The 72,089-nt window shown below is 41.3% G+C and overlaps 2 protein-coding genes across 2 annotated transcripts in view; one reads left to right on the top strand and one right to left on the bottom strand.

The window, feature by feature from the left end:
• The window catches only part of ATP6AP2 (ATPase H+ transporting accessory protein 2), a 12,193-nt gene extending 3,414 nt beyond the window's left edge, over positions 1-8,779 (top strand). The window contains exons 3-9 of the mRNA XM_057378235.1: positions 1,824-1,946; positions 3,351-3,446; positions 3,630-3,767; positions 4,084-4,137; positions 4,889-5,038; positions 6,068-6,184; positions 6,982-8,779. Of these exons, the coding sequence (XP_057234218.1) occupies positions 1,824-1,946; positions 3,351-3,446; positions 3,630-3,767; positions 4,084-4,137; positions 4,889-5,038; positions 6,068-6,184; positions 6,982-7,176 (873 nt within the window). The 3' untranslated portion in view covers positions 7,177-8,779. The remainder of the gene's footprint in view (positions 1-1,823; positions 1,947-3,350; positions 3,447-3,629; positions 3,768-4,083; positions 4,138-4,888; positions 5,039-6,067; positions 6,185-6,981) is intronic.
• A 13,659-nt stretch (positions 8,780-22,438) lies between these two features.
• MED14 (mediator complex subunit 14) lies at positions 22,439-57,223 on the bottom strand. The gene is made up of 31 exons (XM_057378234.1): positions 57,028-57,223; positions 55,664-55,690; positions 51,227-51,332; positions 50,455-50,628; positions 49,900-50,029; positions 47,998-48,126; positions 47,531-47,638; positions 46,555-46,687; positions 45,855-46,005; positions 43,259-43,370; positions 42,525-42,650; positions 41,583-41,661; positions 39,857-40,016; positions 39,276-39,470; positions 38,581-38,715; positions 38,089-38,165; positions 36,405-36,565; positions 35,982-36,128; positions 35,799-35,890; positions 34,435-34,587; positions 33,953-34,222; positions 32,587-32,742; positions 31,956-32,067; positions 31,174-31,305; positions 29,953-30,135; positions 29,046-29,281; positions 28,230-28,409; positions 27,924-28,031; positions 27,374-27,499; positions 26,571-26,760; positions 22,439-23,031 (listed from the first exon to the last, which is right to left on the bottom strand). The coding sequence occupies exons 1-31, from the start codon at positions 57,201-57,203 to the stop codon at positions 22,958-22,960; spliced, it is 4,338 nt and encodes a 1,445-aa protein (XP_057234217.1). The 5' UTR covers positions 57,204-57,223; the 3' UTR covers positions 22,439-22,957.
• Between the last annotated feature and the right edge of the window lie 14,866 nt (positions 57,224-72,089).

The raw sequence follows: 72,089 nt of genomic DNA, 5'->3' as shown, positions 1-72,089 counted from the left end.
GGTCAGCAAGCCTGTCTGCTGAGCAGAGTTAGAGCAAGTAGGTTASTAACTTAGTAAGTAATCCAAAGCCTTGGAAACATGATTTGTGGTAGTGTTTCTCCACATTAAGTATTCCAATACAACTTTACCAATGTTAAAGTGGGCCATGTGAGYAGGAGCCCTTGGATTGATTCCATCTTGCCTTCTGAATTTTTTGCTGGGCTTCAGCAGGGATGAATGGCTTTTGAGGCAGTAAATGAAAGTGTAATAGCCAGATATCTTCGGCARTGTCTGTGTGCAGCCAGATACTGAAATCTGCAGGCTGAAACATTCTCACAGTGCTGGTAAGGRCAGTCAGTTCTTTTTTCTTCCACATGTCAGTTAGAGAGGAGGTCTGATARGGCTGGATGGAATGTAAGGCTGCTTAGGCTGTGTTTTGGAATTCGAAAACACTTTGTTGTCAATAAATTCTGCTTTTTTTTGTTATCAAACTAGTGACAAACTTCTATGAGTAGTACCACTATGAGTAGTGCAACTCAWCTTCTGAGAGTAGTACAGCTAAGGARTAAATTTYGATTATTTTATGAAGAAAAGCTAATATATTGGATGGTRTTKTCTGTGGTAYCTATAAAACACTCAGCAAAACAGTGGGGTTTGGTCAGTTCTGGCCATTTGGCACACTGATCATCCAGCGATATGTCATGGTTATCATTGAAAGCATGAAAAAGCATTTCAGTACTTACTTTGTGCCTTTGCCACAGCTTGGGATTTTTTTGTTGTGATGGGTCTGTAGCATCCTTTAGAAATAGTTTTTTGTTAGTATAATTTCAGGTCCTAGAAGCAGGCAGGGAAGGAAGTTTTTGAATGATTATTTAGCTCAGCACTGGAATTGAAGGTTACTGAAAACACTGTCCCTAAGGCAGAGATCGCTGTGTAGGCAGCTTCCAGCCCTGGTAAGGAGAGTACTGCAGGGCCCAGGCACTCCTTTTGCAGTTCACATCCAAAGTGTAGTCTAGGACCATAAACTGACAGGGYAGTTGGAATTCTTACTGCATTACATTGGGAATTCTCGGTCATTCAGTATTCCTCCCTTGTTAAAGGAAAACAAAACTAAACTCCATTTTTGTCCCTGATGATGCTTTAAAAGGTTTTTATTTTGTTTCTGTGAGGTGATACAAATCATAATGTCARTGATATTTAATTCTAGAATGCAATTAAATCGGCTTTCATAAAAAGGGCAGTTATGTCATTTACACAAATGGGGAAATCTGTTCACCTTTATTCCAAACAGATGAATTTGTATTTTCTGCCTGAATAAACCAGTCAGGCAGGCTCCACTGTGCTTCTACTGGTTTGTAATTGTAGTAAGCTGCTAAGAACTCTTCTCATGTTTCTGTGCAAATTTGTGAATTTTAGTTTAGTTGCCTGTTGTTGTGATTGACACTTCCCTCTCTTCCCCTTCCTTTCCACTGTTTCTTTCTTGTACTGAAAAGATCAAGATGTTAGTGGGTATCTTAAGTTCAGCCTTSACTTATTAAATACAGACCAAAGTATTTATAATTCAGTTATGGGAAATAGCTCTTTATGTATCCATTATATATGAAGTTTTCTCAGTGTAGACTTTGCTGTGAAGTTAGTGGCAGTTTTTAAACTAACAGTTCCTTCRTGGTTGACTGGAGGCATTGCTCAGTATGAAAGCAGTCTAGTATTAACTTACTTCCCCATGACATTTCCAATAGATTGTCCTGCRCAGAAGTATTAACAGGRTGATAACTTGCTGYGTTGTAAYAGTGGGAAGAACTCYTTCCTTGTGAAATACAATTTTTATTGCTGTTTTGTWCTAGGACCTCCCCTGGCCTGGGCTGGGAGTGGGTGATCTGTTTCACCGACCACGAGCCACTGTGCTGGTGACAGTGAAGGGCGTGGACAAGTTGCCTGTGAAGGGGTTTTCCTACCCCATTGAGAATGTGAGTATCCACATTTGGAACTGTCTGATTCCTGGGACCCCTGTGGTCTAATGACRATACATGATTTTCTACTGTAGCCGCCGATGTTCACTTATTTCCTACTTCACTTGAAGTTTGCATATCCCCTAAAATTATGSATCAGGCTGTATAGGTCAAAAATACACTCAGGATTCCGTACAAGGTAGGAGACCTTTGAGATTCCCCAGGGCTTCRTGTGTTGCATTCAGTAACTTGTTTGACCAAAGCATCTTCTTCTTGAAAGACAGCTAATTTTAATGTTTGTACCAGTCCACCTCTTCCCATGGTAACTTCATATTTCATAGTCAGAATTATTATGKTTTTTGCTTCAACTGAGTGTGTGATAATATTTTGTATGGTGTTGATTTTTTTTATGTACTGTATTGGCCTCTTAAGTGGTCTTTTGAGTTTTTCTCAAGTGCTTGACTGTGAAATACAGCACTTAGAGACACCATTCCATTATACTGTATCAAGAAGAAATCAACAGAAGACAYCACATATCACCATCTGTCTTTGCTAAAGCTTCTCAGGCTTATTTACAGCAACACAGAATCTTTTAGGTTGGAAGGGAACTCTGGAAATTCTTTAATTTAACACCCAGATCAAGCAGGATCAGTCAGAGCAGGCTGACCAGCACTGTGTTCAGTCAGAATATGAGCATCTCCACAAATGGAGACTCCATGACCTATGGGCAACCTCTGCCAGTATTCAACCACCCTTGGAGCAAAAAACTTCTTTCCTGTGTTCAGTAAAATTTCCTSGGTTTAAATTTATGCCGTTGCCTCTTCTGTCATAGGACACTTTAGTGAATGGAAGTGTGCCATTCTGCTTCTTTTTTTGATAAAGCCGACAAGTAAGTGTTCACAAAACCTAGCAGTGCTATTAGCTTGCCAGTAATGGCACTATACTGTGCTAGTATATCTTCCATTTTTAGCAGGTTTTTTTGTATGTCTCTTTTTTTGTTTCAGCAGTTGGTCTTTCTGCTGTTGTATTTTCACTCATCACCAGTTTTCTGGTGTATTTTCAAACCACCAGTTTTCTGTRGTTCATAACTTTCCATTTGCAACAAGAGTGCTTCCCCTGTTGCATTGTTTCTCTGTTTGTTGGTCTTGTTTTACTGATAAACAAAGCTATACTCTTAAGCCTAAATAAGCCTCTTAATTCAAGTCATGGTCTCTTGGAGTTCTTACGAATRTATTTTGTCTGCCATCTATACAAATAAAATGTCTGTTCCTAGATACACAGGTGATGTTTTGGTTTGCATATAGGTTCCAAAGTGATAATAAATAATGGGAAATGTGCTTGCCCTTTACTTTTCCAGACCTTTTTAGTTAAGATCAGTAGCCCTGCTATAACCCAGAAGTCTGACTAGACTTTGTTTTCCAGGCCGTTCCTTTCAGTCTGGACAGYGTTGCAAATGCCATTCATACTCTGTTCTCTGAGGAGACACCTGTGGTGTTACAGCTTGCCCCCAGTGAGGAGGTGAGTATTGCTTCAGTCCTGCTTCCAAATAGTGAAACCTCTTTCCACTTGCGTGGCTGGAGCAAAACCAATTGATAGCCTGAAATTTTGGATTGGAGATTGCAAGCATGATTGATTATTAGTGRGTGACTGGAGGAACTGAACCAGACCTCTGTTGTGAGTAACCAGTGGTTGTTCCTGCAGAGAGTGTACATGGTGGGCAAGGCCAACTCCGTGTTTGAGGATCTCTCTGTCACACTGCGCCAGCTGCGGAACCGCCTGTTCCAGGACAACTCCATCCTCAGCTCCCTCCCTCTCAACTCCCTCAGCAGGAACAACGAGGTAAAAAACCCAACCATCCATCAGTGGAAACTTAAGATTTATTTCCAACATTCTTACTTAGCTTGTGCTTTTCTTCTTTCCCACTTTTTCTTCCCTCTTTCTTTGCCTGAAAGAGCCCACTCCTGATTTTTGCTAACTGAATTAACTAAGTTCAAAGGTTTTTCTCTAAGTAACTTTATTGAAAAAGTTACTTCCCTCTAGCATCTTCTTAATATTGTAGCAGACAACTGCTATAAAATACTTGCAACAAAACAAGATTTCCCTAACTTGGGTTTCATCAARGGAGATACCTGTCTCTTTCTGCCTCTTCCCCCAGGTTGACTTGCTTTTCCTGTCAGAACTTCAAGTCCTACGTGATATTGCAAGCCTGGTAAGGTTTTTTGAATTGTTTTCCCCTGTCTTGTGTCACAAACTTCAGAGATCTTTAAAGGTAGAGGAGCCAYAGTCGTGAGATAGAACAACTTGGTTTTGTCTTGCAGGCTAGAAATGCTGCAGTTAAAGCAGGTGGATAATGGGATTAAATTCCTTGTTTTCAGGGCCTGTTGTCTTGTGCAGGCAAATATCAGTGCTGCATTTTCTCACCTGTATGAGAGAAGCAAGAATGTCACTACCCTCCTTTGAGRTGATTTGGATTGTATTAGTTTATGACAGTGGGATTTTAAAGTACTTTTGTACATGGGCAGCACAAGGTAGCAGTTGCAACTGACTCGGCTTTGCAAAAGCCAGCTTCAAAGAAGGAAATTGTAGTATTTAAGTCTTGTAGCCATGCATTTTTCTTTTCTCCAAGTTTTATTTTATAGCTATTACAGAACAAGGATTTTGATGTCAATAAGTATAATATTTCTTTTTAGTACAGCTATTACGTGTATGTAACCTCATGTTAGGAACAGATGCTACATAATGATCATCTGCTTTCTTCTGTAGAGTTAAAAAAAGAAACAATTATGGACATCTTCTAGTTAAGTTGGCAAGAATTCAATTTCCTAATTAATATGGGATATGACTGTAAAAATTAGGAGGCTGGATTAGTCCCAGTAAATTGGTTTCATGTAATATGTTTTTAAAGTAAGCTGTCTTACTTTCTGAATTAATTTCTTTCTGCCCTCAATGGTGTGCCAAAGCTGTCTCGACACAAGCACTTAGCCAAAGATCACTCTCCAGACCTGTATTCCCTGGAACTGTCTGGTTTGGAAGAGGTTGGAAAACGGTATGGGGAAGACTCTCAGCAGTTCAAGGATGCCTCTCAAATTCTTGTAGACTCTTTGCAAAAGGTATATTGTCTACCTAATGAAAAAACTAATGATAATACTAAGAAAAWWWTTTTTTGTGTTAGCTACAAATGAATTAGTTGGCACTTCATGAGTGATGGTTTGCCTGATACTTGKTTTTGTTGTTTGGTTTTTAAAATGCTGTTGTTTAATTATAAAATCAAATGTTATAGTTTGCCTCTCTGGAGAGTGTTGACATGATTCTACAATGTGTTTAGATATTTTGCATAAAGGAGTAGGGGYGTATTGAAACCACATATCAACATGATTTGATATGTTTGTTTTTCTTAAACACTTTGCATTTGAAACCACCAATATGTCTCACAAAAACTGGCTCTTGGAAATGTGGAAATGTCTTTATTCCAGGGTGCAGTGGTTAGTTTATCCTTGCACACGAAGCTATGTAAATCTAAATTTCTGAGACTTTAACTACTCTTCATCCATCAGTGTGCTCAATAAAGTAATTTTTCAGCAGGTCTTATGTAATCATTAGTTAAATTTTTATCAAGATCAGTCACTTTTGAGAGTTTCCAAAGCTTGATCAAAAAATGCAAAAACATTTGTTAAGCCAAATACCTCTTTTCTCTAATCATTGCTCTTTGGCCTTTTTGGCTTTAAGCAAATATATTTAAATATTAGACATATTAGTGTTTGGACCAGATGAAAATATTCAGATTCATAGATTCCTGGTGGAAGTTTGAGAACCCAAATATTTTGTTGGAACTGACTGACACCAATTAGGAAAATATTTGGGAATGGGGCTTTTATAAAAGGTATAAAAGAATAAGTTTCAGCCCAGAAAGCAGGCATAAGCTACACTGTGCTGAACAGTGATTTGGGGTTTGAAAGATGCCTTGTAAACCAGGGGAAGGTTGGCACTTAATGAAATTCTAAAATAGTGTAAACTTTTGTAGCTTTCCATAATTATTCCTGAAGCTGCCATCTTATGTTTTAGTACATCTTGCTAACAAAACCCTGCTTAAGTCGTGGCTACAGTCTAGGCTTTTAATTAAATCACCTTTGCTTTTCCAGTTTGCTGATGAGATGTTCAATTTGTATGGTGGGAATGCAGTAGTAGAAGTGGTGGCTGTGAAGGAGTTTAACTCTGCCCTCTCAAGGAAGACTCGCTCCATTCTCCAGTCTTCACAGGTAGTAGAGGCACTTTTCTATACCTCAYTTATTAAAAGTGATCCAAATTGTATCAGTTCTCCTGCGTGTAACCTTTTTTAAGGATTAAAATACAATGACTTAGGTGTGGGTGCAACTTACTTACTTGTCTTGATCTTCACTTAATCATCAACTTCAGTTGAGGAGGGCTCTGGAGGTCATCCAGTCCAACCTACTGCTCAAAGCGGGACTAATTTAGGAGTTAAATCAGGTTGCTCAGGTTCTTTTTCTTGGAAGGTCCATGGCTGGGAGTCCCACAGCTTCTCTTGCCATAAAGCCTTAACCACTTTCATGGTAAAAACTTTTTCCTTTGTGCCTTGTTAGAATTTCCTTCTGTGCTGTCTCCCCAGTGCACCCAAGTCCTGCCTCCCAGCTGTGGGAAACATGTTTTCCTTGGCTTATTGGCATCCAGACCTAGCCCAGGATGCAGATGCCCTGTGGCATTTCAGAGGCACACTGCTGACTCCCATTCCTCTTGTCTGTTGTGAGCTGCAGTCCCTCTCTGCAGCTGCCCAGCTGGTCAGTCCTCAGCCTGTGCTGTCTCATGGGTTATTCTGTCCCAGCTGCAGGCCTTTGCATTTCATGAGGCTCCTGTCACCCTCTTCCTTTGGATTCCACTGATGCCAGTCACATCATCTCTTTAGCATTCTGTGCCCTTGCTTCACATTTTTCTAGACAAAAATTCATCTCTCCTATTTAGGTTGCTCAGACTTTGGATGGAGTCACAACGTGTGGTGTGCAAACTCACTTTAAAGTAATAAACATTTTCTTTATTGCAGCCTGAAAAAGAAAATCCATATAACCTTGCCTATCCGTATAACTACGACTACTCTGTCATCTTCAACATTATTCTGTGGATGATGATAGGTCTTGCTTTAGCTGTGATAGTTATCTCCTACAACCTCTGGAACATGGATCCTGGCTATGACAGCATTATTTATAGGATGACAAATCAGAAGATAAGAATGGATTGAACTGCACTGTATTTCAGCGTGGGAAGATGATGAAGAGCAAGGTCTCCTTTAACCTGTGTGGAAAACAAATATTCTGACATGGTTAATTGTGGAAGTTTTTTAAAGGTGTATTTATTTCTAAGTATTTTTTTCCCCTCTCAAGACTATTTTAAATGTTAGTAGTAGCATCAGAATGGGATTTAGAAGTTGAAATCTGCTTGTTTAAAAAATCAAAACAACACTCCCCAGAGTAATTGTTATTAAAGTAACATCATTCCATTTTTTTTATCATATAACATGAGTTTTTGAAATGCCCTGTACTGCCTGTGCAAACCAGATAAATTGAAATTACGATAGCATTTCAAACATGTTGTCTGAAACTTTAACACTGGAGGATTAGACATTATAGCTAAATCGTTGTGTTGTATATTATGAACCAGCTGTAAATGTTTGATGTAAATATTTATAATGGTTACATGTAACTTCAGAGAGGATGGTAAATATTCTTTAGTAAAATAGTTAATAGGGAAATATTTCTATCAGACTAGGACTCTAGTAGCACAAATGGCATTTTGATCTCATGTTGATGGCTCAGGTGAGCTGTACACAGAAGGATCACCCCAGAACTTAATGATTGGAAGGTCAATAACACTGCTGTGGCTGGTCTGTACAGTGGAGTCTGGAAATCCTGAAGTAGCACCAGTCTGGTCATGGTCTTACATCACGTACAGTTGAAAGTTCCTGTAATGATGCTTCATGTTCCTTCCATTTGTGTGGATGTTATAAAAAACCCAGTTCTTTTCAATGATAAGAGTGGACCAACACTTGATTTAAGTATACCTGGATTATAGTTCTGCTTCAATCGTTCAATAAAACAAAGAACAGTTGTTCTGGAATGCATTTATTCTTTGTGGCTTTGTAGATGTGGCTATTTCTGTTTAGTATTTGTTCAGCTGACCAGAGCAGGTGCTGGCAGCAGCTGATGTGTGACAGTGGGCCTAAGTCTGAAGTAGTTTAGTTTTAACTGTCCTTCAGAAGAAAGATTGTCTTGTGTAGATATTCCTAAATGAAATAATGAGTGTAGTTAAAACAACTGGTTGATCTCTGGATTGGGTCTTTTTTAGAACTACCTCCTTCTTAGAAATTCATTTGCTCTTTGGTAAAAGGACATCTTCCAGACTACAGCAACATGAATGGAAACTACTTTTTTTATCTTGTCCTCTAATATGCTTAACTTTACCTGCTATTAGGAGGTAATTATTCCACTTGCAGAAAAGTTGTTCTCACTGAATTAGTCTCATTTACTGGGAATGGCTGAATTGGTGGCATTGAAGTCATTCATGTCTTGGAGATCCTGGATAGTGATTAATATGAAATTGAGCAAATTGCAGGGTTGCCTGGGTCCAAGAAATCCAGTTTGGTATATGTTACAATCACTTGAAATTATTTTAATGGCATTTAAAGTTAATCTGGATGATTGATATCAGTAGATAGAAAGGAAGAGTTGCACTGGCAGTTTCTCTGACAGGAGTGTAATTATTGAACATTCTGTGAAACACCATAGCAGTCAAGGGAAGGCTCTCAGCCAGGTGTGAGAAGTAGGACACAGTGATTATGTCAATGATTATGAGTAGATTTATTGCTAATACAGTATCTAAATATTGTCAGTGCAGTATCTAAATAAAAAGTCTATTATCCATAGCAAGGTTTCAGAGGTTTGATCAGATTAATGGTCCACTTCCACTGGTACAGAGCTTTAGAGGAACTAGTTGTTTAAAGGGACTGTATGGTTAATGGTAAGCATTTAACAGCTGTATTTTAGTCAGTCTGAAGTTGGCAGTGTAGAATTTATTAAATTCAGGACCTGCCATTGAGATGGTCTCTGCCTGTCAGCTCCCAGCTGCTGATGTAGGTTCTTATTTTAGTTTTTAAAGCTGGTCTTAGACTACTTTGAAGGGCGAATCCAATTCCCACTTTGGTTAGTACTATTCCTTCTCATGGCTGTAGGCCTCCAGTCAGTACTAAAGGTGCTTTTGAGAACTGTCATGTGTGCTGTGTCTTAAATACCAAATCCTGTGTGCAACACAGGCAGCATTTTGAACACTCCAAAGCTACTGTACTTTAATTTGATTTAGGACATACTTTATTATGCAAAAATATTGGTCCATAACTGTTAATCAAACAGACAATTCCAATTCTGAGCCAGGAATAGCCATTTCATACTTAGAATTAAGTTAGTTAGAATGGAAGTGCCATCACTAGACCTACTCTTGATAGTTCTCTTTAAGAGAGCCTCAAGAATATAAATTGTAAAAATATTTATGTGATGTGGCAGAAATCATAGGGTTTGGGTTACAGAGCTACAAGGAAAGCAGCAAAACTGTCAGGTGGAGTTCTGTGAAGGAAGACAGCAGGGAGAAGCCAAGGCAGGAAGGGGATGCAAGGAAAATAACAGCTGGTATTGGAATCCTGCATCCCCAAAGTGAGAGGGGCAGGAGGGTGGGTCATTATGGAATATTTGGCAGCAAGCAGCTCTCTTTAGGCTGGGAAAGTCTCCCAGAGTGCTGTCAGTGGGATTTAGGATGTAACTGCTGCTGGAGTAGTGATCTGATCACCAAAGAGTTTTTGCTTGGGGAGTTTGGCCCCTGGCACAAAGGGTGACATGTATTTGATTTGGTCTTCTGACCTTGGTCTTGTCAGCATTTGGCTTGGGGTGTATTTAAGCTGTTCTCTGAAGAAGAGAATTCCAAGTCCAAATTGAAGACTGAGCATTGCTTTTGATACTTAGGTTGAAAAGAGAAAATAAGCCATAAAATAAATTGTTCTTCTAAGAGTCAGAATGCTTCTTTTTCTTAATAATGCCTCAAAGTCTAAACCTGGCAGAGGGAGGCATAATCCTTTGTGCCTTCCTCGACTTTCCAGACTTCTCTGTGGCAGGAATGGCAACTTTCAGAGTTCTTGCAGCTGTAGCAACACACAGGCAAGGGAAGCCTAAAGCAGATCTGCAATGTGTAAATGTTAAGTCTAAAAAAAGGAAGTGGAAATGAAGAAACATTGAAATGCAAATGTTGAGCAACCTGGCAAGTGATTGCTGGGATTTATAGGTCACCCTTCAAGGATCCAAGAAGCACCCTGCCAGAGTCTAGGTAAGGAGAGAARCATCTCTCTTAMAAAACAAAAATCTTCCAAAACAACRACATTTTGAATCCTATATTGATGCAATTTTTGGCTATGATGAAATGGGTGCTTTGCTAAAAGTCACAAATGTTCTCTAGAAAAGATTTTTTTTTTTTTTTTCAAGTGAGGGTTTGGGACTCTCCTGCATTTTTTTTTCTTTTCTGCAAGCTCTGAACCATATTCTTAGTAATTTTCATCTTTGTAGAAGCAGGGAGAGCATATGTACACAAAGTATTGCAGGACAGAAAAGAAGCCAGATGAAGGAAGAAAGAAGTGGAACTATATGATTTCAAATCTGTCAGAACAAAAGAAACTGGAAAAAATAGGGAACCCAGAAGTTTATKTCCTGTCCTGTTGTGCCACGAATGCAGAGTGTTGCTGTGGAAGAACTGAACTGCAAACAGCTCATGGTGTGAAATCACCACCCTGGTCTTTCTGCCCAGACTTGTGCAACGTGTCCTGCCTGCCCAGAGCTGAGGGACAGGGGACAGGAAGGTGAGGTGGCCTTGTTCCTCTCGAATAAACAGAGCAGAAACTGATGGATGACACAAAGCCAAGCATCCACACAGTCTGCTCCGGTGCCCTCTCCCATGTGAGCAGCTGGAAAAGCAGCTACAGATGGTGTCTGCGTGTGGCAGGCAGGAGATGGGGCTGTCTAAAACCAGGAATGCATGGGACTTCAGTGCTCTGGGAGTGTAGAGATTCTGCTGGATGTCTGTAACAATTATCAGGAATTATTTTCTAGAATAGGTCAAAAAGGCATGTATTGTCTATGTGGTGGCTGGGGACAGCATCTGGAATATAAATCCCATCCTTAAGTAGGGACCTGCCTTGCTAGTGTGCTTTCAGAGCTTGAAGAGATTCCTGTGTTGCTGAGGGATGGATTCACACTAAGGGACCCTGGCAATCAAATTTAGTATTGTCACCCAAAATTAACAAAAATACATAGCTCAATTCTTGGCATGAATACACATCATAAAATGTTTAAAATGTTTCATAAGGGKAACAAAAYTAATGGTTGCACAAAATGACAAAGRTAGTCAAATTCCACTTAATTATGCTCCAGTGCATGAATTTGTGATGACAAATTTACATGTCCTTAATCTAGTGAGCATATGCTTTTCATTAGGCCATGGGCAGAGAAGCAGTGCTCAGATAAATAAATTCACAGTATTTTAGCTGGTAGCTGATGTTCAGCACTGTAGAGTCACAGCCTTGAATGAGTTCAGTGCTGCCAATCTACTCACCTGATCACCCTCTGTATTTTAAATACTTCTTCACAATGCCATGGTCCAAGTACCCAAGCAACTGATATAAAAAAGTCTGATGCAATACCCGAGTGATCAGCCAGAGCATTTGGAATGCTGGAGAGCTAAATGGGAGCTCCAACCACACCCTACAGCAGGTGATCAATCTGAATACTCACTGTGGTACAGCATCAGCTTGGAAAGGAAAAAAAACAGCTCTCAACTATTTCTGTCACTTTTAGTCTCTGCTGTAGAAAAAAGAAAGAGGGTAAAAATACATAAAAACAGCTGTACCAATTCTTTTATGTGGGCCTATCCCAACATTTCTGCAGGCTGGCAGAGCCAAGAGGAGGCAGCTACATTCTGCTGTCACTGCTACCCACAGCAGAGCTGCCAACTCCAGAGGACCTGTGATTCCTTTGGAGACAGGTGAGTCTGAAGCACCTCTCCCCTCTGGTGAGTGTGCAGCTCTCCCCTCTGCAAATCCCCAGGGAGATGTGGCCCACGCTGTGATGGATGCCCTTGGGAGCAGGGAGGCTCTGCTCTGTGGCCGAATGGGGCCGTGTTTCCTGGGGAAGCCTGGTGGMACACAAATGGTAGCAACTCTGGATAACCTGACAGGAAAACGTGCCAGAAATAGGAAGTGCAATCAGCTGTCAGTCATGCAGAGAAGCAGATGGGGTGAGGAGGCTTAACTGGAAAAAGCACAAACTAAGATAAGCTTTCTCTATATATGAAATGGTTTTGGTCTCCTTCCTGCATGTTTGCATGCACACACACAGTGTTATATTGGTCTTTACAAATGAAATGTTGGGAGAAGTTTCCTCCCCTCAATGAAAACAGTACTTTTAATGAAAAGTGAAAATATTTTTAATTCCTTTCCATATTTTAAAGGAGATTAAAAAAAATAAAAAGTATGCTCAGTATTTGGTAAAAATGAGGATCTATAAACAGAAGATTAATAGGAATACACTCACCTGAAAAAAGATATTCAGGAAAAACATCTGCAGGAAAACTGTGCCCATACCACAATCATCCACAGGTGATGCTGACCAGAAGCTGTCTTGGATGGTGTTGCTTCTGGAGAAAAACAAAATAACCCATCAAAAATAAACACAAGTGATTCAGGAAAAAAAACAGCACACAAACAGCACTGTCAGAGCAAAACCCCCCCAGTGCCAGCCTTCAGCACAGGGGTCACTTTTGTTTTGCCTTTGTCCCTGAACTGCCATGTTTTATCCAAGGGGTTGGAAGAGTCAGCACTAAAGGGGATACAGAAGGAGTCAGAGGGACTGACCTCACCCTTTGCCAGGGCCCAAACAGCAGTGAAAAGCCTGAAACTTTAGAAAGTGGTTTCAGGGCAGTGCTCCCTCCAAGTCTGCCTCCCCTGCCATTCCAGGGCAGAGCTGGAGTCTCCTGTGCTCCTGGTGATGGGAAAACTGCCAGACAAACCACTCCATCACGGGACCATGGCTGTGAAAGCAGTCTCTGACAAGTCACAATTGGAGTCATGATCTTGTCATGAGAGCAGCTTCCTGTCTTGGACAGACTGTCCAGACCAAAACACCACAAACAGCCAGTCTGCATTTCAGTTCCTCCTCTGCTTCCTTTTCCCCCTTTTTTTTTTTTTTTTTTTTTTTTTTTTTTTTTTTTTTTTTTTTTTCTACCAGGAATCACCTTTATTTCTTCTTTCCACCCTGTGTTCGGCCACTTTCACATACAGACCCAATTCTTAAAAAATTCCACAGCTGCTGACATATTCAGACTGTTGGCAGTGGTGAAACAAGTCCTGCTTGCCATCATTTCCAGCACTGTGTAGGAGTAATTGGTTACTGTAGCCTAAATTAACTATTTGGCAGAGGGGCAAAAAAGTCTGAAAAGCGGAAATCTCTAAATACTGACRAATTCCTTTACAAATTTCCCTGTAACAAGCAGGTTAATCCTAGTTGGAAAATAAACACATATGTATGCTTAATTCCATTTTTTTTTTCTCTTCAAGCTCTTGCTCTCTGGTTTCTGGTTAAAATTTGGCTTTGGTCATGTTTCTGTTTTTCAAAGCATTGTAGCCTCTGCACTCCAATCCTTCAAAAAGTTCTTTATAATCCACATCTCTTGCAAGCRTTGGAGTAGCACAAATTGACAAGAATATTCTGATGGAATTAAGTATTAATGCATAGGACATTACTCTTCAGGACATGTCTCACTCAGGAGGACATGTGAATGAATTCTCCAAGGCTGCCCTGTTCCTGCACACCTCACATGATCTTCATTTCTTCAGCTTCAACCTGCCCTCTGCCCTCCCTGAACCAGGCTGAGCCTGCATGTTTGACATATGGGACACCCTGGCAAAGATTTGGGATGGAATAGAGGAAGTTTACTTTTATTTATTTATTTGAATGCTTGTGCAATTCAGATGGAGAGGAAAATTTGGAAAAGCAAAGAGAATGGGGGTATGATTTTGATCTCTGTCCTAAAAAAAGAACTGATGGAAAGCACTGAAGGAAAACAAGGAGGGGGGGGGATATTCTGGGTCCCTCCCATTGGCAGGGAGGATACCCCAGCACCTGGGCTGGGAGAGAGGCCATGGAGAAGGAGGGAAGAAGGGAAGAAGGGAAGAAGGGAAGAAGCAGCCAGGGCCTGTCCCACTCTCCAGCCCTCTCCAGGATGCTGAGCACCTCTGGGGCAGCCCCTGTCACCCTCCTCCCTCCACTCCTCCTAAAGTTCAGTCTTTGAAAGAGCTGAGGCTGGGTGGGTTTTGTTGTTCTTCCTGMAAATGAAAGAAGGAAAGTTCTTCTAAAATCACAGCTTAACAGCTGCCTGACTGTGGTCCTGTCTCTGCCCAAAGGGATTGAAACAAGATGGGAAAAGGGCAGTCTTTTCCTTAGATCCTTACAAATATCACCTCATGCTCACAGCTCTCTGTGGCTGACCTAATCTCTGTAGTGCACCACAAAGCTCAGAGCAGTGAGGATCTCCAGGAGCCTCACTCCCTCAGGATGCTGGGAGGACTTGGGAGTTTAGGCAAAGGCAGGTAAAGAGGACAGAGCCTGCCAAGTTCACAAACAGCATTTTACAGTGCATTTGCCTGTAATGGATCTGGGTTTGGAGACACAGGAGGGCACTGCCAGCCCTATATGKATTTCATTTCTGATGGAATGCCAAGCAGAACCTCTTGTTTTACCTTTTTTTGAGCTGTACGAGCAGTGGCACCTTCTGCAATGCTCGCAGTGAATCTCATGTTTCCCTCCCAAATCCCTTTGTCCATGAGAAAGAGGAAACTMTCATTTCTGAGGAACAGAGCAGTTCATTGAGGCCTCCAGTGCCCCAGGGAGAAGGGGAAGAGCTGCAGCAGTGCCCCTGCAGGGCCATGACCATGCTGTGCTCAGCTCTGGCACTGCTGCCCACAAACACCCTGCACAGTGTGGGGCTGTGCAGTGCTGTGTGTTGTGAAAGGAAAGAGGAAAATACTAAGGTCAGGGTGACCTCTGTGACTTTCTACTGTTGTCTGTAGTCCTAAAAGTTAAATGGATGGAGGAGAGCTGCTGTGCTCCACCAAACTGGCCCCAAAACTTTCATCTGCCCACAAGCCAAGTAAACCTGCACAACAAAACCCACCCGGCTGATGGGTCAGCTCAGGCTTCAGCAAACTCTGTCTGGAGTCACTGCCCCACCATGAATGCCACTGAGGTTTGAAATAAATGAATCAAACTGGAATAATCCCCTCCTAGGATGCCCAGGACGTGCTATTTGCATGCTGCAAACAACAGTGTGTTTGAACAAAAGGTTGATTCCTTCAGCCTTATCCCTGAAAATCTTCAGAAATCTTTCCCTGTTTGAGCAGCTGACTCCTGGGTAAGAGTTGCACATGGATGGTCCCATGCTGTGCCAAGCTGTGCAGCRAGCAAGAGGCAGGAGGTGTGTAGGCAAACTGGGCTTTTTTAAGGCACCCATCTGCAATAAAACAAAGCAGAAAAACAAATGCAAAAGTGTGTGTAGAGAAAAGCAACTCGCAAACCTGATGCCAGGGTTACCAAGTGTGTTTTCAAATCCAAGATGAATTCAAGTTGACTGTGACCAGCTCAGGATGGATCTGGGCACCTAGAGCATAAAAAATAATGTATTTATCTCTAAAGCTTGCCCTGGTCCCTGTCATGCGATACCATGAAAGGAAAGGTACAAACCAGCTCCACAGTTGCTCCTAAGGTAAATTTCAGCCCACAGAAATCAAAAGGAATTTATTGTTTCCAAGCATCCAGAGCCACCTGAATGTGCATATTATGCCTGTACATTCAGCATGGAGCTCTGTGAAGGGGAGGGACGGCGCCTACACTGCAAAGTGAGAGGGACTGAACCCAGTCTGGGCCCTTGGGACAAACATCCCTGACTGACTCACACCCCAACACTTCCATACCCTGAGCCATTTCAGCTTGCAGACATCTCACTGGAGCAGTCCCATGGAGTAAGGGATTTTGCTATCCTGCAGCTTCTGCACGGCAAGCACAAGTTCCCTACCTGGCCCACTTTATTTAGCAGAAGAAAACACACTTAAACAGAGCCCACCCTTCAGAGATTCCTGACAAGCAGAAAGTTTAACAGGGGGACCACTACCAGTCCCAAGAGCTGCCTGGCAAAAGCCAAGGTGTGAGTTTGGGTCCCCAGCCCGAGTCCTGCCTSGCTGCTGGAGCTCTGGGATGGAGACCACAAGGGCTGCTTTTCCACAGCAACAGCTGCCAGGAGGGTGTTGCTGGGGGAGCCACTCAGCAGCTTCTGCTGTGGTGTCCTGATACCTTAACCGTGAGCTGAACTGGAAAACAAACGGAGTGCAGGGGAGGTGGAAAGGGTAGGTTCAAACATRGGTTAGGTCTCTGCTTGGAGCCAGCAGCTCTCCTGTGGGCCCTGAGGTGACAGCCAAGCAGGACTGAGCTGGGCTCAACCAGCTGCTTTAGTGCAGGGGGAGGGTGTCTCAGTAGTGTCTGAAGTTCTCACATGGCACTGTTATTAAAATAGCTATTTTCACAYAGCTAAATCCCTAGGAATCAGTCAGCTTTGCAGGCTGTCCAAGTAGTTAGGGCATTCATCCATTTTTCCTTTTTTGTCTTCAAGATCATAGATGGTACTTGTACACAAACACCTCTTTTCTTGTCCTTGTCCTCTTTTTGATGGGAGGCCAGAGCACAGATGTAAACAAACAATGTGTAGTCTGTCCTGCTAGCTGATGTTTACACAGATCAGCAAGCCCAAGCGTTGGCTGTTATTTCACAGCACCAGTGTGTGATAATGCCAGTGTCATTCAGAGCTGTGGAACAGCCCCTCTGGGGGCACATTCACCAATGTGGCTTCCCAGGCAGTGCATGGAAAGCAGGACAAGTTCCTACAACATCACAGCACTTCACAGGCAGTGGCCCCTTAAATCTAAGAGGAGAGGAGTGGATGGAGGCAGCCCTACAAAAAGGGATCCGGGGTGAGGCAGCGCTGCTCCAGCAGTCAGGAGGGCAAAGCCCATTCCAGGATGCCCCAGACAGCAAAGGAGATTATTACTGTGATCATCCCACTGTACTCTGGGCTGGGCCCCTCTGTTCAACGAGGATATTGAAATCCTTGAATGTGTCCAGAGGAGGGCAACAAAGCTGGTGAAAAGRCCAGGAGGAGTGTTCTGTGAGGAGTGGCTGAGAACCCTGGGCTTGCCTCCTTTGAACAACAGGAGCAATAGAGCAAAGAGAGGAGACCTCATTGCTCTCTGCAGCTTCCTGAGGGCAAGTGGAGAGGGAGGTGCTGAGCTCTTCTCCCTGGGATCCAGGGACAGGATGTGTGGGAATGGCTCAAATCTGCACTGTCAGGAGACATTAAGACTGGACATTAGGAAGCATTTCTTTACTGAGAGGGTGGTCAAACATTGGAACAGGCTTCCTGACGAGCTGGTTGATGCCCCAACCTGCCAGTGTTTAAGAGGCATTTGGACTATGCCCTTAACTATGAGATTCAAATTTTGGTCAGCCCTGAACTGGTCAGGCAGTTGGACTAAATGAGCCTAATAAGTCCTCTCCAATTGAAATAGTCCTATCCATCCTACCCCACCCCATCCCATCCCATCCCATCCCATCCCATCCCATCCCATTGAGCCCAAGAGGGACAGGAGACTCTCTCCTCCCAGCACCACTCTGTCCCCTGTGGCAGAGGAATATCCCCTGGGAAGGCTGGTGCAAGCAGAACAAAGGCTCCCTGAGGCAGATGTTTGGTTTGTCCCCAAGTGAGCATCCTTATTTGCCATTGTGAGAGAATTCAAAAATCTATTAAGGGTTTGAAAACAAGCCCTGGTTATGAGTCAGTGAGTGGCTCTGCAGCTCTCAGAAATTACCTCGCTATGTGAGCAAGCCTCAGATAACATCTACCCTCCTTCAGTCTTTGTTTCTCTCTGCACAGGGAGTGAARGGAAAGGGACTTTCTTTCCAGTCCWGGCAAGAAACGAATCTGGAATCAATATATGAATGTTCCAGTGAAACACAGGGCAGTGCTGCAACATTGAAATCATCACACTGACAGAGCATCCACAGTAAGTTATCTGATGGCATCACACNCTCTGTCCCTGTTTTTTGGGATGGACAATGGACATTAGAGATCTGTGCTGAAAGCACAGCAGGGCCCAGGCCGGCCTGCAGCCCCTCAGCCGCTCCCTCCCTCCTTCTGCTGCACAATCACTCCAGAGGACAGGAGAGCTTTTCTCTGTCTCTTTGAATGCCCTTTGCCCGCTTGCCAGCTGCTTTCAGCACCTTACCGTCACACAGAAGCCTGGACAATGAAGAGAGGAGCGCAGTGCTGCTGAGGGAGAGCCCCTGGCTCAGCAGGGCCAGGCACCGACAGTCCTGGGCAGCTGTGAGGGGCTGCTCCGGCCCAGGGGCTGCCGGTGAGAATTGGGGGTGCCCTGCCCACACACAGCYGGCCATGGGCACATTTCCCGAGGGTAGGGAAGGGTGGGAGTCCTCGTTTGTTCCTGACCAGCTGCAGTGCCCCTGAGGGGAGTTAGACACCCATAAGGGAGGCCCATCCCCAGGCATGGCAGAGGAGAGGGAGGACATCCCTTTTTGCCTCAATCCCCTGGGAGCTGCCTGCCCTAACATAGGGCACGGATGTCAGCAAAATCCTCCCCACCCCGAGCATTCACACTCTTTTTTTTTGTGGTTTCTGGCAATCTCCCCCTTTAGCCTCTGCTCTCCAAGAATCCCTGGTGCAGGTGGGACTCTCGTTGTGCTGGCAGCTGGAGCCTCAGTAATGCCTTCCTGTGGCACCTGTGGAGGTGGGGGATCACAGGAGGAGTAAAACCAGACCACGGCAAGGCTGAACACGCTGCTTTCCCGGCTGTGGGAGCGCTATCCCGAGCAGCAGTGAAAGGAATGAGAAGGGAGTGTCTTTATAAACAGACCGACTCTGGGGCTAAGATAAGGCTAATACTGGGAGATAGAAGGAAACAATAGGAAGAATTTCTATAAGAATTCCTCCGATTGACTTATTTCAGACGATGTTAATAGACTACAAAAGCAGAGACACAAAGATTGAAAGGGGGCAATATATGATAGAAGGGAGAGTTTCATCAGGCGTTTCGGGGACCCTGTGCCTCTCAAGTACTTCAGCCAATGGGGAAAGAGAGAGGGAACTGTGGCCGAGAAATTAGGATAAAAAGAGACTGCATCCTCTATGAATTTGAAAGACCCCATAGAAAATGCCCATGACCTCTCCTTTAATTAATGAATAAAGTTGCGAGACTCCTCTGTCTCCTTTTCAAAGATAAACCTCTAGTGCTTGTAGATTAATTTTCCTGACAGCAGGGACACGTTTTCCTGCAGCTCTTACTGGCTGTGCACAGCAGATCTCCATCCAAGTGCGAGGGTTCGGTGCTTCTTCGAGGGGCTCTGCCTCCACCGCCTCCGGAGCCGCTCCGAGCTCCATTTGCACGGCAGGAATTGCTGCCGGAGTTTCCCGCATCCGTGCCGCCCTGCACGGCCCCCACCCAGCATCCCTTATCTCCCAGAGCAGCAGCCCGACCCTTCCTGTCCGGCCCTCCGTGCAGAGCCATTTCCCAAAGCAGTTAATTAATTATTGCTCTGGAAGAACGTGAGGAGCTGGGAGTACACGGGRGAGCGGCACGCACTGAGGGGGCAGCTCAGCACCTGGAGCCAAAATYAAGCCTTAAAAACATCCCCCAAAATAACAATCCAGCCGCCGAACACCGAACTCATGGCAGCTCCCGGAGCACCTCCGGAAAAGCGTCGTGTATTTGAAGCCAGCGTGATTTAATCTAAATGTGAAAGTCTCAATTACACCGCTATTATGGGGTTACAGAGTCACAGCTCGGTAATTACAGCCTCRATGCTACATATGGTTAATACATTTCAATTACACGTTAATTTATTGAAATACATTCCTACCTTAAAAACCTCTGGAATTCTGGGGTAGATGGAAAATTTGGGCCAGGGGAACAACTATAACCTCTTGAGCTGAAATGGGCAGTGTAGCACAACTTCTGAAGTGACACCTTTGACAGACTAATTATAAGGCTGATTAAAATGACCCAAATATTCTCACAGTAGTCTTGTTTTTCATACAGATTTTGCTTTAAAATGTCTGCTAACCAGAGTAGCTTTCTACTGACAGATGAAACTGAGCACATGCTTAAGACAAACTGTAGCTCRTAAAGAAAAACAGCTTCTGGTTTCATGGAGCTTTGTTTTGTCTCAGCAGTTTATTATCAGAGCTTGTTTCCTGCAGCCTTTGTAAACTCRGTTAAAACATCTGCAGGCTCAAAGGCAATCTGAGGAACACTCAAATGTGGAAAGACATAACAAGGAATTAAAACTTAATTTCAAACCAAAGCCCCTCCAAAACATCACCTTGATTCCACTCCTTGTCTGAGTATTTGCAGGGCTCAAAAAAGCATCTTCCCTGTTTTCTATATTGAAGAAACCTTTAACAGGATCAGTATTTGTTATCTGGAAAGCCACAAAGTCCACGGCTGCCATTTGGAATGGCTTTTTAGACACTTAAAATATGTTCCCATCCGACACTGGCTAACATTGCAATGCCAAGGCTGTGRATCAGCTCAGAATGGCTATTTTTCCTCTGTATAATTCAATTCCCTCATCCTTGTTCCACAGGTGGGTTGATCACAAACCTAGAAACCTCTAGAAATACTGCAGGATATGGAGTCACTGCAGCACTTCCAGTAAAATAAATGGACAAAAAATCCACCATAAGGAGGAAGTCTACAAATATTCCCAATGCAGCAGGTGGTCACATCATCTGGCTGCCAGAAAAAGGCATCGAACACATGGAAAATGAAACTTCAAAGTGCAGTTGTAAAAGCAGTCATTGCTTTGAAAGGAACAAGTGTCTCTGRTGAGTGGGAAACGCTTCCTTTTACTAGTAGCATTTTCCTTAATGAAATGAGGAGAAATGTTTAAAATGTGGTGTATGTTATGAGTGCTGTGTATAACATGAACCAAAATTCGACCTTCYCATCATCTGGGGTTTGCAGTGTCAGTCCATAGCCATCTGTCAGTAGTTACATGTTTTGTTTTCTCTGCCCTGTGGGGAGGCCTCTCCCCTCCCTTTTACGTCCAAGTGCTGAAGCTCTGCCCCCACCACCCTCGACATGTCCTGCCCCTTTCCATGAYGGGCAGCAGGTACTTCTCACCTGTAAGGATGCTGATTTTAGGCATGGGAATGCTCCCACCACGAATCCAAACCAGTGACCAGCACAACAGTATTTTTCAGACATCCTTGTGTCACCTCTCAATTTTAAAACATCAGTTTAGATCTAAAAAGGCAGAAATACAGGGTCTTTACAACTGAGAGCAGCAGCAGCAGCATTTAAAAACTGCAGGTTTTCACTGCAGGGGATGGGTTTTGTTTTTCAGCAGCAGAAGCTGTATAACAATCTSTTAGATACACACAGGTGAGAGCAGCAGTGATACAGAACCCACACTCAGACCACCGGTTCAAGGCTGAAATCTGAGGTGGGCACCAACCAAAAGRTGATTTCTGATGGCAAGAGCTTCAGAGAAAGAACACTGTGACAATCACAGGGGCAATGAGCAGCCTTGAAGACAGCAAGGCAGGCTGGAATACATTTACTAAAAGATAGTTAAAATTAGTTTTAAACATCCTTCAGCTGAGCAGGGAGCTGCCAGAGCTCTGTAAAGGGAGTGAGGCAGCCCTGCTGYTGTAGAAGTCCGGAAACCAATTTTAACTCCATAAAAATTGAGAATACTGATCCAGGAGGACTAAGAGTTAAATGACAGAGTAACTCCTCATGATGGACATTTTACTCAATTACAAGAGCCCTCAGTCATTACTGACAAAGTTATCTACATGCATCCCATTCAGGAAGTTAAATGTGAGATGATTGTTTCTTTTTTGGATCAACCTCTCCAATTTTGTGGTATGTAGTTCCAGCTTCTACCTTACTTTAATAAGACAAGTAAGAGTCTGTTATTACAGACTCCATGACAGATGACAAAAGGTTCTTTCTTCCATTAAACTTTGTTTGTGGGACAGAAAAGGTGTAGCTCCTTGTGTAAGAAATGAAGCRCTATTTTAAGTAGTTACTGGTTATTTTTACAACCAGGGAAATGAATATACTCTGTTCTACTCTGACTTGGAACAAATTGAACCCAGAGGATAAATAAATAAATAAACAAATAAATAAATAAATAAATAAGGGTTTGTTTGGGTTTTTAAGTTAGCAGCGTGTGTGTGTGTGTAACCAAGATCACATACAGAGACACTGCAGCAAGTGTGAACACAAGAGATCTGACAATGGTTACACAGGAGAGGAAAAAAGTTTAAGATGGTACAACATCCACTTTAAGATTTTTTAATCCAGTTTATTAAATATTGCTTTTTGGGGACATGTTTACAACAAGCCCAAATAAATTGTTTAAGGATTCAAAGCAGTCATATTAAAATACAGCTTCAATATAAAGTTTGTCACAGTTTTACAGTATTCAAAAATGACAGACCTGCCTTAAAAAAAGACTATTACACCAAAACATAAGAAAAACAGAAAAACAAACAAGTTTGGCATTTTCATAATCTTTATAGTATAAAACAGAATATTAAATCTATTACCAGCAARCTGATACTTCAATCTATTACCTAGTCTGAAGTGTCTTCCATCAAAACACACTATACAACAGCACTATACAAAAGTCGTGGTGATACTCATGTGATGAAAGTGCATCCCTGAAAGTTTGCCAGTTTATAGTTAGCTCTTAGAAAAAAAGGTAAAATTAAAACGTCCTCTTTTAACCGAAGGCTTAGTTTTAGTTTTTTTTAATTTTTTTTTTTGCTGTTTTGTCTCACTTTCAGCCTTCTTTTAAAAGTGTCTAGGGACGCCCCCCAGGGGGCAGCGTAAGATTAACCATCAAATCACGAACGGCTGCAAATATTGTGCATTCACCTGGAACAGGGAAAAGAGACAGGTTAGCACCGCGCCCCGGACAGCCCTTCCTCATTCTGGAGCAGGGAAAAGAGACAGATTAGCCCCACACCCCACAGCCCTTCCTCACYGTGACACCCCGAACCCCCAGGGCAGAGCCAACGGGGAAAAACACGTGGTGGCCACGATTCCCAAACCCCAGCGACCTCCAGAAATGTTGGGATTTGTGGGAGTTATCAGCTGAAGCAACTCCAGCTATCCCAGCAGAACAGCTCTTGTTGGTCATGGAATTGCAAGTAGCTCTCAACTTTTAATTGCTTTTGAATGTCAGATTGAATCCACACTAGAATTGACTGCACATGGACTGTGGTTCAAATTTTTTCTGTTATTAATTCAGAGCACCACATCTTACAAAGAAAATAAGACAGTAACTTCCGCAAGTTTTATTTCTACTGCTTATAAGCAGAAACCTAAACATTTTTAAAGGCTCAACTCTGAAAAAGCTGGAAGATGTTTTCTGTCCTTAACTTGGAATTGGAAACATTTCTAATTCCAAGACCGGGCAACAGTCAGGAATCATTTTGTTTCAACCAGATTACTCTGGCTCTACCTTTGACATTTTAACTGCAAAATAAAATACAGAGCAGGTGGACTTCTGTTTCCAACAGCTGAGATTCAATACTGAGAGAAAAAAAACAGCCACAGCTACCTCAAGTTTTAAATACCAGCACTTGCTGACAAAAACACACACATTCTGAACAGCTTAAAGAAGTTAAAACCAAAGAAGTGAAAGGGTTAAATAAGAACAACAAAAGRTGAAGTATCAGGCAGCTGTGATTTTCATCTACTGTTTCCTGGTAAGAGAATACAGTTAATAGCCACTATTGTACCCTGATCACTGTGGCCGGAATTTTTCCTGCATAATTCAAGAAATATCAATTAGAAAACRTTGAATTTTGCTGCTGAAGGAACAACAGTGTGAGCAAAGAGATAAGAGCAGAGCMTGTTGGGATGCCTGTTGGATTAATCTTAACTGCCAGACTAGGGATTCCCAAGATTATTTTGGGCAAGTYATTATCATATCAAAGCTACAAATCTGGGCTAAATACCATCCACTGCATCACTGAAAATCAGATACTGAAAAACGTTTAGTTGTGAAGTGCTTTGAGAATCATCATGAGTCCCTTGAGCTCATCTCTAAGGGTCACCTTGAGCATCCAAAGGGACTTTAATTTCCTTACCAGATTGACGTCCACTACATACTGTAGGTTTTGGACTTACAGCTCAAGTTTAAACTTATTATTCCAGGGCATTGATTTCCTCTCAGTTCAYACAAGTATTTCCCCAAAGTAAAGTATTTTCTCCCATGGTGGCATAGGTAAAGTGGTCTTAGACAATGTGGACTCACAATGAGTCAACATTTTACTGTTAAACATAGCAGAATGTGTTTGCCCAYAGATCTGAAAAGAAAACTCTTTCAAAAGAACTTACTTTTCAGGCACTACCATTTTATTAAGAGGAAAATTAAGCTGAATACAAAATACTTTCTCACAAAGAGAGAAAGRTAAAAAAGATACAGCCAGAATGAGGCAACACTGATTCCAGGTTACAATTGACAGTGCCAGTAACATCATCTGTGCACAATGGGAGGCCCTGGTCCTTCCTGACTSAAACAGTGAAAAATTCCCTTAACCAGGCAGATTGCAATTAGTGCAGCAGAGAACTAACAGGTAGGAAAATCCTGGGTACAGCACAGGAGCAGCAGAAGAGAAAGCAGCAGAGGAGAAAGGACACATATCTGGGATCTCCCATGTACTGCTGTTGTAAGAGAAGTCTCCCAGCTATTTACTTTCATCTGTTGACTCTCCTATCACCTTTCAATGGTGAAGAAAACAAGGTATTCTTGTTCTCTTTGATCAGATATAATAATGTATGTTTTGACAAAAAGAACAGAGGAAATTTCAAGTGTCTTCAGGGAGGATCCTACTTTTGGTTGGGTGATGGTGGCAATAAATAAATTAATATAGACTCATTCTTTCTTTTGGAAGTCAAAGCAAGGACTACTAGAAATTTCCTCTGCTCACCAGCTACATTCTCYTTTGCCTGGATAAGGTTCTGCTTGTGGCTCCAATGCTTTTCCTATGTTTTTTCCCACCTGTCTATACTTTTCTCCCTGTACTGGATTCCCAASCTGCTTCAAGATTTGCACGACAAACAAAAATTGTCCATTCTGATCTATCCAGTGACCATCAGAGAACATCTCACCTGGCATCTCCAGAGCAGCTTTGACAGTTACTTGCTCTGCTGYGGTATTTTGTGGAAGGTTACTTTAAAATACAACTCAGTGCAATAAAAAACAGCAAAGCAAGAACCTACACTTCCCCACATCAGGGGAATTCTGTGAGGAAGCACCTTCCAAAAGCAACACCTGAAGCTTAGTTAATGTATTTTGAAATAAAAGTGCTACACAAACAACAGCTCTGTTCCACATACAGAACTCCTACAGGGAACTCCACATGCCCTCAAGGCTCCTTCCCCTCSTATTTACCTACACTATTACGACATGTTTAACAGAAAGTGCATATTAATTTAAACCCCATCACAAGTTTCAGAAATGTATGCATATCCACACCAATTTAAGGTAAACATCGCTCATGTTCTAGTAATTCAAATAATCCATCAAGCATAGTTAAAATTACTGCATAACAATGGATGAATAATTATACAAAAGGGAAGTAAGAGTCAAGCTCTGGAATCACAACTTCAAACTATTCACTGGGCTACCAGAAAAGTTTTGTTCTTCATTAGAACTGAAAGTTATTGTTCTTATGAGCCATCTGTGTATTTGGACCCCAAACTACTGCTTACAGACAACATGCTGCCCAAAGAACCTGCTACTGTTTTTCAATGTTTTAGATACTAAAACAAATATAAAAAGCATGACAAACAAGAGGGAAAGCAAAGCACAACTTTGCTCACAGTGCACTACCTACAGGTCAATRAACACTCAGAACAACCTAGCTCAAACACTTCACAGCACATCTGGTGGACACAACTGTATGCACCTCTGCTGGTGGACACACTGGCAAAGGAGCATACAACCACTGCAATTACTTCTTAATCATTCACAGCAAGTGGACAAGTTCTGATAACTACTTTAACATCCTGTTATATTCTACCGTTAAAATGAGCAACTTCATAATTAACCATAAAAACTGACACTTGGCCATAGCATATTTCTTGTGACTCATTCTGGGCCCATTTGTCAAAAACTGTGACTCTTACTGAGCAGCAAGAGTTGGGCCAATAAGGGGTGGATGCATTCTATCACTTGGGCAGAACAGCAAAATCCAGCCTGAATCATCAGTGCAACCTTCTGCTGTGTTGCCAGTACTTCCTATTAAGTTATGTACTGCCTGTCACATCAGGAGTTTGTAACCACTAAAGAAGTAAGATAGAAACCAAGAAGAATTCAGACTTAAGAGAGGTTTAGTTTTACACTGGAGATTTGTCACAGATGTCTGGGTGAAGAGAATATATCTACTGGACATGTACAGTACCTGGTCGTGGTGAATTCAGTTCAGCAAACCTCTTTAGAATATTGCTAACCATCATTGGAGCAGCAACAGAAGAGTTCTGCTGCCTGGGAATGTCAGCCTGTTGCGTTGTACCCGAAGCCATATCATAAATAATTGGGACAATAATACTAACAGCTTCCTGCGGGACTGTTGTTTTCTGTGTTAGCTGAAGCTGTGAGGAAAAAACCCAAAAAGCATGTTAAATTGAATGATCTCGTACTTCAGTGCAACTTCTGACACAGTTAAACACTCTGGGCCTACAGACAACATGTACTTCAACCTCCACTTTCAGCCACCAATTTTGCAACAGAGAAATTATCAATCAGGTGGAGACGATTTTCTTCTCAAAAGCMCCTTGCAGTAAGCATTGCCTCGTGMACAGCACTAATGTAGATTTATTCWGAGCATCTCATTCCTGCTCTCCTCTCCCAGCACCAGTGATGTGCACATCACCCAATCTAGGTGGTTAGTGCCTCAAAGAAGAACAAAACACCCACAAGSTGAGCACTTGAAGATGCAGCCCAGAGGGAGATGAACTTTATATATTGTCAACATCTCTCCAAGAACACGAAACACGAGGAGGTGCTGTGCTTTAGTAGGAAGGAGAGCAGGAATACGAACCGAACTCATTACCAAAGAGATCCACGCAAATCCAGGACTCCAAACAGCACAACACTTTTAGCTATTACAGCTGTCAGATACAGTGGGCTTATGYTTTGCTACGAACCCGTGATGATCTCAAAGACATGCAGGGTTAGAATTTTAAAACAGATAGCTCTACTTACAAAAAACAACATTTTGGATTTCAGCACAACAGCAGGTGTTCCCGGAGGCGCAATTGGCGGAGCGCTGGGAGGGATTGTTAAACAAAACTGCACRTTCCATTTCAGCTGACTTGCCTGGTCAGGGAACTGTTCAGAGAGCAGCACAGAGAAAGAACAGCAAAAGTCTCATGTCATTGACATACACAGCTACGAACTAGGGAAACATTACAAAGTAGAATGTGCCTCTAGCTAAACTTGCAGGTGTTGCCAGGTTTAGTGAAATCACAGTAACTCTGAAAGAACTGAGCACAACAATACAATCAGAAAGATTCCAGTCAGCTTATGCATGTACTTGTTGTGCAGTAACATGCCTGCAGTTCCTTAAAATCACCAGTTTAAATTAGATATTTTGGGAGTTTCCAGGAGAGCTAGTGCAAAACAAAAACTTCTCCAATAAAATTAAATAACTTAGTATAAATTGAGAGTAATTCTTGTTTGTAGATAAAGACACAACGCCTTTTTTACAAAAAACCAAAGTTGGGTGAACTAGATAATTAAATAGTGAACTTACCAGCTCCAGTTTCATGATGTGTACACAGTCCCTGAGGATGTGTGTGGGAGCCCCTAGTAACTTWGTGAAGGCTATCAGGGTGTTTGCTTTAAAAGGTGGTCCTGCAACCTAAAGAAAGACATTATTTAGTAGTGCCTTTGAAGATAATAAATACATAATTTCATACACAACCAACATGCACAGCTGTTAATTTTACATTTTGCAGTCCTTACACATGCCAGTGAAAGTCAGCAGGATCACTCAAAACAACAMCAGAGATTAAAAGCAATGCACAAAAATGTAAACATTCTTGATTTRAGTACATACCCTTGTTTCAAAGAACTTCTCCAAAACCTGTAATTCCTCTGATTTCCACTGTCCTGTATTTTCAGGTGTTACTTTCAGCTGCAAGGTCTGGTTGGTTTTGGGATTGAGAGCAACTCTGCATTTCAGTGCCTCTGTCTTAAACATAATGACACCTGGTTCATTGGAGTTTATTAACTGTAGCTGCATAAAAAGGAGATTCATAGTCCATTAGTCATTCATCAAATAGCATGAACTCACATACATACACATACACACACACACACACACACACACACACACACACTGTCACTTCCTCCCCAAAGTCAACCTCTCTTTGGAAGTGATCAACCTCTCTTTCCAGAAAGAAAACACAGGTTATTTGTATACAGGTACAATTGCCTTGAGAATTAAACTTATGAAAGATTTGACTTTTCCCTGTCACTGAATCCATGCCATAGAAGTGAAGAGGCACACTTGTCTGTCCCAAACCCTAAAGCAACATTTCTGACTGAGCAGTTAAYATTAATTAGTGACTCACTTCTCTGACAATCCTGACAAGCAGTGGCACCCACAGTAACCCTGTGGCTGTTTTTAGTAAATTCCCAAATGGACATGCTAAACCCAAGGAACTCACAACATCTGAAAATCTGTTCATAGTCTTGCTTTCATATCAGTTACCAAATTTCACCTGACCAAAAAGGTTTTCCACTTCWAGTTTGTGTGGAAAAGAAGTGAAACTAAATGATTTTTTCTTAWTTTTTTATTTGAAGCATTTTAGTCTGTGCCTGATTTGAAAGACATGGAGCATTCATCCCCACAGGTCCATTTAAACTGTACCGTTTCCTGTTGTATGATCCTCTGAAGATGCCTCCTCATAATCACYGATCCAAGGAATCGCTCAAGAGGGGAGCACAGATAGCTGCCAGCTAGTCCTGGCACAAGCCCAGGGGTAGGAGAGGGCAAGAGCAGAATATTCAAGGCACTGTGGGTGAGGATTGTAGGAATGGATGCAGCCCAAGAGCGCTGAGGTAGTTTCCGAGGTGGAGGCATGCTTGTTGGCATGATTTGGGAACCTGTGGGGATGGAAGGACTTGTGTAAAGGGAGGATTTTAAGCTGAAACATAAGATATGTGTTCACTTTAATTGTGACTATTCATCAACAATCCTCAGGGCCAAAGCTTAATCCATCTCATTTAAGAATTTGCCTGCCTAGTGATAGGCATCAGACAGACAAAGAATTAATTTTGACCCTGCACCCATGCAAAGAGTCTCAGTAATGCTGAAATCCTCCTCCCTTTTCCTCTTCCTGCAGCATGCCAGCAGACAGCAGGTTTGCACAACAAACTCAATGAGACGTAAAGATGGCTAAATCAGTCGTGCAGGAGCAGCATTACAAATCTATGATGTGAAAAGTTAGTATTTGGGYTGGCAAATGTGCCTGTCATTGCATTCACTCTGAATAYTTTTCTCTTACTCAGGGAGTTCAATAGTTTCAGACTGCTTTCTGCAGTGCAACAAGAGCAATCATCAATCCTGCTGACATTTATGCTGTATGTTTTAGCTCATTTTTCCAAATTGYTATTGAAGATTTGAACTAGGACAGAATAAAGGCCTAATTTCCTTAGACATTTTACTGCACAAGGGCAGTGAGGACTTAGATCAACACAAGAACTACCAAAAGGAACACAAGTGGAAATATTAAACACAGGTGTTTCACAGTTATAACACTGATAAAGAAGCCTACTTGTTCCAGCTCGTGGGGAATGAGAGGCATCAGGGACAGGTGAATGAAGYGAAGGGTTGGCTGGTGACATTCCAGGCATCCGTGCTGCTGGTGATGGACCAGAGACCTGGGGAGATCCTGGCCAATTCCCTGCACGCTGACTGGGTGACATCATGGTGTATGGCGAGCTTGGGTCTATGGTTCCTACATATGTTACAAGACCATTATTATTTCTTTCAAAAGTAAAAGGCTTTCTAATAGAGAAAACTAAAAAAGACTTACCAAAATCTATAAAGCATTRAAGTGCCCGCTTTTAGACTAGTTTTTACAACCATATAAAACACACGAGTTGGGGAGGAGAGTAAAAAGCAARATACAGATTTCAAGAGTTTCCAGGTTGTATTTTTAAAAAAGTAAGATTGAATGTTAAGGAAAATTGTCATGTTCAAGACAYAACAGGTTGTAAACTAAAAGGAGGTCATGTCTACAGACTTGGACTTCTACTGCTCCTTAGCAAATGTAAGCTTCAGCAAGACAGCTCCTCAGCTATTCAGTATCTTACAGTTATCCCTGCAAAAGTATCTCTGCTATGCAGACTGATCAGAACAAGTTTCTTAAACCCTCTGTTGTACATCTCTCTCACTTCTTAATCTCAACAGTCAAATTGATGCGTGAAAATTACCATCTGAACTGTTCATYTGCTGTGATCTATAGAACAGATTCCAATGCATTGTGATTACACAAAGGATTGTTTTGGCAGCTTTCCAAAAAACCCAACCTAATTAATAAAGGAAACAACCAAAAGGCATGTTGCTCACATACTGACATGGCAAACCAGCCAGACTTTGACAAAGTTTTCAAACTGCAAATATTTGAATTTCTAACCTGTTGCAGTAWTTTTTCCGGAGATGTAAGCAATGAAAATCCACTAATATCTAAGAGATAATGCTCATTAAAAGCTGCAGCCACCGTTCTGCTACAAGACCACACTCTATATCCCCACATTAGCTAGCAGAAAGGAGTGACTGATAGCCAATTTTTAACAAGTTAGGAACAACTCAACATGCCGTGCAGCTACTTTTGACTCCTGTGAACAGTYACATATATGGAAACAGCTACTCCAGCCAATTACAAAACATGAATTTTTCTCAATTAACTTAGGTCTGCTCTAGAAGACTTAATTTCAAGAAGCATATCTGCCCTCCCKGTCATTACATATACACTTGCCAGTAAAGAACTCACCATGTGGGCTGGCAAAATTAGCTGTTTGTCCCATTGTGATTCCAAGTGAGGAAGGTGAAGGAGTCGGACCAAAGGATGCTGGTGATGGTGCTCTTAAAGCCCCGCTAGGTGAGCTTGCAGCATGCAAATTTCCTGATCAAAGACATCACATCACTTGACATACACATTTCCCATCTTCCTATACTAATTTTTTTCTATTAACTGCTCCCTTGTTTTTGGGGAGATAGCGAACAAGATTCAAGAGAATTTATTTTTGCACTCAAAGGCTTTATTCTGTGCATGCATGAATGTTATATTTTTCAGGTTGATTTATCTCACAAAGGCAACTTCCCAAGATATCTGGCTTGAAGAATGGCATTTCCCCCATGCCCAGTGCTTCCCCAAATTTAAATATTTTCAGCTTTTGTTTTACARTAGCTGGGAGCAGAAAGCAGAACTTTAGTGATGAAAAGCTTTTCTGAAGAAGCAGGTATTGAAACTTAACAGGTTTTAGTCTCAGCAAGTTGCAAGCTCTAAGAATGAAACAGTCCTAAATATTACACAGCTAAAGATGAGTTTCAYTTCACTTAACAAAATGTACTTTCCAAAACACACATGGCAGGACTTTGTTTTCTTTTCCACACTGTAAAGTGCTTTCTCTTGGCTATGTATCTGGGGCTATATATCTTGGCTCTTTATCTGGGGCTAAATACACCTCAAATAATTAAAAAACCATGCAAGCACAAAGACCTGYATCTATCTGTCTAGTACAGGACCAGCTCCCAGCCTCCCAGCCATCCTACCTGGTGACTGCGTGTGCATCATGGAGGGGGAGGGCGTCACTGTGTTGTGGTAGGAGGTGGGTGGTGAAGTGAGAGGATATGCTCCAGAGGCTCCTGCCTGTTTGGCAAATGGCTGAAATTGTCAACATAAGACAATGAAAAATTTTGATCATTTTGTACTAAAACAAAAGGAGAATATGAATGAGGGTTTGGTCTTACAGGTTCATCCACACAGTTGTTTGGTTTTCTATACTATCATGTTCAGTGCTYACTGATTTTTTCAGTTTCTTCTAAAGATATAATACCTCTGTACCTCACTCATTTTATCTGCCACCCTGTAACAGGAAAGCTTTCTGACTCTCCCTCCCATCTTTTATCTCAGACAGTTGTTTTCCCTCCCTCAGTCCTTCGCTTCYAGGCAGCAAGTCTCATGTGACCTTCCAAAGCTGCTGCTCATATGCTATGGGCTGTTTACACTGGAATGAGAAATGACAAAATAAATTAATACATTTTGCCTGAAGGGGAATTCTGCAGCAGAGCGGGTTTATAGTCTCCCTTTCCATTTTGTTACTGCTAATCCCCTTAGAACATGAGGTTCTTAGAAGCCTACTGTTGTGGAAGACAATAAGCATTTATTTTGCCTGAAGGGTACCTGTTGTTGTGGTTGCTGTGGTGGCTGCTGGGGTTGAAGCTGTGCTATCARAGAATCCATCATGTCTCCTCCAATAGGAGAAGGTGGGTTATCATCTTCATTTACAGATCGTCTCCGTGCATCCTGATTACTGTCAACAAACATGTTCAGGAATGTCTGTGGAAAAAGCAGTTTTGTTAGCAATTTGTCCATTTAAATTTTACTACATAAAAGAAGGTAGTATTTGTTAAGCTTTAACACTACCTGTATTAACTAGAGCACTTAGGAGACAGGCAGGTCTCTGGAACTAAATACTAGTGSGCATTCATTAATTACAGTCTAATTAGTCAGCAAAATATATCAAATCATKAACAAAGACACCTGGCTCTATAATAAGAAATATCTCCAGTAAATGGAAATACCAACATTTTTCTTCTTTCCTTAAAGATAAGGAAAAGCCTACAGGAAACACCTGTTCCAAAACAACCCATCGTATCCAGAACCCACAGGGCTGCTGTATCACACCTACAACTGCCTTGTTTGATTATGAACATCTGGGTCACCTCCTCCCCAGCATTCTCTTGTACCCAGAGGAAYTTGCCAACTTTCTTGTATTAACTCTTCCTCTACCTTCCCATTCTACCTCTTCATTCCCTTCTACCACTTTACACTGGTATCTACAATCTCCTTCCTCTTTCCATTAGCCTTCCATTTGGCATTTGTGAAAGAGGCAGATGTTCAGGATCAGTTAAACACAATGCCAGAGAATCAATATTCCATTGCAAGTGCCGGAAGAAAAAATTAGCAAATTAACCTCTTTCTCAGAGGGTGTCATTTTGCAGTATTTCAGGATAACTAGCACTGGTTCAAATGCCCTCAGCTATTCAGTGTGCACAGGTTCATTTTTCAGGAAGAGTGAACAAGCACTCTTATTTAGAAGCACAGCCACAGGCTCCTGTATTTAGAAGCACAGCCACAGGCTCCTGCCACACACTAATGGGAACTGTTTTAAACGAGAAGTTTTTGTCTAGAATCATCTGACAGGGAGTATTGTCCCACCTGCAACTTATGAGCACTGCGCTACCACACAACACCTGGAGCAGACATCTAGCCTAGTCACAAAGCTTCAGCAAGTTTCAACAAACGGATTCCTGAATACACAGGTAAGAAAAAAAATCCTAGCASTTAATGGGCTTTTTTAAAGGAAATATTTTAATTCAAACTAATTAACAGATCTACCAAAAGATCAAAAACTTCCTTCTACGCTCAGAATTTTGGAAGGACCGCAGCTTTCCACAAAGAAAACCTTCACCAAGAGCTTCACATCATACTTCCAAGTTAGAAGCTCATCTATTTACAACCTGCCAGGGATCACAGGAGTGGTCACCTTTAATCCAGGAGCGGGGTAAAAGCCCTCAACGATTTTGCTGTTGTCGAAGAGGCTGTAGGCGCCGTCGCGAATGGCCACCACGCCGCGGCTGCGGCAGTAGATGTCGATGCAGTACATGTTCCTGAAAGCCAGCCTGATGTGCGTGGGGGACTGGGGCAGGATGGAGAAGCACTGGTAGGCAGTGTTGGTGCGTTGGGTCAGTCCCAGCATGGGCACGGTGGGGAGTTTGTTGATGGCGTTTAATGGAGCCTGAGTGTCAAACAAAACCTGGCACAGAACAGAGACAGAGACATCAGACAGCTTATCTGAAAGGAAAGATCAGGGAAAATGGGGCATAGCAGGGAAAATTAGGTGCTTTCTGGCAATGAGACCCATAAACAATTGTAACATCCATGTCATTTTGAAGAGAACAGTTTAATCGGAATTCAGCCTCCCAAGTATCTTGCAATTTGCTTGAGAGAAGTTTTTTAGGCCATTACCTGTAACAACTGCACCACATTTGGCGTTTTATTAAACATCTCCTGGAGCTGGTGCAGAATTGTGTTGTGACAGTTACTGCAACCTGAGTTTGGGCCAACAGTTCCCAGTGAAATGTGGAACTTCTGGAGGATCGAGTTCCACTGAATGCTGATCTGCAACAAACATGAAATTGTCTTGGAAGCTAGAACACGTAGGTTGTAATAATGAGGTCATAACAAGAGATTATAACAAGAAAGCTGGTCTGATTTAATTTTTTCCCCGTTTTTCATCAAACCTCAATAGATTCCTAATTCACCTTCCTCAAAAGCTGCTAAGGTTTTGAAGAAAAAAAGCTGCACTGTCAGCTTTAACACCCACTTAGCTACCTGGATTGCTGGCAACCACAGAACTGGGCAATTATAACAGCAAATCAAACAAAAGCACAAGAGTTTTTCCTGCCAAAGGTAAGATAGAGAAAATTAAACTCGAGAGATTTGTACTGTGGAATGCTGATTAATGAGTTGCTGGAGGTAGACTGGTTTTCTTAAGTTACATTACAGAAGAAAAAAACCTGGATGTGCTAATATGTAAGGAAGTTAAATGCAAATCCATACTGCTACTCTGGCTACTTACATATATATAACATATATATGTATATATGTATACCTATGTATACACACACACTTTCCAATAAAATGCACATAAAAATACTCCTAAAAATTCAGCTTAGAAAATGAACACAAAAATGTTCTAGGAGGCAAATTTCAAATGTATCAGCTACTTTGCAACACTTGCACTCAAAACTATATTCTTATCTGAAATAAACATGCACTTACTTCCTCCTCTACCTTGCACTTAAGGCRAAAGTGTGAGCATGTACTCAGTTATCCAAGTAATTAATAAATTTGTAAATTCAAATACTACAGAGGAAGCTAAAGTTCTGAACAAGGAAACAGCACTGCCACAAAATAATTAATGAACACCTTACTGAAAGCACAGCACTACATTTAAAATTTTGTTACAGTCCTCCCTTCYAAGGCAGAACTAGGCATTCAGCTTACACTTATCCATATATGCCAGTACAGCAGTGACTAGTAACAACACTTACCACAAAGTATTCCAGAAAAAGGCTGCCACATCAGCTTTCATCAGTTAGAAGTACAGAACTGTCCTTCCCACAATATAAAGCATCCAACAGAAATTCTCAAAAATTCTGAACTTTTAGCAACTCAGCAAATCAGCAATGCAACATCTTCTATTTCTGTTATTTCTATACTCATCTATATTAACTGCACAATAATATAATAAAAGGAAATATTCTGTAGCAAAATTCTGAGAACTCCAAACCTATTCATTTTGTTTTCAAACGTAAGGAGTTACTTACTGAGCTCCCCTTGGTAGTTCCATAACAAAGGATAAGTTTTCGGTAGTTGTAGATCCGAACTTCTGAAAAAATGTTTAAGTGGTTGGGGATGTCTTTGAAGAGAGGAGGGAAGAGAGTTAGAGTGAGAAAATCACAGTCATCTGTAAACCTATCATTTTGACAAAAAGGAGGTGATTTCTGTACCTGGTAAGGATCGTGCAAACTCCAGGACACACTCATACAGCCGAGCAATACTGTTCCAGTCRTTAAGGAACATCTCGACCACTTTGCGACCTCCAACTGGTTCAGACAACTGGTTTTCATAGGTCAGGTAAACATGACGGGTTGGTCCTACAGCGTGAGGAGATGGTAAAYACTGATCAACCCTGTGGTTCCTGAGCTGTGGTTTACAGACTGTGAGTGAACTGTAGCAAGTGACCAGGAAGCCCATTTAAATACCAAAAATGCATCAACTCAGCTGTCAGAATTTTGATTAAGGTACACTGGGGTTTATTAAATCTTCGSAGCAGACAGCTGTCCAGTAACACCAAGACATTGAAAATACTGGAACAGACAATGTAAACTATAAGTAAGCAAAATTTACCAGTCTTCCTCAATGAAACTTGCCTTGCTCCCTGGATGAAGTGCTGTTCAGCGGGCAGTTTGCAAACACCAGCTCGGCCACCCACGTGCGATTATTTCTACCTTGTAGTCGGAAAGTGCAATCAAGAAGAGATCGGTCCAGAGCCTTCTGTGTTTCCTCATTTACACCTTTACAGGGAGGAACTCTGTASATGATAAAAACCAAAATCTCCATTACAGAAAGTACAGTTTCAAAAGTAACAATAATGTCTTCTAATATTTCCTGAAGGACTCCCAAGTCTGGACATAARAGAATGAACAAATCAAAAGCAGAGGCATTTGGACTGCACAGTGAGATAACCTATTCCTTTCCAAGGACTGTAATAAGTGTGTCACAAAAGCACTCTGAGCTAGGATCAATTTTTATATGGATCCAACACCTGCAAATTACAGACTGGTAAAGGATCTGCTGAATTGTCCTCAACTTCTGAGAGGACAGAGGTGAACTGAGAGCTCACCAATATAAAGCTCTTATACAGAGAAATAAGCCAACAAAGATGAAAATAGGTAAGTTCTCTGGCAATCCGAATTCCTTTGCCTTCTAGAATAAGCTTGCTCTACATGCAATGAATAACTGGCAGTTCCCTTAGTACTCACTAATTTATTCATATCCCGGTGTGTGAATTGAGCTCAGGGGACAGACTAAATAAAGATTAAGTAAAAACATGCCAAACTCTTATTTAAATTCTTTGAGGATCTAGCCAGAATTTTCATGCTCCACCCTTAACTTCAGCTCCCAAGTTCTCTGCTCATGTGCAAAGTTAAAAAAGGTAGGGCCTAATGCATTTAGAGACTGGTGCCTTTATGTCCTGCAGMATAAAAGGAGTTACGATGGTTTTACTCTAGGAGGTGTCTTTGGGTTTGTAGTTTTTTGCTTTAAACTGATTTGTTGCAGGCCCCATTAGGGGCTGTCTGTGGCTGACATTACTCAGGGTTAACACAGAGGCCAATACTATTGCTCGCCTATTAACATTTTCAATATAACTATTTCAATAGCCAATATGATACAAAAGAATAGCAAATTTGCAGGTGATGCCAAACTGAAGGGAGCACTTAACATGCTGGAGGTCAGGGTTGCCCTTCAGAGAGATCTCAGGTGGCTGGAGGAATGAGTTAACAGGAACCTTATGAAATTCTATGAAAACAAATGCAAAGTCCTGCACTTGGGCCTAAATAACCTCTTAAATTACTATATGATTCTCAGATATTTCCTCTACAAGCACTTTCCCATGCAATTGTCTTTTCTGGGATTCCTGTCATTTTCTTCTGCAATTTCACATAATTGTCAAATAACATATGGAGTATGTAGGCCTCTGATCTAAAATTGCATGCTCATGAATCATCAMCACATCTTCCTTAGCACTGCCTACATTTAAGGATTGAGGACTGTCAAACTGTTTTCAGAGCTCCTCAGYTTAGGCTAATGAAGGAAACAAATTGTAGATGGCTCTTTGTCTACTCTTATTTTCCTCTTTTACTAGCACTGCTTCACATGCAAGTGRAAGACACACAGTACTAACACCCCTCAAAAAAAAAAAAAAGGAAAAATAATCCCAAAACAAAAATCCTGCCACTTTCCTGATATTCTTATTGTTACTCCCAAACAAGCCTTTTGTTCTGTCAAGTGTATTTTCAGTAATAAAATGAAACACAGAACATATCCTCTTACTTCAATAAACGTATTGCATGACTGAATCCATCTCCTTCTACTTGTACTCCCTGGTGAGGAATGTCCATATTGGATAACTAGGAATGAACAAGAAAAACATTATTTCAAGCAAAAAACCTGTAACTTTTGCAAGGACTTTTTTCCCCCAAAGGGTGACAGATGTTTCACATCCTCGAGCACTGGATAGCCAAAACATGGTCTGTGCAAATCTAGTACAAAGTTGTCTCCCAACCCTTCCCACAARTGCATCTTTCATCCTCATTTTCCCTTTYCCCTCAMCTTTTCAAGCTTTTTGCAGTGCTTGGTATTAAGAAAAGCAGCTCTAACAAAACTAGAGCAACACGTGGCAGAACAGTGAGTCACCCAGGCTCAGCTGGTGGGGGAACTCCAGAGTGAGCACATGACCACAAATTTGCCAAATGGTCACATCTAGACATGAGAATCAGCAGTGGGGGAGGGGAAGAAGGTAACAAAGCATTTTTTAATACCTACCTCTATCCGAAGCCCTATAAATGGCATATTTGTATCACACATGGCTACAATATGAGCTAGCACTTTATTGAAGGCACACATTTCTCCCGACCGTTTTGGTTTCTTGGGTTCTATGGAACATGGATCTCCAGATAACTAGAATTAAAATAAAGACAAATGTACTTGTCTATATGGAGTAAACACTTCGAATAAATGTCAGAGAATAAGTTAATCAAAGTGCTAAACAAATCACATTCTGAGCACAAACTCCTGAAAGSATCTGGTCCACTTCAGGACTGAAGCAATTCAAATACTGTCCCTAAAACAGTACTTGTGTATCACTAAGCCACGTCAGCCCAGCCCCAAGGAGTAACTCTTTATCAGTCCCTGCAAGTCCTTCAAAGTCTACACTGGCCCAAAGATATCACACAGATACCAGCACTCTGCATRTACAATATATACACACTCCTCTGCACAGAACTCTGCCTTTGCTCAGGAGAGCAGTGGAGAAGGCTTGGCATGAACTAAAGGACAACTGTTACAAAAGAGTTTCCCAGCATCTCCCTAGGAAAGCAGTCCAGAGAACCAGTACAAGTAAGATGTCAGCCATAAAAACTCTGGAAACATGGCTACTAGAGCTGGAAGTGATGCTCAGAACCTGTGTTGAGTTTTCATGCACTGTAACCACCCCACTGGTGTGGGGTACGTACACGTACCTTGCGCTTGACACCACTTTTCATTTGTTTGCCACTTTTTGTGTCCAGTACCAACTCTTCAATGTTTGGTTTGAACTGCTGTAGTAAAAGTGCAGTTGCAGGGCTGTCATCTCCTTCAGCATAGCTCACAGACAGAAAATGGTATTTGTACTCTAATTCTGTGGGGTTGCCAGGAACATCAAACATCTCTACAACCTATATTTGCACAAAACAACAAATTGAGAAGATTCTCCAGCTAAGAATAAATCTAACTCAGTTCTTATCCTCTCCCTTTCAAAGAATAGCTATCAGTCTTTTTCAATATATTAATTCTGTGSCTAGGAAAGGTATCCAAGAAGAGAAGGAAGATCAAACCTTTAAGGAAACAAAGAATGGGAAGGTTGCTGAATAACAAATCTGTATGTGCCCTCTTCTGTATGAGCCTGAGTGYGTAACAAACCCACAGAAGAAGGGAGGGAGAGGAGAGAATTAAGCTTTACATCAACCACTTGGTTCCTCATGTTAAGAATTAACAGTACAACAAACTGCTTGGGATACCCATAACTGGGAGCAAAAGGCAAAGGCACTTTTCAGTTACTTACAATGTAGTACTGGGGAAGGCGAGTGAGTTTGATGAACAGTTTGTGTTTGGAAAGGTTTCCCACTGGATGGCTGGCATAATTAGCTAGTTGAAGAGTTTCACTGCTCACTGTAGGCAGATGTTTTATYGACTGTTTGCAGCGCTGCTGTCCAAGCCAGAACCTTGCATGGAAATAAAGATATTATTTCCTGAGACAGTACCCTGAGACTGGTTTCATGATTATAATATACTGGTATGTAGTGCATTAGTGTCAAATTAAGAGTCAACCATGTCCTAAGCCAACATCTACCTTGGCAGCACAAGTTAAATAAAGAAAAATCACATAGAAAATGTCATTACTTTATATTTTCTTGTCACTATCTTTATATCTTGTCTTCAGCTTAACAGACAGCTGCTAGTTCAAGAAAAAAAGTCCTGAAGTTACTTGCTGAATAAATTTTTATATACTACAATATGAAATTACAATACAAAACAGAGAAGGGAAACATTAAAAAAACATGCAGATTGCAGTTGTTTGGCAATCTGGAATCTTCAATTATGTTTTGGTATAAAAAAGAAAATCTTTGCTCCCATATGCTGGTAAGCAGTACAGTAAAAAATCACTGAAGCTGGATGTCACTCTGGGTTATGTTATAAACAAACCCATTAAACTGAGTRAGTTTGGACATGAAGAGCTACATGCAAGACACCAAATTTATTCTCATGTTTGGAATGAAACTTTGTCCTACTCCAATGGATTTTGGCTATAGTGGCAAGGCCAGGAAGACTAGCTACGGTTGAAAGGGGCTCAGAAATGCATGGCTTGGGTATTCATTCACTGACAACAGCAGTGGAAAGTGTGAGTGCTCAGCATCTCTCCATCACAAACACCACATTTATTCTCACAGATACATGTCAGATACAGCTGCCATAAAAGACGTTTTGTGGACTGCTGAGCTTCCTCAGAAACTGCAGCACYACCTAAGCCATTATCTCAAGTACATTATTTATAACAAAGGGAGGTTGATTAGTTTCTCCAGGGTGCCAATGCTTCATGCATCATCAAGCTTCTTTTAGAAGCAGAATTCCTCAAAGAGAGATTTCACCCTGCAATTAACTCAGAGCACTGGGAACTTCCAAAACGACAGCACAGGTAGAACTCCGTTCTCATGCAGATGCAAATTGTGTTTGTATTATTTGCTACAACCTCTTATGGGAGCCAAATGTATCTTGTGSTTAAATTTCAGGGCTTTATGGAATRAAGATTGGAGGCTTAAACCAGCAAGGGCTGAAGTGCTAGAAGATAAACAGGTATTAAATYATCCTAGGCCACTTCCTAGTTCTTCCTTTGAATTGTGAGAACAGAGATCATTTTTATCAAGAAACAAGCAAAGTTCTGCTGTGGTAACAGAATGGAATAAAGGATATAGAAGAAGACATGAACAGAAAAAGAAAATCTCAGGAAGCAAGTACTCTGCTACTGAGAAAAGTGAAAAGACTTCATGCAAAGTGTGCACACAGTAAGGCATGAGGCTACATGTAAGGGGGAAAACTAAAGCAGGACAATGGAATCAAAGAATTTCTTCCACTGCCTTAGAGAAGATGGCAAACACTCAAGGCTGTTTACAACAGTGAGAAAGTATAACCCCTACTGTGGTAAAACACAAAGCCATGCAAGTATGATCATCCAGAATATAAACGTGGTGATTCATTCTATGCAAACAAAGTGAACTGCTCAAGTAACTTACTTGAGCTGCTGGAGCCAAGGAATGATTCGCTTCATATCATCATTAACAGACTTCTCTATGTCATCGAGTGTCAGTTGATCTGCAAGAACATCAGGTGAGTGAATGGTCTTARCATCAGTCCTTCAAACAAAACTTCAAACTTTCATTGGCAGTGTCTMATCTAAATAATCTCATAATCATATAACAGGCTTGGGCTTGAAAGGGGACCTTGAAAGATCATCTGGTCCAACTCCTTGTGGGAAGAGGAGCATAGATGAGGTAATCTAACACCCTGTCCAACTGCATCTTGAAAACCTCCAGTGATGGRCATGCCACCAAAACTCTCAGGGAGTCATTCTAAGGTTTGTTTGATTTCTCTGTAAAAAAATTGCTTTCTCATATTGAGATGAAACTTCTCCTGGTACAATTTGTAATTGTTGCCCCTAGTTTTCTCCACATGGCTCACTGTGAAGAGAGAGATTAAGGTACCAACAGATGTTTCAAAGACCACAGCAGGATATTATTAACCAAGTAAACTAAAAGAACTTTCTTTTTTTTCTTAAGCCCTCTGAAAACTGAAGTGAAGACTTGAACAGAAGTAACTCAAGATGTGTAAGGTCCATATGAATTGGACCATATGAAATTACTCAGGTCCATATGAAATTACTCCATCCATTAACAGCACAAGCCAGGAATCACGAGTCATGAAGAATATGCATTGTATTGACCCCCAACAATAATTACTCAGTTGTCCTATTAAAAGAAACTTAACTGAATGTGACACTTAAGCATGAAGATCCTTTTTTCCATTGCTGAAACTCCAATACCTTGATGATGACCCAAGAGTGGTGTTCATTTGCTCACAAAACTTTGCAGATATGACAGAATTGTCCCCACAAAATGACCTCATAGTGCAGGATTCTTGCAAGGCATGAAATACTTCACCGTTTTGTACCTACTTACCAACACCATACAGCATGAGCTGGAACATTCCAGAGTGGAGATCAACAAATACATGCAGGCACTCTGATCGACCACATGGTTCCAAAATCGGAATTACAAGAGTTGGGAGAGCTGTCTCAATGAATGCTAAAAAAAAAACCCCAATGTTAATAATTTCCCTCAAAATTCAAGCTTATATTAAAACCTAGCCCATTATAATCAAAAAAACCTGTATGTTTTTACAGAACCAATCTTCACTTGCACATTATTACAGTGTTAACATAAAGAGGAAACAACGTAAGAATTTCTCTGTGAAAACAGTGACATGAGAAAAGGCAGATCAAATCTGAAGATTATTAATCCTTAAATATCTTTTAACTCACTGCTTCACAATTGTAAGATCAATCTAAATCCCAAAAGTTTCAACAGTAGTTGAAGAAAGTCTCATCCAAACCAGTTCAAAGCAGTGAAAGATTTGCTTACAATTCTGAACACAAACAAGTTTTACAGTAGGCAAATTTAAACCCTTTAACCCAGACTATAAGGTTCTACCAGCTTCACCTATTACACTGCTTTTAGATGCATGGGTATTTTACAATTATCAATGCAGAATAATTTAAAATTAAGTTTTGTTATTTCTGAACACATTTCCTTTAAAAAAAAATTAACGAAAACAAGAAACATCAAGAGAAAAGGAAACCATTCCTAGACACAAACGGAAATGAACTATAGAAACTTCAGCAGAAAACACATACAATTGTCATTAACATTGTAGCTCTTAAGAATGGCTTTCAGCTCCTGGAGTTTTTGATGAGATCTTGCATGGACACTGTCTATGAGGAGTTTTTCTATTGATAGGTGGTCAATCTGTAAAAAATAAAGGTACTCGAGTTAGCTCACCTTTGATGTGTAGGCTTTCTGCATTACCATACTGGAATAAAGGTATTTAATAAAACAATCACTCCAGAAGTAATTTGTTTAGAACTGTGGTGAGCCACATGGACTACTAACTTGAGTATTTGGAGCACTATAAAATACAAGAAGCTACCACGAGACTGTCTGTGCAGTAGGCAGTGGGGAGGGGTTTTGARCTAAGATGAAAAGATGTAAAAGAAGTTCCACAAACTGTGCTGTTAGCACCCCCTGTGCAGACCTACTTGTTCTGGATCAAGGTTGGTCCATTTTCAGATCACCTTTTTTTTTTTTCTTACAGCCATCTSTAACTAACCTGAGCTAAAGAAAAAAGACCCCAAACACAAAACACCCAAAGCAATACCTCATGAGGATATGGTTGCCTCTGCACAAGCCATTAACATGAAATCCAACAAGATTAAGTCCTACTAATGGACTTAACAATGCAGTGACAATAGATAAAAGCAACTCCACGAAGAAGCTAGTCTCCTGCACTGCTGAAGCTCAYGCCACCACTTACATTCACTGTAACTTACTTGTGCAATTGAAATTACAGCATTTGCATTTACATTCAYTCCCATTACAGTCATATTATTCACGTATTTTGCGTAAGCAAAGCTCCAGATTACTGCCAAACCTTTTCCTAGGTAACCTCACATGGCTTTGAGAACTGTTTGAGCTGTGTCAAACTTAAATTTTCTTCTAGTGTAAGAGATAAATGCAGAAGAGTTTCATACAGCACAGAGATACAAAATTTCAGTGCATGCCTTTGTATATACCAGAATGACTTTCACCTAAAGATGAGCTTTCCAAGACAAGGCCTTAAAAACCAAGTCTTAATCCATCCACAAAAGCATTTCAACTCAGCAGCTGCAAAGGGTTAAATCTTCCTCTCTAAGAAGTGACTACATGCTCTATAGCTCCATCCAATTTTCAGTAGGTTAATGCACAACCTGCCCAGACAAACACGTTTGTTTGTGCCACTGTTTTATAAAGTATCTTAAACAAACAGAAACCCAGTGTGCCCTCTACGTCATTCCAGCTGAGATCATTATTCAAACACTACAACAGCACTGTATATACCACAGCTGATAATTTTCTTAAGCTCAGAGCAAGCAGTTATAAAGGGAKTCAGCATTAACTTTGATAAATCTCAAATTTACAGTGGCCTCATATCTTAATCTACAGGCTATAGGCTGGATTCAGTGAATTTAAGACTGTGTCAGCTCCAGTGGATCTTCAGCAGATGTTCAAGATAAACAGCATTTTCTTGGATTTACACATAAATACAGCATCTTCACTGAATCAACTCAATATTCATTAGCCTAAATTTGCTAATTTATTTAATAAGTAAATGTAGTAYATATTTACTATACTAATAGTAGAATTTCTACTCTAAAGTAGAGAAGGGTGCCATGCTTCASTCGGTTTCCCACATCCCTCTGTAGYTGAAACATATGCAGCTCTTGACATTCACCATATAGACTTGTCTGTCAGCACCAGAAACATGAGGGGTTAAGAGGTTCAAATACAAAGTATGTACAGGAGGTGAAGGCTAACATCAGCAAAAGTTCTGTGACACAGGTGAAGAATCTGAGCTGGAGCATTTTSCCTGTGGAAAGACTGTACTGAAATTGGGAAGACTACACCACTCACTCCAGTTTGCTAACTCTTCTAAACCCAAACGCTGTAAGAAATAGTGACAGACACCCTGACAYACCACAGCCACATTTGCTGAGGAACTTACAGAGGATTTATTATAAAACCCAGAATGCAATTTCTCTTAAATATGTTTAACCAAGATCTAGAATTATCACCAGTGAAGTAGGTGATCCAAGTAGSAAGTTGACTGCAGTTACTCATTTTGGATCATTGCAACAATCCCACCTTTAAAGTACAGGAACCTGAGCATTCAGATAGGCCACATGATACAATCTGGTGAGCAATAATGTAAAACTAAGCTTCACCTACACTCMTAACCAGCAAACCACATGAGCTCTTCAGCACAAGATTTCCAAATCGCAATGTAATATTTTCTAAAGTGGAGAGCACTGCTGAGTAGCCAACTCCAGTGACAAGGGGCAGCTGATTTTCAGAGGAGCTCCAAGACAGGAAAGGGAAGAAGCATCTCTATAAAGCATTTCAAGCCAAACCCTAATAACTGATATGTTGCTGTTGTTTCCCCACAGCCTCAGTATTCTGTCTCACAAGTGATATACAATGCACTGTGAAGTAGGTGCAATTTTCAAGATGAAGTCAAGGTCAATAATTTGTTACAATTTGAGGTCCCCACATAACACTACACAACTACAGTAACTACTTACTAGAAAYCTTAGAAACARCTCTTTAAATAGAATCAAAGTGGAMCAAATTGACAGTGCAAAGCASTCAAGTTTTTGATTCACAAAATTAGATGCCTCCTGCAAAGCAAACCTTTACCTTCATGGCTCTTTCCATCAGTTTGGAATCACAGGCTGGCAGTGGAGGCTCATGAGATATTTGTAAGGGTTTTGAGACATCAGTTTCATCAATTTTTATAGTGACCTTATGGACAGATGCAGTCCCTGTTTTCCTTCCAAGTACCTGTTGACTTAAAATAAATAGAATAATTAAACCATGCAACTGGAAGAACAGAAAATATGTTTTACACAATCTAAACCTTGGTTCAGTTTAGGTAAAGTAAGTGTTAAAAACATGATGTCAGCTGAACTGAAAAAGGCRTTTGTTTTAGTTGACATTTTAAAGCAGAACTATTGGTAAACTGTAACTACATGAAGAATTTTAGATGACTGCAAATTCAACACAATCTGAAGTGTACTTGGATTGCTTTTTTAAACTGAATCTAGTGCCAGCCATGCAATAAATATAGTAAGACTGACAAAGAACTAATTAATTTTTAGACATCTGTGTAAATACAAAGCTATTTACAACTGTATCCATTGCTCYTCTGTATATTAATGTGCAACCTTTACTTCTTTGCAAATCAAGCAATATGTGTAGGCACTTAATTATAAGAATTTCGAAGTCTCACATCAAAAAGAAAGTAAAACTCTGAAAATTATGGCTCAAGCTTGGTAAATATAATTCTTCCTGTTATTTTTTTTGTTGTTTGCTAAGAGTTGTTTTGAAATTAACTTACTTCCAGACAGAGAGGGAGAGACATTTCCCTGCATGGTACCGCTCCACTTGCACAAGGTCACCCCAGCGCTCTCGGATCAGCATTAGTGTTTGTGAATGCAAGACTTCCAGCTGAAGAGCCAGGCAGAAGGAGTCTAATGCACAGAGTTAAGAAAATATAAAACGTCCAAAAAATCTGTACACTACATAAACCTGTCTCTGWACACCTCATCAATCAATTTGTCAGCTCTGTCACACAAGATGCTGTCTGAAAAYAGACTAATGTTCTAATCCAGAGATAAAGACATAGAAACAGCACCAAATATTTATCAAAGGGGTTTTTTTTTGTTTCTCCTCTAAACTAGGACAGGTTACTCGACAAGAGAATCACTACAGCCTTGTTTTACAGATTTCTGTTGTCACYATCTTTTACTGAAAAGATGATTACTAACAAAGAAATTCAACTCACCCTATARTTACCACTAAACCCATATCCTCCCATGTGACTCTTTCTGCAGAAAGTTTCACTGAAATCCATTTCACATCATCAAGCAATTTGCCCTTTGCAAGTAGAAAATGACTGCCCATCCTGTATGTCCTCTCATTATTCACACAGGTACAATAGACTTAACACACCCTCATCAACTGCACTTTACTGCAGTTCTGGGTAGCAAGAACTGTCAACTTCCAGAACTTCCAAATCAGTTCTGTATTTCATCTTCAAAATTTGCTGCTGCTGCACTGACTTACCACACAACCTGCTGCCTTGAATACCTCACCTTCACCTTTRCTGRTTTAGTGTGTAGAATCAAATTTGAYATGCAGGCASCTGAGAATTACTGCTTCCAAGGCCATCATTTACTTCAAGGCCACCATAACTTCATGTCCAGACACTTCCCCCAAGCTTAACAGGGAATCCACCTTTCCTGATCTCCAGCTACTAAGAAGAGCAAGGCTACACTGAACACCTAATTCAGAATCCCCTTTCAGAAGGATACGCAAACAGTTGTACATGTCCTGAAGTGGCTTYTCATCAGCAAACAGCCGGGACTGGACCAACTGATGGATGAAGTTGATCTGCATGCTGTGAACCAAGGCTCGACCATCTTTTGCAAACGAAAAATAATTCACATTAGCCATTGGGAAACTAGGTATTTAAAATAATAATACATTAATAAATTAAAAATAAAAGAGATAAAGCAATTTCCACACCAGGGCTCAGAAAAAACTAACAAAATCCTTGGTTTACTCTGGAAATTTCAGTCACTGTACTTTACTGTCACTGTAAGGTATTGTTAAGGTATTAAAAGCCTATAAAGCAAGGTCAAAACAGGACTAGTAGATATAAGTTCATTCTCTCAAACTGTGATATGCAGAAAACTCAGTACAAACAAGACTTATACAGTGTAAGAGATGAACATCATATTAAAAACAAAGTGTAAAGGTTTGATTTTTTTTTCTTTACCACCAGTTTCCTTGTCTTCAACCAATATTTCCAGCTTGAGAAGGCGCCAGGGGATGTCAGGRTCATCACCCATCACTGTCAAGGTGGCCTCAAATTCACCCTCAACTCGGAACTTCACACGGCCGTTGGCTAGGGAAGACAATGTTTTATTTCACTCAAAATCCTAAGATGCCTCAAAAGAATAGTGTGGTAGCTCCTGGCACTCATAATGGATTACTTCCCTATCATTTCTGCTCTGTTGCTTATGTTTCCATGCAACTCTSAACATTTTACAGTCTGCAACAGAGCCAATGTCAATAAGCAGTATAGACAGATGTACAAACTGTCCTGAAGTTAACTTGGTAAATCTGGTAACTTGTTAACACTTGTGCTTCTGTAGTACAGAGTAATACTGAGCTGACTAGCAGCCTGACAAACAAAACATCTGGCTGAAATATTCCTATTCTTTGCTACTATCAACAATGAATGCTTTCAGCAATATTCAAATGACATTCAGAACATGGATCTCAGCCCCGGCAGAAATCTAGCCCTGAAAAGACAACTCGCTGCAAAACATTTATTTAATATTAAAATATTAGAAATCCATTTTCATGTGAGGAAGATAATCTTTTGCAGAATTTATATATATATACAACAATATATATATTTATATATATATATACAACAATTTATATATATACACAACAAGCAAAGTTGCACACTATTTATCTAATTGACACGTACATCCTCACACCTCTATGAATGCTGCTATCTTTCAAGAATTGGGGGCAAAGACTTTAAAACTATGCAAGCAAGGTCATAAAAATAATGAGAGGCAGAGCAAACAAGTAAGTACAAGTCCTTACTCCAACCTGCAGGTCAACCTTCTTCTAGGTCATTTAACAAACTATGCCATATACCTTTACAGTTATAGACATACAGAAATATTCCTGCAAAAATTTTAACCATTTAACTCATGAAGCTTCATTTTCAAGAGCAACCCAGACATGCTCTTAAAACAAATCACACTCCAAATCAGAAACTAATAGTGATTGAAATGTTYAGTTAATTCAAGACTCTCAAGAGCTCAGACATTTTATCCATATATTATTCATTTATACTTCCATTAGACAAAAATGCCTCTAATACTGATAGTGCAAGCACTTACACAGGGACTAGAGAAAACTAGCACTAAGATTCTTCAGAAACATTTTGGATCTAGGTCTGTGGGGAATGGTTCACAAATGGCTAACCTTGTCTTGGTTAAAAGCATGGACTAGGTCAATTCCCACCCTACTGTCTGTGATTTTGCAATAACCTAGTCCAGTTCATAGCCATCTCTCCTGTAAAAAAGGTTGTCTTAATGTTTACCACTACTTGGGCTAAATTAAAACAGAGACATCAAAACAGCTTAAGAGATCTGGCACTGTGGTGAGCCACTGTACAAAAGGCATGGATAACTATGAACAAATTCTGTGCCTGAACATGAATATCAAAACAGCTTAAAAAAGCAACATTAGAGTGACTTGTTTAAACCCAAGTTCAAAGAGWTTCTRCAGAAAGACCTAACAGTTTAACYAAGYTGCAYTGTAAAATTAAATTAARATGAAGTAGAACAATRACARTTTCATAAAGCATTTGCTGAAAGAGCAAGACAATGACTAAAAACTTCTGGCATTACATGCAGAGGTTTTCTTCTTGAGACTAAATAATACTTCAGCAATGTTATCAGTGTCTTCATTTTTCAAACAGGGAAAAACCCACATATTTGGATGTCATACAGAGACAGGATCCCAGTCTTAACAGATGAAGTATCCTTAATAGTCTCACTTAGGCTATCATTTAGCTTTGCTCTAGCATAAAACAACAATTTTAAATCAGCCTGCAATAATGTATATTTCAAAAAGTAATTCTAGTTCTTACCAACTGTAAGATTTGCCAGCTGTGGAGGGAGATCTGTAGTCACGAGTCGATGGCGAAGGATCTGGTTTAGCTGATGAAGCGTGGTTTGCTTCTCACTCTTTGTTATTGGGTCAGGAGGGATTATTTTATCCTGTTACAATAAACACAAATAAGTTTACATATCTCAGACAGGTATAGAATATTCACAGCAGCAATTGTGAAAACCAACCAGACTGGAAGTCTGAAAATATAAATACCACAGGCCATTGCCCAGTGAAGTTTTATATCTCACTTTCAGATTTGCTTTCTAGCTGATTACATTTCACCCAAGACTGACCACAGAACAAAATCACTAAATTTGGCGGAACTAAATAAATGGAGGGAATGTTTTCCAGGGAAAGCACACCTTGTTCAAACAGGAAGTGTTCTGCATGAGAAACCGATACTACAGAGACTTGGCACTAGGCCTGTATTGAGCTACAGTTTCATCTGCACACACACAACTCGTTTGATTACYGAGTATTTGATGCTGTACAGGGGATTCCTACATCCCCCAGACATGGCAGAGTTATTTACCCTAATGCAGGTGGGCAGCCGAGGGTAGGATCCAGTTGTCAGAACATCAATTGCATATGGGATGGCAAAGCTGGGCAGCCGAGCATGAACCAAAGCATCTCGAGCCARCGATGCCAGACGATCAGCGGTGTCCACAAACAATATGGCTTGCTGATCTAAGAAACTGGATATCATCTGCAGAGGACAAGGAGTTAAAAAAATAAGTATGTGTCAAAAAAATGCAGAAATCAATGGTCCTTTATACTCAGGTTATCTGTCACTTCTWATTCAAGTAACTATATTTACAAAACAAAGAAAGAATGAATATTCTGGCCACTTCCTATATTCACATGCAAGGACATTTAAAATCCACATGCCATTCCAGATGCTGTGGGAGATTTGTACAGCCTCACAGCTCCTTATCTGCTGATTGCTATTGGAATGCAAYCATACTTGTTTGTAATCACCAGGTGCCTGTAATTCTGCAACATTCTGGACTTTATTCGTATTTATCCAAGATCAGGATGGAAGTGATAATAAGAACTAACACACTCAGATCACCATCTTCTCTCTCTGTCCTATTACCTAAACCCACAGCAATCCTGGAACTATGCGCAGACTAGCCTTTCATTTTRTGCCACTGATGAGTTTTAACATGAACTGTTAAAAAACAAGACTACACAATTTCTGAACAGGAATTTAAAAAAAAAAAATCTTTAGTAAAAAGAAGTCAGGGTGCAGCAATATCCCATAKCCCTCAAAGGTTGTTTCAGCCAGCCTGTCTCTTACTTACCGCACACTTTTCCACCTTCCCAGCATTATTAGCCCACTTGACCAAGGCTAACAAACGAACAAACAGCTGACGAGTGCGACTTGCAAACTGCACTATCTCTATTTTTCTGGAAAAAAAACAAATGTACATTAAGCCAGTGCCCAGATATATTTTAACTGTCTGGCAATTAAGAAAATCAGAGCTGTAATGATAACTTCTAATTGTGTTAAGGCAGGCATCAATAATATGTAGCTTATTTGATTAAGAGTATGGGGGAGAAAAAAGTCTCTGTTGTGAATTCCCAAAAACATRCATGAATTCTAACAAATCAAGACTGTCAGGGGAAACAAAAAGCATATTCATAGGAATTAATCACTGACTGTTAAGAGAAACAATTTCATACTGAACTCAACTAAATTACCTTTACACCTTTAATGGGATTTCTCCAAGGCTTAAGATTAAGTTAAAGTAGGGAACATATCCAAGGGTTACAAGACCTGTCAGTAACATTACACTTACATTCACTGTAAACAAACAAATAAACAAGATACTAAACAAAATATCATTCTAGCATTTTTAAAACATATTTACACAGTATGTCACAACATGGAAATAGGATGGTGGTGGGGAAGACCACAAAAACCCCACCTTTTAACTTTCCTCTCCATTTCTGCSTTGCAAAGAAATTGAGATAAGAACTTACTGACCCTCAATATTCCTCCCACCATTCTTTGTATGAGATAGTCAAAATGAAGAMGTGTATATCCACATGTCTTCAAGAGTTATTTTTTGTGAAAGAGAATGCAATAGGAGCACAGGCAGATTTTCATGCTTCATTACAGATCTACATTGTAGATGGATCAGTCAAGACACACAGATCTACACTGTGGATCTGTAATACCATACACTCTGAAATACCACTTCATCAACTRTTTATAGAGGTTTGCCCTGCCTTTCTATGTGTTCAATTTACTAATTTCATCATGGTTTTCTACTTAGTTTGAAAAAAAAAGCCAAACTTAAGGTGTTTTCCTGAAAGTTTTCCAAAGTAACAGAAGCATTTGGACAAAAAGAACATTAATTAGTACATAAGATATTGGCCTCTACAAAACAGAAGCTGCACCTCCTTCTGATTCCAATCTGTAAAATGCAAACACATAACCCAGAGAGAGWCTGATTCTGCTGAGAGTGCTGGTGTAATGAGGTTAACTCTTCTGGGAAAGTAAAGTGTAATGTGCTTGTAGCAGATGAACATGTAAGGCCAGAAGCACAACTAATACCATCTGGTCCTGTTTCTTCCATTACATACTGTGAACCTCATCCAAGAACTTGGGCATTAAGCCAATAACTTCTCTGTGTTCTAGAGCACATGTTTTGGAATGGCATTCAGACTGATATTAAGATTTCAAGTGGTGGACAAGCTGTTATACGTACACACTGCTCTAACAGTAACCACACTCTGAAAACAAGACATTGAGAATTTTGAAAGATTCAGAAAAACTTGGTAAGATTTGAAAGATGGCTACAGTGAGTCATTAGAAAACCAGCAATCTCTCAGACCAACTGCACAGAGAAGTTGCTAAAATCTAGTACTCATGTCAAACATCTAAGGTGAAAACAGCGTGATAGCAGGAAAAATTCCAATTCATGTTCTGTAACTGAAAATAATAAAAAAACCCCAACCCTCTAAAAGCACAACAATTTAATAATGAAAATGACTGGCAAATCTAGACAGTATTCCAGTAATTGTTCCATTAATACCACTTAAATTAAGTTAGAGAAGACTTGTTACTTTGATTTGACAGAATCCTGCTTCCAGAACCACCATCATCATCCCTGAATGACAACTGCACTGGGAATCTACTTCAGTAATAAAACAAAAAGGCTTTCAAATTTGCTGCATTGTCCTTCATTATAGGTACATGACCATATGCTGGGCTACACRGAAACAAACATTCAAGGAAGATGAAACTTCAGGAAAGAGCTTATTTACAAAACAAGAAACAAACCTAAAAGTCTTTCTAASAGTCATGCTGCTCAGTGCATTTTTTACCCCTGGTCTTCACTGCTAAGTTTGGATCTCAGATTGCAGATCCTTCAGACTAATGGCTGAATCTGGGGGAGTGAAGCGTTAGCTACTGTAGAATTAAATCATGTTAAGGACCACTTAAGCAAGCCTGAGATAGWAAAGTCCATTGGAGTGGATGGGCTGCATCCAAGGATTCTGAGAGAGCTAATCCATGCCACTGTAAAGTTGCTCTCTGTCATTTTCAAAATCCACAGCGATCAAAGGTATTGATGACAGCAAAAAGGCAAATACCATGTTCTTTTTCAAGAAGGCAAAGGAAGATATAGGGATCTATAGGTCAGTTGGGCTAACTTCAGTTAAGAAAAAAATTCATATRGCAAATCTTTCTCTAAGTTATGTCCAGATAAATACCAAGCAAGAAATTAGCCTGGAAACAACCATCAGAAAGTTGCCAAGGGCAAAACACGCCGGATCAACAAATTGCCTTCTACAGGATAAACTGCTCTGTGATCAAGGGCAGGTCARAAGATGCATTCACATTCCAAGGAAACATGGAAGGATGGACTGAGGAAGCTGAGTTTGCTCCTGCTTATGAAGAAAAGATCCTAATGCCATCTTCAAATATCTAAAAGGGTATTTTAGGGAAGATGGAACCAGRCTCTTTTCAGACGTGCAGAAGGCCAAGGAACAACAGCTACAAACCAGTGAAAAACTAGTTAGATATRAGGAAAACAAAGAAACACAGTGATGTGGTCAAAGACTGAAGTAGGTTACCCARAAAAAGATGATACTGGGCAAAACCCAGTCTCCATTACCAAGAAGAAAGCCCCTGTATTTCCAGTGGAACTCAGCACTATTAATTTTACACTACTGTACTAATGTTCTTTTTTAATCCAACCACTTTACTGTAAGAGTCATTTATTCCTACAATTGATAACTAATAAATGACCCTAAAAAAAAAGTACTGTATTGTACTATGATGCATAATTTCTCATCAATTTTTCTTATCAAAACATCTTTTAAATAGGCACTGTAGTATAGGACTTATATTTTATATGAACTTCATTAGAGCATAATGCCATCACATCTTCACTGAAGCATATATGCTATGTCACCAGGCTCCAGCTCCAAGAAATAGACTTTGAAGCCCAACTACTGCAGCCTTTGCAGGTCTCAAAGATGGGGAAAATATAGATAATTAAGCTACAGTGCTACATACTTCCTTCAAGAACTGGAAAGACATTTCACAAAGAAGAGTTTTAAGACAAAGGTAACAAGGATGTGAACACTTAATTTCAAGACAATTTCAGTCATAGGACACTCTTTGTACATTGAARGCTGTCATATTTTCTTTTCTCTGTAATCCATTGGGATTTAAGTTGTTGCCCCAGACCTATTGTATCCAACAAAGCAGAATCAAACCTCACCGAGAAATGCTAAATATCTAGATGGGAAAAGTTGTCCCATCAGTACAAGGAAGCTCTGGACCCAAGTGGAAAGTAATTTCTTCAGTAAACAGTGCGAAAATTAAAAACCCAAACTAAACCAAATCAAAACCCACACTGTTTCTCTTAATACAATACTGTGCAGAAGGGAAAGGGGTACAAGTAATAATTCCAGGTTGTGATTCCATGAAAATATGATTAAATCCACATGTTATGAGAGTTTTGGAAAGCTTCAGATAACAATTAATGATCATCCTMGTACACAGACTTCTTTATTAGGATTCTTAGGAATACCATACCTCCTGTATCTCTCTAAAGGAATTTAGGCCAATTGATATGTCAACACAAATAAAAGGAACAATATTYTGACCAGTTTCATAACATTTATTAAGGGAGAAACAGAAAAGTAAACAGATTTTTTTCAACTCAGCAGAGTGCCGTTCTGCTCTCTTACATTTGSTCTCTAATAATTTTCACACTTCAAAACCACATCGAAGAGGAGCAGAAAACAGTGCCCAGGATAAGAAAGATCAGGTAACATGAAAAAATGCAGAAAAGAGGTCTTTACCTTGTTGACATTGTTGAACTGCTTCTTCTGAACAAAAYATTTCTTTATCATACTAACTAGAATCTACTTAAATTCTCCAGTTCCCCTTCATGTCAGCTTTTCTGTCAATTCACTGTTTCAAGATTCATTAAGAAGAAAATACCCTTTACAGAGTTCACCTACTATGACAGCAACAAAAAAAAAAAAAAGCCCAACAACTCTAAAACCAAACACCAACAAAACCCAGTATTGTCAMTGATGCTGTGAAAAATTTTGAAACTATGTAATGACAGCAAGACAGACAGGGCTTATTTTCTTGYATAAAATCTAAAATTAGGACAAAAAGATTTTATTTAGACATTACTATACTAATCTTAATATCCTAATCAAAGCTCTATATTTTAACATGCATGACAGATTCTCTTATCATAACTCACCTTTCCATATCAGTCTTTCTTGGTAATCTATATGAAAGAAGAGGGGRAAAAAAWGTATTATATGYWGTTTTATTACATTTCAGACAACTAGAAATTCTGTTAGCAACCATCAAATACAGGTACTTTTACGCAACTACAAAGTATATAAAAATCAGTACCATGAGTCACCTGTCAYTACTCTGTACCAGGCAAACTGGAACTGGTCAAATTAATTGAAAAGGTTGATGAAGGCTGCTGAAATCAGTTACTCAATACACACCATAAACATATAGGAAATATCAGTCATATATGGCTGATATTTTGGAAGTTTTTTCAAAGCAAACTAAAACACCTAAATTCCTTGTCCTTTACAGAGTTTGAACATTCTTAACCTCACATCAGAAAAACTTCTTTTTGCAAACTTCCCAGACATGGTACTGTACAAGAGCTTTACCTATTTTTTTCCCATTTGTTCTGTGTGTCACTTCTTAAAACACACAGCTTCCCCACAAGAATCTCTACGGTTAAACGAAGTAAGAGGGAAACAGGTTTATTCAGAGTCCCAATGCTTTCAGGAAAGTTTTTCTTGCCCAAAAACATTCCTTTGTTTTGACACTTCAAACACAATAACATCGGCACAGATCATTAAGTAAACGTAAATAACTTATTTGCCAAAAWTAATCAAATGGTATTTTAAAAACTACAGAGGTAAGTCAAGGAGTTGCATCATATGAAAATACCTCGTTTCAGACATTCCAGTTTCACATACTTTAGTATCAGTACTAGCACTACAGCTGGGGTTTTTTGGCAGTAATTTGGGGGCAAACTTAAGCATTTAGGCAGCCAATCTGCAGCTGCTCTCAGTTCTCAGAGTCATCTTCTCTGTTTATGACAGATCACTCAGCAGCTTTYGCTGTGCCCCTGGACACAGCCTGATGCAGAGACCAACCCACCTGCACAGGCATCTCCCCAGGTGGGAGAATTGGCAAGGGTATTTACAAGAGCAAGACTGGCAGAATGGGTTCAAATTGAACAAGTTTAGATTAGATATCAGGAGAAAATTTTTCCCTGTGAAGGTGGTGATGCACTGGCACAGGTTGCGCAGAGAAGCTGTGGATGCCCCATCCCTGGAAGTGYTCCAGGCCAGRCTGGATGSGGCTCTGAGCAACCTGGTCCAGTGGAAGGGAGGGGAGAAGACTGGAACTGGATGATCTTTATGGTCTCTTCCAACCCAAAGCACTCTGTGAATAGGAAAGCGCAACGACCTCCCCCCACTCCGGCCCCGGATGAGCTCCGGGACAGATCCCTGGCGAGGCCTCCGCATCCTCCCGGGATGCTGCGAGGCGGCACCGCCAGCCGGGCACGGAGAGATCTGCGGCACTCACAGGTCGGCCAGCACGGTGAGCTCGGCGTAGGTGCGGTGCAGGAGGAAGTCGATGAGGGTGCTGAGGCGGTAGCCGGGGCTGGCGGCGGCTGTCACGGCGCCGGGGGCCGGCGGGGCCGGGGCTGACGCGGGGCCGGCCGGCACCAGCTGGGCGCTCTCCAGCTGCACCGGCGCCATGGCGGCGGCGGCGCCTCAGCCCCGGGCAGGAGCCGCGCGGCAGCCCGGGAACGGCTCCCGGCAGCGCCGGCACCGCGCCCGGCTCGCCCCGCACGCAGGAGCGGGGAAGGAGCGGCGGGAGCGGGGCGGCTCCGCAGCGCTCAGAGCCCGCCGGGCGCAGGGGCCGCCGCCATGATGGGGCACGGAACCGGAAGCGAACGGGGAACCTTTCCGGGAAACGCGGGCGGGGCGGCGGGACACGGGGAGGGACACGGGATAGGGGATAACACACGGGATAGGGGGAGGGACACGGAATAGGGGATAACACACGGGATGTGGAAATAACACACGGGATAGGGGGATAACAAACGGGATGTGGGGATAACACACGGGATATGGGGATAACACACGGGATATGGGATACACGGGATAGGGGGATAACACACGGGATATGGGGATAACACACGGGATATGGGGATAACACACGGGATATGGGGATAACACACGGGATATGGGGATAACACACGGGATATGGGAATGGATACACACGGGACACGGGGAGGGACACGGGGATACACGGGATCGGGGGATAACGCACGGGATATGGGGATACACGGGATATGGGGATACACACGGGATATGGGCATGGATACACACGGGACACGGGGAGGGACACGGGGATACACGGGATCGGGGGATAACGCACGGGATATGGGATACACACGGGATATGGGAATGGATACACACGGGACACGGGGAGGGACACGGGGATACACGGGATATGGGGACACACGGGATATGGGATACACACAGGATGTGGGGATAACACACGGGATATGGGGATACACGGGATATGGGGATAACACACGGGATATGGGGATGGATACACACGGGACACGGGGAGGGACACGGGGATACACGGGATATGGGATACAACGGGACACGGGGAGGGACACGGGATAGGGGACTAACACACGGGATATACACGGGATAGGGGGATAACACACGGGATAGGGGGAGGGACACGGGATAGGGGAGTAACACACAGGATACACACGGGATAGGGGGACACGGGGAGGGACACGGGGATACACACGGGATATGGGGATAACACACGGGATATGGGGATGGATACACACGGGACACGGGGAGGGACAGGGGACGGGGACACACGGGACATGAGGATACACACGGGACATGGGGACACACACGGGATATGGGGATAACACCCGGGACACTGGGAGGGACACGGGACAGGGGGATGCACGGGATATGGGACACACAGGGGATATGGGGATAACACACGGGATATGGCGACATGCGGGACATGGGGAGGGACCCGGGACATGGGGACGGACACACACGGGACACACACGGGACATGGGGATACACGGGTTATGGGGACACACACGGGACACGGGGATACGGGACATGGGGACACACACGGGACACGGGGATACAGGACATGGGGACACACACGGGACACGGGACGTGGGAGTGACACACGGGATATGGGGACACGCACGGGACATGGGGACACACACGGGACATGAGGACACCACGGGATATGGGGACACGGGACATGGGGATAACACGGGACATGCTTAAGGAGCTCTGTGTCTCTCCTGTGCTGAGGAGCTCCAAACTGGTCACAGCACTCCAGGTGGTCCTCACCAGGGCAGAGCAGAGGGCCAGAATCACCTTCCTGCCCATGTTACTGAAATCCAGAGTGAAGGAGAACCAGCTTATGGACTTGGCACTGCAGGAGAGCCTTTGATACGGCTCTTGAGGCTGTCCAGGCACAGTGGGCTCTGTTGGGCACCAGGATGGCCAACTCCTTCCAAAGTACTCGGGAAACAGAGCATTTGTGATGGGTATCCAAATGAGAAGCACTAGTGTAACATCCTCCTTTGAAGTCTTTGTTAAAGACAGAAAAAAGAGCCATGGGCAGCAGAGCATCCAGTGGGATCAGGTGATAAACACAAAACAGTGGGAACTTTTTTCMTGTTTCTGTCTTACAGATCAGCTGACACCTCTGAAGGCAGGGAGAAGGAAGGTCTGTAAACAGCCTGAAGATTGATGTGCTGTGTACTGGTTACCAAAGGGGACTATGTAAGGAAACTATAAATCCTGGGTGTTTTGTGTCGTGATTCACTCAAGTGTTAAATCATAAATTCTTGCCTTATGATTACAAAGAAATCCCTGAAATAAACACAATAAACACCCAAACTCCTCCAACTTTAATAAAAAGAAGGAAAGGTCCTATTTGTTTTGTATGAAGTGCAGACTTTTAAAAACCTCTCCTCTTACTCATATCTTTCCAGGAAGGTTTAATATTAAAGGAAGCATTTTTCAACCTGGGAAGTGTGTAATCAGTTTAGTAAGAATACCAATAACAGATCCAGGTAGGAAGGGCAGTATTGCTGCAGCTAAGAGCCATGCCAGGTTTGTAGGCTGCTTCAGTCAGGGTCAGATGAACCTTGGGACTGGGGGTGAGTGATGATTGTTGGCTGGGAATATTTTGTTCCTAAAATCACTGACATGTGTTTATACCTAACTTTTGCCTTTTTAAGAATTTTTTTTTCTTATTTAAGTTAGTTGAGAGGGTTTTTTTTAATACAGATGAAAGAAATATTTACTTTGTGCTGTTTATATAAATGGATCTTTAAAGAGCAGAATAAGTACTCTCTGGATCATATTGTGATATAAGTTTTTGGCTTAATGTATTATTAGTTCTTGTCTGCCCATTTCAAAGGTTTTCTTCCAAATATTTGAAAATCTATTTTTTCCCACTGTAGATGCATGAATAAATGCAATATACTCATTTTATGGCCAGCTAGCTGCACTAATGAAGAAAATACTGACTTACATGCACAGGAATCTGATTAGTCMGTTTATGAGAACTATAGCTTAGAAATACAGGATTTTAAATTGTTTTTCCCCTTTCTTCCCATCTCTTCTCTTCCCTTCTGATTTAGTCCATAATAMAGTTTCCATTGATTTCAGTGGCACRAGCGCAGACTTGGTTGATGAAAAAGCAGGTGGGAGATTCTGATGCAGTTTAGCTTTTCCCCTGTTAGAATCYTTCCTCAGAAAAGCTCTGGTCTTGGTGGATTATTCAGCATTGCTTGGATGTCCTCAGCTTGTTGCCTCTTTCCTTTTCTCTTGGAGAGAAGTTAATCAGTGCTGTGGCACAGATTGTGCTGAGCTCTCCTCTTGCATGGCYGCGTAGGAAAGAAGCTCTTGATACYGTCTTCAAAKAAAGGAGGAGCAGCTRCAGAGAMATTTCAGAAGCTCAAGGTTTACATTTGTGCACCCACAGCAATTGTACCCTTGGGAGACTTGACAAGATCAGTTGTTTTAACAGTAAGCTGGAGATGAGCGTTAGGAGTTCAAAAACAGGTGACTGGCCTGTTTGCAGGCCAGTTGTGCAGAGAAAYGTTTAAGTTTTCTGCTTCTTGTTGCCTTTCTGAGGTTGGCAGTGCTACCAGTCTTTGACACAAGTACYTTTAGGAAGGATGAGCATTGTGCCTAAATTCAAAACCAAAATTTGAAGGAACTGGAAGTAGGTTCCAGAAATCTGTTGGGTGGCAAAGGCAAAACCACGTGAGGGAGAAAGCTGGGCTGGTGGGGTTGCTGGAAATAGTAATGGGAYTTCTGGGGTAGAGAGGGCTCCCTGCAAAAGCTACTGTATTTTCATTTGTATTTACTCTCTTCATTCAGCAGGTTTCTGTCTCATGCCGTTTAAACCTGGTAACAAATTTTCTCGTGGCAATGGGAAGAGAAAAGGCCTGGTAAGTCTCACACAAGCATTGACTCTGAGCCCAGGCTTTCTTGCAGGTGGACAATCCCTCACACAGACAYTCACTGTGGCATTGGGTCTGTGTCCAGCTGAGTGTCCAGCAAGGCTGGCCCAAACACAGTGTTGGAATGGCTTGGGTTGGAAGGGACCTAAAACATCATCCAGTGCCAAGCTGCCTGCCATGGACAGGGACACCTTTCACTAGAACATGTTGCTCAAACTCCATCCAGCCTGGTTTTGAACAATCCCAGGGATGGGAGAGCCACAGCTTCTGTGGTCATCCTGTGCTCGTGTCTCACAGTAAAGCATCCATCTTGATGTCTAGCTGGGCCTGGATCATCTCCTCATGGAGCACGGACAGGGCCTTAGAGCCTCAGGGGAAGCAGGGCAGTGTCTGGCAAGAGGATGTGGTACGGATACAGGGAATTGGGGTGRTGGCCCTGCAGTCCCTGGATCAGCCTGGCCAGCTCCTGCTGTGTGCAGTGTGTGCCCCACTGTGTGACACAGGATGGGGAAGGGGCTTGAGGAGAAGCCATTGAGGAGAGGTCTGTTCAGCCTGGAAGAGACTGAGGGGAGACCTCAGTGCAGTCACAGCTTCCTTGTGAGGGGGACAGGAGGGGCAGGCACTGATCTCTTCACTCTCATGACCAGTGACAGGTCTTGAGGAAATGGCATGAAGCTGAGTCAGGGATGTTTAGGTTGGATATCAGGAAAAAGCTTTTCCCCCAGAGGGTGGTTGGGCACTGGAACAGTGCAGTGGTCACAGCACTGACAGAGCTCAGGAAGTGTTTGGACAATGCTCTCAGGCATATGGGGTGACTCTTGGGGTGTCCCGTGCAGGGCCAGGAGTTGGACTTGATGATCCTTGTGGGTCTCTTCCAACTCAGCTTATTCTATGATTCCATGATTCCATGGTTCTARTGATTGCACCCCTCTGTATGTAAAAAGCCTGACTTCAGATAAGGATTTGTTGGTTGATTAAAACCTGTTGCTATTTAGCCATGGAGCTGACAGGGTTATAGAGCTAATGGGAAGGACGACAGGTGACTTTCTGTTTCCAGGGAAGTTAAACATTTACTGTTCCTTGGAACCTTGGGGCAAATGTTCAGTGGGAGGGAGGCAGACAATATCGTTCTCTACCAGGCAGGCTCTGAGCTGTCTTSTGTTTGTGTAGCTTAGAGCTTGGTCATTCCGTTTCTCTGTCAGGCTTTTTAATCAGAGAAATGTTTAATCATGCAGGAGCCTTCTGAACTTGACATTTAGGGTTTTTTTTTAATAATAAGAAATAATAGCAAGCAAATGTAGTGCAAAAATTTCTTGTTAATMATTTAATTAATAGTGTTGAGACATTTAGCAATGTTGTATCCAAATGCCTATATAAATTGTGAGTAATAAGAGTTTGATATCTTTCATTCTTTTCAGCAGACATGAGAGAATCATAGTGTGGGAGAGTTCCCACATATATTATCAGTAATTGCAGTGCTGCATATTATAAACTTACAGACCTTACAATTCAACAAAATTTAAGATATGTATTTAAATTCTAGTGASATATCGTGTGTCACTATCAGATCTTGCACATACCAATATCCAAAAAGATTAGACTTTTCCATTGTAGCACTTGTATGAATATAAGACTTTTTCTATAATGTTGTGCTAAAAGTCCAGTAGGAAAATATCAACGACCTTTTAATTACAAATGATTTTATGTCTTGTATCTTCATTAGCTATCATTTTTTTTAGTTAAAAGTACTTTTGAAATTAATTAATATGTTAACGGTCCAGTACTTTAGGCCACAAATCACTGGTTTGTGAATTGTACAGGCTTACTGCACCTAAAATAGAGCATTCTTTGCAAAATTGTGTGTGTGTGTTAGAGGAAGAGGTTTGTAGCTGGTTACTGTATATGTGCTCTGCTTTTTTTCTGTTTATTAAAAGAGTCACAAAGGGAACCAGTTAAAAAAGAGAAAGCCTCCAACCTATAAGCTTTAAAATTTTAATACAAGTCTCTTTTTTGATCTGCTTTGTTTGTAGGGTCAAGTTTCACRACTGTTTTTTTGAATGGTAGAAAATCTATAGTAACAGATTGAGAGTTCTCTGTCAGTCACTCTGGTTAGCAAGACAGAGAATCTCTTGTGCAGTGTGCAGTAAAGTACASCCCAGTTCTAATTATGTGTTGTGAACAACTTAAGAAAAGCAACATTCTCCAAGTCGTAAAATAGTATCTTTGATTTTATTTGAATTTACAAAAGTCCCCTTTCTTATGAGAAGGCAAAATGGATTATTTTTTTTAATCCTGAGCATAGCTCAGTATTACTCTGAGTTTCTTTTCAGGCTTCTTTACTAACAATGTTGATATCCAGTGTAAATTTTAAATTGATTCATCTCTGTCACACTGGAACTAAAGCCAGTTAAAGGCCTTGCTATCCTCAAAAGACTGTATTTTCATTATTATTGTAAATAAGTTAATTACAACTCCATTTACTATTTTAACCACAGAAGCTGCATTTTTTCTGTGTGTAAAAAAATGCTTTGTTCACAAGTAATTCTGAAATGGGAGCAAAACAGTGACATCCTTTCTGTACCCCACATCTTTGAAAAGCTAACAAAGGAGAAAGAGCCCCTGATCTGGCAATCTGGCACATGGGGGTAAAGTGATGAATTGCACTGTTCAGTCACTGACTTGAACAACTTGACAATACCCTCCAAACCCTGTGATTTCTCCTTTTCTAACCATCCCTGGGTGTTACTTGTAATTTGAAAAAAAATACATGTGTGCTGAAAAAATACAAAGTGAGCCCTTATTTCAACATGAAAGCACTTTTGGCCAAAAGGATTTATCTGTGCAAACACCTAAAGAGATGGAGAGAATATCAGGGAAGTAGATGTGATTAGTCATACCCAGTGGGAGAAGGACTGCAGCTGTGAAGTATTCTGTCCTGACCTTAGAAGTAGACAGCTCGATTGTATTTAACTGCTGCTGGTTAATACATTCAGACACTGMAAACTCTCACACTCCTCTAAAGACAAAGATGGGTACCAGAACATGCTTAATTGCAAACTCTTTGTAGATCTCAGCTGTGGCCAGATAAGGTTTAAATGCTGACCCTCGCTCTCAGAATTAAAGACACACAGAATTGTGYCTGAGCTGCCATCCTCCACCCAGACTTTGATGTGAAGGAAGTTTCTGGGCTAAGGAGCTATCCAAGAAACTTCCCTCTTGCACGGCTTCTAGATTGGATAATGTATTTTTTACCCAGAAGGGATAAACCTGCATTTTTTGTAACAGTTCGGAGAAACTTATCTAAACACTGCCTGTGTCACAAAGCTCCAAGATGCAGCTCGGCCAAAAGGGAATGACAGAACAGGCTTGGCTCCAGGCTGAAGAGCTGATAATGTGTTTGTGTGACTGCAAATTTGGTTGACTTGGTGAGCTCTAGAAACTGTTCACTGTCCCTTAAAATTGAAGAGTACGGTGAAAAGGCAGAYTCATATCTGTAGCAGTGCAGGAATACTGGTCCTCTAGTTGATTATAGGGCAAGAGGAGCAGGTTGCTCTCAGATTCTATAGGGGCTTCCACACAGGCAGCAATTCTGYCCAGTTTCAATTTTGGAAGATCAGAAAATGTAGGTTGGGAGTGGAATTGCCTCTCTGTAAGGATTGTAGTCACCTGGAAGTGCCAGACTCTTACACCTAACTAAATGTTGTGCCAGAGGGACGTGAAATGCTTTGTGTGGGGTCACGCAGCACCTGGCTGAGAATTATTTAGAAATTTTTGTGGGACACAGACCTCATCCTGAGAACTGCATGTTGCCCGCAATTCATGCAGTTTACAGTTAAGCATAGAAAATTCCCAGCCCAACTGATTGAAGAGGTAATTAACAGCCTGTGGCATGTTGTAGTGCTATGTGAAATGCTAAAAATTGTCACCTTTCTGCACAGCTGTAGAATGTAGAATATGCAGGACAATCTCAGTAAATGCTAGCAATGTTTTAGTTTCAGCTGGGGTTCAGCCAGGAAAGCTGTAGCCCCTTCTGTCTTTTGTTTGTTTGGTTTGTAGAAAATGATCTGATCCTGAAAGTGGGCACTTTTTGTGAAAATGTGCTTTCACMAGCACTGCCCATGGTGCCATAGTGCAAACAAAATAAACTGTGTGGGGGGATGACTGCGCTTCACCTCAGAACGTCACTTACTGGAGCTGATTCCTTCAGGCTTGAGAGCAATATCGAAAAGAAGAACAATAGCAAAGCAATCTCTCTCCCTCTAGTGCCTACAGACCCAGACTTCTCAGATTATGACAGCTCAAAGGAAGACTGTGAGAGAAGAAAAAAAAATATTTCTGTCGTTCTGCAATGCATTTAGGACAAGCAAAAGCACATTCACATCTAATTTTAAGCAGCCTTCAGGATGCAGTACAACACCTTATTAACTCACTTGTACCTAATCCTTGCATTCTGGTATTTTTAGAAGGCATCATGCAATTCAGCAGTAGTTTCAGTCCATCTCTCCTTTGTAATGGATGGTACCACTCTATTTCTCATTTTAATTTAGAATTTAATTTAGCTTTCTGACAATAATCCTTGCTCACGTGATACATACTGATTTAAGTAAATTAATTTAGAAATTGAATTAGATACACTCTTATATAGATACTCTTCTTTCTTACCCCCGCTAAGGTGGGCTTCTTAATTTGGATTAAGTGAGCCCTTTTTCTTAGTCTGGGTGGAACTGCCTCCACCAAGTACCTGTCTGATCCTCTGGTGCAGGAGGAGAGTTTTGTCTAATTTTGTATCTGAAACTGTAGGAGGGTAATGTCACCTTCATAGACTAAGGGGGCTTTTCTTGGCCAGCAAGAACCCCCACAAGCCCTGGATTGCAGTCATTTGAATGCGTGGATTTTCAGGCTTTTGAAGACAGTGCCTCTTCCTTTGGTGGTTTATTATTTTTTGATCATGTGGGAACTCTGGGTACAGCTGTATCAAGTGTAAACAGTGYTATTTTGTCTGTGCCTGGTTTTATCCTGATCCAGTATCTCCCRGCCAGGAAGCTTAGGTTAGCTCTGGGCTGCCTCTAATGAGCTGCAAATGAAAATAAAGTCCTCTAGCCCATGGTTTGTCTCAGTTATGTATTATCTAATCAGGGCTCTCTGGAACAGGCCTTTAAAAACCTGTTCCCTGCACAAGCATATGAACTAGACTTATCAGGAGTTTGTGTTAACGCTGCTCTGGAGCAGAGAGAAATATAGAGCGGTCTTTTTGAGGATTTTTTTTTTCATAAATGTATAATGTGTTTTCTTGCATAAAAAAAAATCCTCCTTCTCTTTAGCATCTTGTAGAGCACTAGTCAGAGGTACAGTACATAAAATACCAGTACATCAAGARATAAGAACTGAACATTTTCTGGAATAAAACAAGGATTGGAAACCCAAACCAATTCCTGTTCCTTTGACTTGCTAAAACGTAGATAAAAAAACTAACATTTCTAAGGATAGGTTTGTGGACATTGAAAAGCTGCTGGAAATCAGTGAAATATGTACTTAAAAGCTGATTATTCTGCACCTTTCCCTGCATAGATCATTCTGTACAAACAGTGTCCTTCTGCAGTGTAGCTTAATCTGTTTCCAAAAGGTAAAAAGAGACAATGTAATCCTGTAGTGCAAAATGTCTGCTGCCAGAATATCTGGTCAGACCCTTTTCTTTGCCCGAGTTACTCTACCCAGCTTTTTACCCGAGTTACTCTACTCCCATTTTTACCCAAGTTACTCTACTCCTGGTTTTACCCGAGTTACTCTACTCTGATTTTTACCCTAGTTACTATACCCGAGTTCCTCCTGGTTTTACCCGAGTTACTCTACTCTGATTTTTATCCAAGTTACTCTACTCCCAGTTACACCCAAGTTACTCTACTCTGATTTTTACCCGAGTTACTCTACTTTGATTTTTACCCAAGTTACTGTACTCCAATTTTTACCAGTCAGAAAAGAGCTACACATCTCTATGCACAAGAGGTATTTATCAGTCTRAAATGTGACAGGAAAATAATGAAGACTTCCCCAGAGAGTGCTGAGTCTGAGCTCTTATCCAGAGCTGTCCCTTCATTTCACTCCAAAGTTTCTCCTTTGAGGAGGYTYCCCACYTACATTTGTATTATATCACTTCCTKGTTTGTTRYATTGSGTGAGGAAATTGTGTCCAGGGTAAATTGTATCCCCACATCTTGGAGAGGGAGGTGAAGGGACAAGTGAGTGACATGGCAGGTGTTTATCAGCTCCAAATATTCCACATGGGAGTACTCAAACTCTTCACATGCTCTGAGCTGCATCCAGCCTGAGTGCCCAAAGGGGCAGGTGTGACAGGAACCCCTGTGCATGTGCTCATACATAGGCAGTGAGGTGTCCATCTGTGTGCACAGCACAGAACAGCAGGCAGGGCTGGCCAGGGGATTAATCTCTCCTGTCATAAGAGCCATAAATCACAATATTCAGAATATACAGAAGTAACAAAGCACGCAGAAGATGGGGGATGTAATGCTCCCTGCCCACCCTGAAGTAGAAAAGCCTGTCTTGTAGCCTGCAATGATTTCACCCATTAGTTTGTTTAACCCTTCCCTTCAGAGCACTGTGTCATTTTCAAACACAGAAATTTTCAAACAATCTTGAAATGTTTAATTCCCCTAAGCAGAGCAACCTGAAAATGGTATTTCTCCCATCTTGACTCCAGGATCTCAGTATGTCACAAGGCTTTTCCTGCTCTCTTGATTTTTTAAGGAGTCACCTGAGCCCTTTGTCTCAACRACTGATAATCTTCTACAGCCTAAAAATAACTGTTCTTAAAATGGGTCCCTCTCTGAAMAGATGTGGTTTCCTTAGTGTGGGTGATGTTGCAACAGGAAACCAACTTGCTACAGAACCAGAGTCACTATTTACACTAGTCCTGAACCATGGGTAGAAACCTATGACAAATTTTAACTCAGAAAAAAATATGTTAGTCATAGGAAAAAGAGARGAAGTTAGAAAAATGAAGAAATTGGAGGAAGCCAGAAGAAGCCAGACTGGTTTTAAATTGAGGCAGGAGAAATGCAATCCAAAGTTGTCATGATTGATGGGAATGAGAGCTAACTGGGATCTCRTAGACTGCTGGAGGACTCTGATTTAAGGAGCCTTAAAAAAAGACAAACAGGCAATTGCCAGGGCAGACACCTACAACTTTAATATCTGTAATTCGGACTGGATTTGTCTGCATGCGTTCTGAATGTAAAGAGTGATAATGAAGACAGGAAATGAAAATATTTCTCCTTAACCCATGAAGAGAGGCTGAGAGCCTTGTTGAGATAAAATATCTTCTGCAGATTTTGCAATTAGAATRGAGATTAGACTTTGAGGGCCTTGAAAGTCTCCATGTGGTATGTAACCCTTTGATGCACATTTTGCCTGTGCTTCCATCACAACCTGAGCATGAAATTGGGGCAGAGCACACGATTCCTTACACCATGGGAGAAGCACAAGTGACAAAAACATTTCCACAGCATTGCTAGGAGAAGGCTGAGATGCCCCATGTGCGTTCGAAAATTGCTTTTTTGAAAACAGAATGGACACCTGCAATCTCTGTAATTGCTGGTTTGGTGCTCATGTACACAGATGAAAAGAAAAGGAGCTCTCCTCCTGTTAGGTAAGGACTACTTATCCAAAATGAAGAACATAGGGACAAGTCCTCTTTGTTTTGGAAGAACAATGGGAATTGGTTGTCCTCATTAACTAAAAAGTCTGATGTCTTTTTTTCCCCCCTTTGTGTACACAGTGCTTTACAGATTTATAGAATATAAGATTATTTTCTTTCACTTCTGATACATCACAGACTCTTCCATTTCACTGAACTAACCATGTTGCTGAGCATAACATGTTACATGCCTTGTCTTCAGCATAGCGTATTGTGAAGAAAGCGCCCAGTCTTGGTCTGAAGGTATCAAAACATGGAGCAGCCAAGGTTTCATTTCACTGTCACAGYTTGACTTTCACAGTTTGACAACTGTGCTGCTCTTAGCTCCCCTTGTGTGCTTCTCCACTGGACCCTGGAACAGGGCAGGTCATAGWTGATACTTAATGGTTTTCAGTGTTTCAGGTATTGGTGAAACATGTGAGAAACAGATTTTCTCCGCAGTGTAGAGGTGCTGTGCTTGAAGGGGGTCTCTGTAACACTCTCAGGCTATGAATTGGTGGTAGAACATGCCAGCTGAGCATAGAAGAGAAAGAAAATGAAAATAAATTCATGACTGCAGAGCCAGAACAGCAARGATAAATTCTTTCTGTTTCCAGGCATCTACTTTATATTCCCAGCTAAGGATACCATTAGTGGAGACAAACTGAGCTCTTTTGATCACTGTCTWCTGTGAAAAGGGTCAATCCTCCTTGCTCTTCACACTCCCTCCTACATGATCCTGACTCACCCTTGGGCTGACTTTCATATTCACTGAGCTGATGCAGCTCATTAACCCACCAGAAAACTGTCCTTTTCTAACTTCTCTGGATTTATTTTCTGTCAGTTCARTGAGCTGAATCAGCTCAGTGAGGGGTCAGGTAAGTGTCAGAAGTAAGGAAGCATGGGTTGGAAACAGGTGGAATTAGGGGAAGGAAGAGGAAAAAGACGGGAAAAACACTCAAGGTGAAGGAAGAAGACTGCTTCTTTCAGTGACAGAAAGCCTTAATATCAGCAGATCTTACCATGTCTGATTACATCCTTAGGAGGGTGATTTTCTTAGAGTTCCTGTAGGTTCAGTGTAGAAAATAGAGTTTCTTTAGAGGGTGGCTAAAAGGGAAATGAAGGGAAGTAATCTAATTTCGACACATAGGTTAGGCAATGCAAATAAGCCTGTTCTTTACTGGAAAGACCCCTCTGATTAAAACTTTAAAACACAGTTAATGACTAAATGCCTGGAAAACCAAAACAATGGTCTCTGAATGCAGAAGTAGCCTTCAGAGAGCTCCAAAAGGCTCCTCAAAAAGACCATGCAAGCCCAAGTAAATTGGCTGTGTGAACCAAAGGCTGGTGAAGGTGATGTCACTKGGAATTTGCCCAGGCTCTGCCTGAGGAGAAAATCAGGCACAGTCCTCTAGTGTACACCTTGTTCTCTCTACTCACAGTAGACTTCCCCTTGCCATTCCCTGCGTGCCACCAGCTCTCTCCCTAACGTTGTTTCTGTCTTGCTCTTTTTTCATTTCCACCATTATTTGTAAAACTACTACTGAAAATGACCTACATAAATAAATAAATTGAATGAATWAATCATGAGGGAGAGAATGAATGTGTGAGTGTGTAGGTGGATGACACGGAGAACCAGGCTGGTGGGAGCAGCAGGAGCGATCAGTTCGTTTGCTGTCAGCAGCAGAGCCCCAGGGAGGGTAAGGACATTAAGTACCTGATTGTGCAAGGTGCTGAGTGCCTTCATCCTTTATCATTTTTGGAGATAATCAAAAGCATTTCCAGACCTTGCCAGTAAAGGCTTCAAGGAAGGRAGAAGAGGGCAGAAGACTAAACCTGTGATTTTTATCCTTTGTTTTTTCACTTTTCAGATCTCTAAGGATTCTTTCCCCATAATGAATCTTTTCATAATTACCTTTCATGAGGCCTTTTAAAACAATCAATGGATGCTTCAGGGCCTGTGCAATGGCCTTTAGATTATATAGCGCAGGAAAAGCTTCCTTTTTGCAAGAGCATGTCTGGAAGTGTAATTTCAGAGTTTATTTTGGTTATATCCTCTCAGGTTTGACTTTTCCTCCATGGAAGACACTCACTGAGCCACTGACCCCTTGCCACATGACTGAGACTTTTCTGTGTGGGAGCATGAGGTGAACTCTGCAGTTCAGGAAGGATTTTGGTGCTCYTTTGAGATTTTACCACATCTCACCCCACACATGAAATGTGCCCATTACACTGACAGCGTTGCTCTTCAGGATGAGGCAAATGCAGCTGGAATTTAACTGATTGCAGAAAGGCATTTGTGTTATGAAATGGACAAATTCTGACAAAAAAAAAAGGGGTTTAATTGTCAATGGTGTTTGCAGTATGTATTTAGTGCTCTTGACTTTGCAGCAGTTCTCTCTTTTTCTGAAGTAGTTCAAAACTTTGTTCATATGTCCAGAAGATAAGGTTATATTATTATATGAGGTAGACTGAGCAGCTTTTGAAAGAATGCATGAAAATGTGTGTCTATACTTGTGGGTGTTGTGTATGTAAAGCTTCCACTCACCTTTTCTAAATAGGTGGCTCTTTAACACTCATAGTATAGTAGTCTAGGTATCCCTCACAAATGATAAATAGCTGGATTAGAACTTGAAGAAATTGTTTTGAATTTCTCTTCAAAACAAGTGTAGCTTGTTCCTGTCCTCCTCTAAAAGTCTGCCCTGCCACAAACTTTCTCTTTACAATTGACCATTGGAGCTGTTGTGGGAGATCCAAATGACACACAGTGCAGCCAGCCCTTGGGTACATTATGCACTCCCCTGAAGAGCTCTGGAAAGGAAAATAGGATTTTTCAATTTTTTTTTTTTTTTCAGTATTCAGGGTAGCAGCAGAATTGAGAACAGGATRTAGAGGATGAGGCATTGTTGGTTCCAGGCTGTGCTTTTGAGAATATGTGAATTGATTTTCACTTTAAACCTGGCAATTGTGTATGTAGGGATAAGGAATTACAGGAACAAAGCTTGGAATTCATAAATACACCTATAACTCTGGTCAAGTGCAATCCCTCAGAAAGGGGCACAGTGTGCCTATCAGTCACAGGTAGAACAGTCTCCAYAGATTGCTCTACAGAGATTGCTCATAATCAACCATTTATTCAGCTGTGAGATGCTGTTCACATATAAAGTAGGCCAGAATATCACCTAACTGTGGTTGACAGCCAGTCCACTGACTGAGTCTAGAGCTCACTGTATATGTGTAAGTCCAAGGTTACCTAAGTTAACTCAAAAGGAGGAGAAAACTAAAAGGAAAATTTGRGCAGTTGCACCAGAAACCTCATTATTGTGAATCTGGGAGCCTCCAGAATGACTTGTGAAATATCCCTGCCAGGTCAAACGTCATTGCTCCCCATTCCTGCAGAAAACACTGCTCT

The sequence above is a fragment of the Malurus melanocephalus genome, unplaced genomic scaffold (assembly GCF_030028575.1).
Source record: "Malurus melanocephalus ecotype Western Australia unplaced genomic scaffold, MMel_1.1 scaffold_349, whole genome shotgun sequence".
Classification (NCBI taxonomy): Eukaryota; Metazoa; Chordata; class Aves; order Passeriformes; family Maluridae; genus Malurus; species Malurus melanocephalus.
Note: the sequence above shows the minus strand (reverse complement) of the source record. Positions and strands in the feature narration are given on the sequence as shown.